This window comes from Peromyscus californicus, unplaced genomic scaffold (assembly GCF_007827085.1).
Source record: "Peromyscus californicus insignis strain IS unplaced genomic scaffold, ASM782708v3 Scaffold_6__1_contigs__length_162567912, whole genome shotgun sequence".
Classification (NCBI taxonomy): Eukaryota; Metazoa; Chordata; class Mammalia; order Rodentia; family Cricetidae; genus Peromyscus; species Peromyscus californicus.
In genome coordinates, this window is record NW_026294584.1 from 154027454 (window position 1) to 154099542 (window position 72089).

The following is a 72089-nucleotide window of genomic DNA, read 5'->3' on the forward strand; positions in this document are numbered from 1 at the left end:
AATTTAAAGAAAACACAGTATACATAATCCAGACTCTCTGTACATTTTCCATCTTTACATGATTATTTCTTTTATATTACTTTTATTGTTTCTTTAAAGACTATTTTTATAACTATTTCTTTATACAACTGCCTATACTCATTTTCCTCTCTCTTCCAAATTTACATACATTTTTACACACATTGTAAACCATTTAGAGGTTTATTCCATCTGAATCTGTCTTATTGTGTATCTATAATCCTTTTCTTGCTAGGAGCGATTTTAAACTGCTTAGCTGTGCAGCAGCTTTGGCTGACTCTGCTCCGTTAGGTTTCCCAACATGGCTGAGGTACATTTACCACCAGCTCTGGGAGCCATGCTCACCACCAACTCTGGGAAAGCAGTGAATCTATGCCTCTATCAAACAGCATGTAGTCCAGAAATCTTTTCTTTTTTCTTTTTTCTTTTTTTTTTTTGGCCTGTACTAGCATAAGCTAAATCCACCATGCAGCATGCTCCATGGCTTGGAGACACCTCAGTGTACCATACCAGGATTCCACTATGCTATCTATGCTCAAGCTTGAATGCCACAGTGTCTCTGTCCTGTGGCCTGCATGAGAGACATGAACTAGAATGCTGCAATTGGCTCCATTTTAGAGCCCCTTTGTTAAAGCTTTCTCAGATTTTAGGTGAAAATTCCTGCCCCATGTTGGAACACCATATGTAACTGGAAGCTTTCTTGTTTCCCACCCAGTCCCACAGTCAGTCAGTCCCAAGTAAACACATAGAGGCTTATTAATTACAATCTGCATGGTCTATGGCTTAGAATCATTATTAACTAGCTGTTATAGCTTAATCCAACCCATTTCTATTAATCTATGTTTTGCCATTCTCATACGTCTCATATGCATTATTCATTAATTAGGTCTCCACACATCTGATAAATGGAAAATAAGGCCACCAAGAGTGAAGCCTGAAGAATAAGCATCATCATGTCAATATATCTGTTGCTTTCCATACCTGCTGTAATGTGGGCAGTGGGGCAAATTTGTCAGTTATTGTATGTATTCAGCACTGTGAATGCTTTCCTCTGGCTCTTAAGATATGCATCATGAAAAAGAAGGTGCTTTTCCAAATGCTGGTGACAACTGATACATTTCCACCCAAATTAATCATTCTAGGAATCAGCACTCTATGTCTTCACTAATGGGACAGGTTCTCCCCATCCTTTATGCAATCATTTAAATACCAAAAACCAAAACATGGTGGACTCAGTTCCATCCTCTTGTATACAGGGCTCTACTTATCATTAATCTTGTTTTTTATTTATGCATAGTTCTTGACAAAATGTTTTTAATCATGTTTTATTTGCACTAAGGAAAAAAATCAAAGCACAAATTAAATTGAAAGAACAATGCCTAAAATTTTGTTCTTCCTGCTGAATTGGCCCAGATACAAGTACTTGAGATCTAGCAAGCTTTTCTTTGGTTCCTATGGTAGTGTACTCAACCATGCTAACAAACACATACTATGTAATATTAACATATCAAATTGAATTCCAAGCCATGAAATACAAGAGACAATTATTGCCTCTCCCTTACTTTTCCATTTATTTTTCTAGCTTCTGTGTTTTTCAACATTGACTTAACTTCTTGTAATGTTGGTTACATTGGAATTACAGCTAAACCAGTGACAAATTATTATGTATTTTGTTAGCTTTAGAAACATAACAATGTTAAATGGGAAACTGATTCGCCTGCAGGCCTTCCTGCTTCTTCTCTCACTCCATATTTATCTGCTGTGCTATGATCAAACCCTGATGAGAATAAAGCTCAGAATAATATCCCATATCGCCAGGCTTCCACCATGAGGAAACACCCATGAATTCCAATGCCTGTGTTTCCTGACTGTTTTTCCTACTAGTAAGTACCAGAAAACACCTGTGCTCTTACAGTGAATGACTACTTCCTTATTAAGAGGTGAGTCCCAGGTGCTGGGTATATGCATGTGAGCACAGGTACCTGGGAGGTCAGAGGCATCAGATCACCTAGAGCTTGGGTCACAGGTAGTTAGTTGTGAGCCTCTTGATGTGGATGGTAGGAACCAAACTCAGACCCTGAGCAAGAGCAGCACATGCTCTTAACTGCTGAACTCTCTCTATCCCCATGAAACTTTCCTTTTATGAGACACACTCATTGATTCAGAAAATCGTAACAACATGAAGGTAACTACAGAAAACTCATCAGTTAGATTATCTACTTTCTCTTTGCTGTTGTTTGTATTTGGACAATCCCTCAATGGCCAATGTGTTAAAATCTTAGTCTTCAGCAAGGTGCTGTTGGAAGGTGGTTGAGGCATTAAGAGGTGGGGCCTAGAAGGAGGAAGTTGGGTCCATGGTGGTAAGCCCTTGGAAGAGATACTTGGCTCCTAGCCCCCTCCATCCCTCTATTTTTGATTCCTAGCCTAAGTGAGGTCAGCAAATTCCTTCCTGTGAATTTCTTCCCCAATGTGCTGCATAGCACAGGTCCAAAGCAGCAGGGCTGAGTAATCATGGCAGGAGACCTCTGGAGCAAAATAAGGCTTTCCTTCTTGGAAGTGGATTGGCCTCAGTTCCAGTAACAGAAACTGTCAACTTAACTCTCCCATGAACATTCTGGCTCCCTTGAAGAGCTTTTAAGATTGCGGCTGCCTGCATTCTGCTCTAGCAGGTAGATGTTCTCACTTTACTATGCATAAATAACCACAGGATACTGACCTCCACCCCTCACCTTTCCTTTCGTCATCCTCCCCATCTTTAGGGATTTATGCCATTTTTATATTTTGGACTTTCATTACCAAGGGAAGAAAAACGAGGAACAGAAAGAAAGAATTTTGATCATGCTATTATCGTGAACCATGGCTCTACAACAACAGACAGGCTTGTTGTTCCTTAAAATCTCTTCATTCTTTATCATCCACAAAATAAGATGAGTTCTGTATCAGTTACTTTTCACTGTTGTGATAAAACACCACAAAGCAACCTGTAGAAGAAAGAGTTTATTTTTGCTTATGATTCCAGAGGGATGGAAATCTTTCATGGCAAGGAGGCATGACAGCCAGCAGCAGTCATGGTGACTGGGGCAGAAGGCTGAGATTTTAGATCCTCAACAAAAGTACAAAGCAGAGAGTGAAGTGGAAGTAGGTGAGGCTTTTAACTCTCCCAACCCAGCCCAGTGACTCACTCCCTTGGTTAAGGATGCACCGCTAATTCTCTCCAAGCAGAGTTATCAACTGGAATCCAAATGTCCAAATTCCTGAGCCTAGGAGGAGCACTTCTTATTCAAACCACAACTTGATTTTGTTTTTAATGTGTACCTTCTATATTATTAATTCCAATTTTATAGCATAAGTCACTCTTTAAAACTTTATTAATTTTATCTGTTTATTTATTTGTTTGTTTGCTTACTTGTTTGCAGGTTGGGCATGCACCACAGTACAGAAGTAGATGGAAAAAAACAACTTCTACCATGTTTGTCCCAGGGATCAAATCCATCTTATCAGGCTTGGTAGCAAACACCCCTTTCCATGGAGCCATCTAGCTGCCCCCTCTTCAAAGGTTTTACTCTAAGATTATTTTGAAAATTAATAGATATGTACTCTAAGGATACATGAGTAAAATGAACACTGGGCCAAAGAGTCTACCTAAATATGAGAAGTATTCTTTTGAGAACATCTGACACTTTGTACATCCTTTATTTTATTTTATTTTATTTTATTTTATTTTATTTTATTTTATTTTATTTTATTTTATTTTATTTTATTTTATTTTATTTTATTTTATTTTATTTTATTTTATTTTATTTTATTACCCAGGGCTTCACACATACCAGGCAAGCATTGTACCACTGACACACAAACCCCTCTCTACAAAGGTCTTTGAAAGGACTGGCTTTCTCATATACTTGTTTTTAAGAATGAATTTCGTGACGAGCTTTGAATTACTAGGGAAACAAGTTCCAACCATCTTTGCTACATGGACTTTAAAAACCTAATTAAATTTGTCAGTGCTCTAAGTGATCAAATGTGTGGCTTGAGTAATGAAGAAGGGATTGAAAACAACAGATGACACATTAATGAGAAGACTAATTTTGGAAGCATCATGTCTAGAATAAAAAAAAGAGTTAACAACTCCTAAATAGATAAAGAGGTATACAGGTATCTTACACAAAGAAAGGATAAATTTGAACAATGTAACACAATCAAGATGCAAATATTTAGCTCTAAATACCTCCAATATTGAAGCATAAATTCAATGAAATTGAATGGCGTTTCAAGAATGGGGAAGTTTTAAAGCTTTTTGCAGATAGGTGAGAAATACACATTTGATTTGATTAAGTTAAAAGAGAAAATGCTGTTTGTAAATGAAGACAGCTTTAAAGTTCAGTGTGTGTGTGTGTGTGTGTGTGTGGCGGGGGCTCACCATAGTCTTCCCTGGGAAAATCTTAAGTGCTACACCAATGTTTTAAAAATGCTATCAGTAAATATTTTTATCATGATTAAAAATAATTTTTGAGGTCCTTAAGGATAAGAAAAGAGTTCCTATAGTACTTCTCACAATTCAAAAGAACCAAATGCACACTCTGTCATGGGCTTGTGCAGGCCAATAGAAAATTCATTACAGCTTAGTTTTCAATTCTCCGTCATTCTCAACCTCAGGACTTCTGTGCACATCCATGCACTCATTTTCCTTCTCTGTGAGCTTCATCTCTGCAAGTTCAGTTTCTGAAGAGTCAATGTCCTCAGGAAGTTGGCGCTTCCTCATGAGTATTACAATGAAGAATGCTGGGAGATAGCTTAATCCTCTTAGTGCTGAAGGCATGCCAAAGTAAATGTTCCTATGGAAAACAACTGATCTGTATTAAATCTTAACATGTTCAGTGAAAGCTAATTTTGTATATTCTTACAGATCATTTATTCTTCAAAGAAAAACACCAGGTGATTATTTTGCCCATGTACTTTATATACTCTATTTTCTTGAGTTATTAGGTCTTTATTAGAATGTCAAAAATTTTCCAACATAAAAGCTTAAAAGTATTTTCTTCGTTTTGGTGATGGCTAGTTTCCATTGTCAATTTGATTGGATTTAAGATCATTATAGAAAGATATCTCTGGGTGTGTCTATGAGCATGCTTTCATAAATGTTTAGCTGAGGATGAAGTCCCTTAATACCATGCACTGGGCTTCTAGCCCTCAGTGCTTCTTGACAGAGCAGGCAAGGTGATGTGCCTCCTCACTCTCCTCCACCATACCTCCTCTGCCATTATCTCACACTAAGTCACTATGCTTCCCCTGCCATTATTACCTGTTTGGTTTTTTTTAAATACTGAGATGATAACACCCCACATCAGGTTAAGAGAACTCTTCTCTTTTGTTTGCTCAAATTTTGATCACACATGCATAAAATATCATAAAGTCACCTTTCAAGATTTATCTACTACTAAGAATTTGTATGCTGTGTTATACCAACAGATTTGCATGACATTAAAATCCTTGTATATCTAAAAAAAGTTCTATTAGTAATTTTAATATATTAATAGTTTTAATTTGTTAATTTCCATGCATAATTTTGCATGTATAGTGATCTTTTTATTATTTTAACTATGTATGTGTGTTGGGTCTCTGTGTGGATATATGTTCAGGAGTCCTGGATACCTTGAAGATATTGTAACAAGAAGCTTTGAGCTGCACAATATGGGTTATGGGAATTGAACTCATGTGCTCTGCAAGAGCAATACATGCTCTTAACCCCTGAATCATCTCTTTAGCCCAAAATTATTTTGGGTTGCTGAACTTGTCTAGTTTAATCATGAAGACTGTAGAAACTTCATGAAATGAAATTTCTGAGAGTAACTTTTATACTATTCTAAGCATCTGTTCTTTCTAAATTTGATAAAATGTGCCTTAAGGTTTCTGAATTTAATGTGTTTGGGAAACAGGTGTTTTGACAAGTACATTTCTGAATGACTATGAAAGCATTTTTTCATGTTCTCAATATTTATAGAAAAATCTGGTGTGATGTATAGTGCTGTCAACTTCATACAATCTAGAAACTACTGGGAAGGAAGTTTCAGTGGAGGCCTGTGTGGATTTTGTTGGCCTGATGTTGATGTAACATTGATTACATTAATTGAGGTGAAAAGTCCCATCCCTTAGTGGGTGGCACCATTCCTTAGACAGTAAACCCTGGACCACAAAAGAATAGAGAAAATGATCATGCCTACTTCTGTAGTGGGAAAATATAAAAATAGTATATATGTGTAGATGCTTAAGACTTTAGCTATAATAGCCTAGAAAAACCATTGAAATTTTTTTACTAGAGGGATAATAGAGTAAAAAGTATCTCAGGTATTTTTCTCTCACCACAATAAAAGAACCTGACAAAAATAAATTTAAAGGAAGAGGGAGTCAATTTGGCACACAATTCCAGGTTACATTCTACCATTGTTGGATATCAAGTCAACTGGAACTTTAACTCACATAGACACACTGACAGAAGAAACTGAATCCTTCTACACTGTTGCTATGGACACATCAGGCTGGGAATGGTGTCTCAGCCAGTCAGTTGAGGACAAGAAAATGGCCACCATTTTTCTCTCCCAGAATTTTTTAGTATACTGCTCACTCAGAAACAGAGGAATGGTTCTTGCCTACAGCTTTTTTGTTGTTGTTGAAGTGGTATAGGAACAAGGAGGAGCACAGTGCAGTCTGTAGCAAACACAGTTTCTCTGTAGGCTTTTTTGGGCCTGCTGCCCTCAAAGGCCAGCAAGGAAACAGCTTAAGTCTGGCTCAAGATCAGCCTAACAAGACCCCTGGGTTTGGGTCAGCAGTGAACCCACCATTCTTTCCTATACTGTTAGTGACAGGTGCCTGTGTAGCACTGAGAATGGTGGGAACCATGCAGGTAACTGCTTTTAGTCTAAACAGCAACATGAAAGCACACAACTGGATGCACCCAGATCTCAGAGGCCAGGCCCGCTGGTCTGCTGGTTCTTGAGGTTAATGGTTTCGGTTGTGTGTATGTGTGACAATATCCTCCCCCTTTGTGAAGCTCTCAGCTGGTTTGTACCACAACCACTCTACTGAGCCAGGTAATGTCCACGAGGCAGCCAACCACTAAGCGCAGTGGAGCACCTATGGGTTCCCAGAGATGAGACCGTCAGTCAAATTCAGGGAGCAGGCCCCTTCTCCAGGAGGCCCCTGGCAACAGCACCTGGCATGCTGTTAAACTGCAAGGGCCGTCCACAGACTTGGGTTCTTACTATATCAGGCTGCAAGCATGAGAGGGCTGTGACCTTCCCAGGAGCTAGAACGTCAGAATCCATGCTGCTTGAATGTGCCGGGACTGCCATACTGACCCCTGCGGAAGGGAGGAGTCCTTCTCTCTATTCATGGGTATGGGGTGGTGGGAGCTGAGATATTTGTTGCCACCTACTGCAAAATTGTCCCTAGTCTCTGGATTGTGCTGTTCGGTTTATCTCCAGTGTTCTTCCATGCTAGCTCGGCTCCAGATGTGGTTCTCCCCATACTGCTCCCTTTCTGAAGTACTTTGAAGGGTTAGGTTAGGAAGCCCATTCACACTTAAATGTATCAAGTACTTTAGAAATAATGGGAAAATATCAAAATATATAAATAAGGAAGTTATACCACTCATGTGCATTCTGAAAATGAAACGGTGATTTTATGCACTAAAAGCACAGGTCACAAAAATTATCATTACCTGAATTCATTTGTATCATACATCCTGCATGCCCCTGGCTCACCACATTTCATAATTCCCCAGTGTAAACAGGTTCTGTCTACCAAGGCACCAAAGTATATAGGTGCTGGAATGCCAGCTGCAGTGAGGAGAGAAAGAAAAACATTGAAAGGAAGAAAGAGAGAGATGTGTTATTTTATTTGGAAGTACTTCAGTTTCCCTATTAAAAAATATAAAAATTATACATCAAAATCTCTACATTTACTTTTAGGAATTATAAGTTAATGTAAAGTTTCTCGATCAAAACAAATGAAAATTATATATAAGATGCTAAGAAAATATCTATTGGGTTCATAACTGTGAACCTCATATATTTTCTGAAATAACTTGTGCTGTTTTTTTTTTTACATCTAACTAACAGAAACATTTTCCATCTTATTTTATTCCTGAATCTACTAAAATATCAAAGGCTTAATTAAATTTAGGTGTACTCTATAAAGACAAGCGGAAACATTTATCTCTGCAGTTAACTCATTATCAGACTAATTATAAGTTGCCATTTCCAAACGCAAAGGCTTCTGAACTGGAGTTCAGGGTTACGTGGGCAGAGCACATGTATGTTAAAGATGCTACACAGTTGTTGGAACTTCCGGTGTGGACAGTTGGAATAGTACAGATCAAAACACAAACTATCTTTCTTTCGTATTGATTATGCATTGCCCCATCCCTGTATCTTTCCTTACATCCATGTAACTATCACATGAAGCCTCTGTGGGATGTATTGACTGAACAAGTCTCTATCCTCCACTCACCAAAACACTATGAATGCCATCAGAGAGCATCTGTGCCTACAGAGCAGAAATCCATACTTTGCTGTAACCAACCTACTAGATATATTTGAGAAGTGCCATATTCATGACTTCCTTTGTTCTCCAACTAAAAACATTACTAATTGTCACCATGTTGGAACTTGCTATTTGGATGACCTGAGTCTGTGTTCCCATCATGGTGACTCATGTTTGATTTCAAATGAAACCCTCTTTTGCCCTTTAAGGTGAGGGTTGTGTTTTGGGTTAACAATATAATTGCTATGTTTTTCTTCCGAAAATATTAATTGGCTTACTAAGCATTTGACATTGATCTGATATGTTGGGGAAATTGTTCATACCAAATAATCTCATGCAAAAGGCATGCAATCCAACTCCAAGGGATTTCTCTTCAGACTTGATACACCTGAGAAATACATATACATAAATAAAAGTATGTCATGCAAACCCATACTTGTCCTAGCATCCTTCCAATGACAGTCATAGTTCATGATCCTAATTGTTAAGCTTTCCATCCTGAAGAGAGGATAATACAGCTCTACTATTAAGCACACACAGGGGAAGGATACTATGGCTTCTGAAAGCTGTCCTTTGACCTCCACACATCTAAAGTGGGGTGGAGCCCTTTAACAGTTAGGTATTAGCTGCTAACCTAGATGAATAATTTTCTGGTTATCATGGTTATCATCATACTGTACCCAAAATAATGGACCCAAAGCTTTTAAACCACAAATCAAATAAATCTTTTTTCTCTTAAGTTGTTTGCCAGGCACTTTGCCATGTTGATAAAAAAATCTAACACATGTTACATAAAAATTCAAGATATAGTAAAGGTGACCCCACAGATAAACAGAGAAAGACTACATCATGTAGGCTATGACATTAAGAGAAAGCCTTTGTTATATGGAGTTAACAATTTTAGACACTTATCTTTCTTGTACTGCCTAAAAAATTAGACAAGATGGTTTTGAGAATTACATACAAAAGGGAGGCTTATGAAACAGGATAAAACCTGAAAAAATATTCTTAAATTAGGAATACAGAAGTCCTTTTAAAACATGGTCTTTCCCCACCAAATGCACCCTTGGATAATAAAAGCATAATAAATGCAACTGTTGAGACTACATTTTGGAAATGATTCCATGAAAGAGTTCAAGAAAACACAACAGACTAGAAGAGTAATAATAGTGTGCAAACAGTAGGACTGTGTCATCCATCATTTACATTGCAATCATCAATTCAGCAAAATAGAGCAAAGAAATATGAGAAAAATAATCTGAACATACCTTAACTCCATTACATCAAGAAATCACACATTAGGGCCTACAAGATAGCTCAGTGGGTAAAATTGCTTGCCACCAAGATTGACAAACTAATTGTTCAATTCCTAGAACCTACATGGTGGCAAGAGAATCAACTCCTGCAAGACGTGCTCTCATTTCAATGTGACACACACACACACACACACACACACACACACACACACACAGAATGCTTTTAAAAATCATACATTAAAACATCAACAAGCCACATTTTTTACACCCAATTGAAGAGTCAACTTCAGAAAGTACAATAAATGAGAATGTGAGTGAGACTTGGAAGTAGGAATAGGTGTGCAGTAACATGAGAGTATCTCTTGAGACTGTTTGGAGGTTCCGCCAGAATAGTTGAGCTACTCGTAAACTCTTTATTTATGACCATCTCCTTCTAGATGAAAAATGTCCTTATCAATTGAGCATGCTGCTTTGGAATAGAGGCACCTGGAGTATTGAGAAAGAAAGGAGACACAGTGTAGCCACATCAGCTGAATCAGCCTGAAATGTGATGGGTTGACAGATGTCACAGCCAAATCTCCATTACTTACAAGAACAAGTCTTAAGAACTAGCAACACTTGGTGCCTCTATCTGTCTATAAATCTATGAACTAAAACAAGGGATATACCCCATCTATGTTTATGTGAATATAAAAATATAACATCTTACCATGGAAGATGAATATATAAGAACATGTATCTAGCCTATTCCACCGAATATCAATGGTGGGTAGAAGTAGAGGAAAGGAAGAACCAAGGGCAAGAAATGGAAAGGCAAGGGAGAGAGGTGAGGGGAGAGAGAAATAGGGAAGGGAAGAGAAGAGAAGAGGAGAGGAGAGGAGGGGAGAGGAGAGGCATCAGGAGAGAAGAGGAGGAAAGCGAAGGAGAAGGAATGGTGAAAGGTATTTGGAGAAGCAGGATAAGGGTATAGAAAGGGAATGTGGGCAAGGGAACAAAAATGTACAGTTCCCCATAAGGGAGAAGTGAGAACCTTGGTTCAGTCTATGAGGATAAAATGTTATGAATTACACATCATAGTTAGCTCAACTTTGCTTCTGAATTCCAATGAGACAAGAAAAGGAGTGTTGAACATTTTTCTGATTGCTAGACTGGAAAGAATACTTGTAAAACAAAACAACAACAACAAAAAATTTGCAACTTTGTAATAGGTAGCTGTTCTAGTCATGACTTTGATGCACCGCCCCTAGTGAGGTAGTAGGTAACTGTTACACCTGTCTATGACCTTGAAGAACATGCCTCTGGGGTGTGGCTGCTCAGGAGACTTAAGACCTAGGATGCATGTACACGGTGGGTACTCTCTTCACTCCCTTGTTGTGTTGAATACTGGAACTGACCAGGCAGATCTTGGAAGATCAGTGTGGGACACAGCTTGGCTTTCCCAGACCCTGCCATAAATACCTGTGCTATAATGAGTTACCCCTATTAATTTCCTTGTTCATTAAATAGACTCAGTGGATTTCTTGCCCCACTCAGCGGATATCTAGTGCCCCATGTGGAAGCGTTGGTGGGCCATCCATGGGTTTTTACCCATGCAGATAGCTTCCCACCGATCCCTGCCCACAGGCTCCGTGAGCAGCCTGTGTGATCTGCCACATACTGGCAGCTCAGATCCTTGCTTTCTAACCATGCTCATCCCACTCCCTCTCCCCTCCCTCCCTCCCAAGTTGCATGTCTATGTCCCACGCACCATGACAGACAGACTTGCATCCATTCCCTAATTTGGGCTATTCCATGCGCATGAGAGCTTACATGCTGCCTCCAGTCTGCATCACTTGCCCCCCGTGGCTCATTCGAACTAGCACTAGCTGGAGTTCAAAAACCGCATGCCCCGTTGGGTCCCATACATGCTGCTGAGTACCTAAACAGCTCCCAGAGTAGACAGTTTATGCTGTTGCATTCTTTATTACTCATGGTGCTGACATTTGTTGCATGTGAATGTGAGAGTGAAGGAGTGCACCTCCATGACAGGTTGAGCCCCTGCCCTGCAGCGCTACTGGACTGCCACATGCAGTCTTCCCTGCCGCTCCCACAGGTGCCTGTATGCCCCAGTTGAGTTTGGCATGCTTAACTGCACAGCCAGTTGTGGTGGTGCACACCAGTAGGATTTGTTCAGTAGCTGTTTAAGCCCAATACAGGTCAAGGTCTTCAGAACACACTTCAGGACCTACTTCAGTGCTACTTCTATGACACCTGCTAGCCAAATAGTGCTCAAAACCCATTGCAAGAACTGACACACCAGCTCTCAAGGATTTCATCTAAGGTAAAATTACTTGATAATTTTATACCTTAAACTGATTAATAAACAAGTTAATAAAGATTTTATTCACAAATTTTGAATATTTCTCAAAAAATGGCAGAAAATATCACATCTCAGGAATTTAAAAACTGTCTTGTTTACATTATGAATGAAATTTTACAGGAAATATACGACCTTCCTGGAATGTATACAATGTTCACTATAATGGCAATTAGCATAGTGATTTACATAATATCATTGAAAAATTGGCTTAACAATAACAGCAAAAATGGGACATTAATGGGACTGATACAGGCCTTACAAGGTAGTAACGAAGACTTAAATAAAGGTATTCTTCCTTTGGAATCTGCTAACTTACCACAAGAACTTCAGTCCATTAATAATAACTAGATGACCAGATTTAATTCTATTGATAATAAATATGAATGCATAATGGATAAAGCAATAACTCTTCAGAGCAATTTTAATGCTATTCAGATACTTTATAAGGAGGAAAGATAATTGCTAATTGATAGAATAAAGTCTATGGAATCTTATGTTTCAGAAGAACATAAAAAATTGTACGATCCCATGAAATCTCTAGACTCCTTTACAACAGAGGAGGTTCAAATGCTGCAACAGGCAGCAGTTAATGGATTTCTAGCTCTAGCAGAATCTCTCAGTAAAGATAAATGACATTAATAAGCAAAAGGCAAGGTCATACAAGTCATAAAATCACCAGGTGGCGTTTATAAAATGGCCTATCCTGTCACTTAGGTAGGCCAACCTAAGCAGGCACAGTCCAAATGCTCAGGGGGGTCCCTAAAGTGGGGGACAACAAGATTAGCGGAAAGAACTCTAACTCCCACTAGCAGCCACAAAATAAAATAAAATGGGTGATATGAGGCAGGTAAGGCAGAAGTACTGGGCCATGCCTTAAGCAAACAATGACCTGTGACATGCACAGAGAGTACTCTGGCCAAAGGAAACCTGACCCATAAATTCCAAACCAAAGGTGATAATGTGCAGCCCAGAGCCAACCAAGAAATGCCACAGCAGCTAGAAGCAAAAGCCTGCCAAAAACCATATATATATATATATATATATATATATATATATAAAAACTTCGAAGGAGAGATTGCTTGAAAAGCTCCTGGAGTCTGTGTCATTGACTCTGTGCCTACTCACCCCCTCCCCCAGGTATCAGAGACAGCAAGACTCCAGCTACAGAGTCAGCAACAATTATGGATATTTGTAATTGTTTAGGGTGGTTGGTTACAAGTTGGTATTGGCAATGGTCAAGAAAAAGCTGAATAAAGGAGTTTAGATTCAGGTTTCTTGTTTTCTAAAGGAAAGAAAGAGGATATAGATATGATAGGACAAATTATTGAATCTACTCTGAAAAGAAAACAAGTGGGATATAGGTATGATAAGATAAAAAGATAGATTATTAAATGTACTTTTTAAAAGCAACTACTTGTTTTAAATATTTTACATTGATATGGATCTTTGTATATTGATACAAAGTTCAGATTAATTTTGTTAGAACATACTGTACATATATTTTTAACCTTGTTCAAGGTATTGTACCTATACAACTCTATTTAACAATGTAATGCAAATTTCCAGTCCTTGAAAGTTATTATTACAAACTAATTAGGATATAAAGAAATGGAAGTTAGTAGTTAGTCATTACAATCAATCTTGTAGTCATGTTAGGTATGTTTTCAAGGTCAAACAGAGATATATTTTAGATAAGCAGGTTGTCTTCAAACACTTCAGAGATCTACAGAATATGACATTTAAGATGTTTTAATAATATAGGTTCTTTGTTATTTTTTTTATGACAATGAGATATGTCTGCTCTACGCAGCACCAATCTATTTCAGAGAAGATGATGGGCATAGAAGAAAGTCTATATGGAGTTTACTATCTTGGTGAAAAAGTTAGCCACTGGGCAAGAAAAGGCCCTTACCTCAACTGCTGACAGTATGCTGCCCAAATGGGAGAAGCAGGATACAAGAAAGGACTGTTGAACTTCATGAAGACAAAGTAGGACAGCCCTTCAGAAAATCCTGTTTCACAGATAAGTCTGTCAGATATGCTACGCCTGTAGGCTGAAGATGGATGCCCCAATATTACAGACAAACCTTGGGTGACTGTCCAGGTAGCCAGCTGTTTCCGTCATTTCTTGCGTTTTTTGGAAGTTGCTTGCTTGCACTTCCTCATTATTCAAGTAATATTATTTCCTACTCCAGTCTCTGATAGAGTTGAATACTTTATAGTTACAGTATAGTTTTCCTTGTTACCAGATTCAGAAAAGAGATTCACCAAAAAGGTGCAAAATATATAAGGTTGAGAGACATTAAAAGATAATTTTGGTAATGAAAGTTAAAATAGGAATTGAATTAGGTACAAACTTTTGGACTCACCAAGATAGAATAAATATGGAATATTTTCTCTGACTTTGTCAATTGTTAATGGACTAGACATTGTTGATGTATTTACTGCCTGTATATATTGTATATGGTTATTGTACTTATTGTATATAGTTTTTATTATATTAGTTATAATTTTTATTTTAGACAATAAAGGGGAAATGTGGTGATATTTTCTTTGTGTTCTAAGCTTGCCTGAAGGTCAGAGTACAGAGCTAAGCCACTATTTATCCATCGAGGCCAGGCAGTGGTGGCACACACCTTTAATCCCAGCATTGAGGAGGAGGAAGCAGGAAGATCAGGAGTTTAAGGCCATCCTGGACTACACAAGATTTAATCTGTCTAAAAGAGAGCAGAGCTAAGTGGTGGTGGTAACTCACACCTTTAATTCCGTCACTAGGGAGGTGGAGACAGGAATATAAGGCAGGTAGAGACAGACTCTCAGCTCCCTTTCAGGATGAGGATTTCATAGATTTAAGAACTACTGGCTGGCTGTTCTGCTTCTCTGATCATTCCAATTTCACCCTGATATCTGACTCCAGATTTTTATTAATAAGACCAATTAGGATTCATGCTACACATAAGGGGAGAAGATAGAAAAAGACAGGAAGAAAAGTTCCAGAAAACTTTAAATTACTGTTAAATTTAGCAATGCTCAGTATAAGAGTCTTGATAAAGGTATCTCAGATCATTGAAGTTCTGGGAACCATGATTTCAAGGGCCTTTCTTGGGAAAAGGAATTTTAATAAGAGACCAAAAAAAAAATCTAAATGGCATTGGTGGGATGCTCTTTGTGTAAAAGTGCTTAACACAAAGTCTATATGACCCAAGCTTAATTCCCAGAACCCAGGAACATATGTAAGAGAAAATAAAATTTAAAAAGCCCAATTCAGTGGCATGCATCTATAATCCCAGCATTCCAATAGTGAAATAGGAAAAAACAGAATTGTTTGGGAGCTTGAAGGATAGTTGTGCTGAAATACACAGCCAGTGTGGCAGCAGAAATAAGAGAGACCCTGCCTCAAAAACAAGGGAAACAGAGAGAACTGATTCCCCAACATTGTCTTCTGATCTTCCTGTGTTCTTAGTAGCACACAGGAACCCACACCACACCACAGGCACACACACACACACACACACACACACACACACACACACACACACACACGCACATGCACACGCACACGCACACACACACACACATGTATACTCACATATGCACACACTAAGAAGGAAAGAGAGAAAGGTAAATGAATGAATTACTTATACCTCAGAAGAACCATATACCCAGGTATGGCTGCTAGCGAGTAGATGAAACAGCAAATTACTAACACGATGAAAAAGTACTGCAGCTTGATAGTACATTCAGGGCCTTTTTCACACAGCCCAAGGACGGCAGATGAGTTTCCTGAAGACTGAATGCAGCTGCAATTTTGAAACACCTGTCAACAAAAGTGTCTGTTTAAGGAAGAATAATATTGGACATAAATCTTCAGTATTTTCTACACAGCCAGTTAGTCAAAATAGAGAGTGTTGGGGCCAATAATATGACTCCAAGGAAGAGCACTCATCTAGCATGAATGACGACCAAGTTGGAATACAAATATCATAAATTCTAAATACTAAGAGAGTAAGGTGGAGTTTCTTTTTCCCCTTTATTTCCATCTCTTTTTTTTAGTACCTCAGAATTCTATCATAAAATATAAAGGGGGAGATTTTCTAAAAATTAGTGGTTTTATTCCTAAATACTTGAAGTGAATTTGCAAAAATTTAATTATACTGAATGCACACTTAATTTTTGTATTTATTTGCTTGTTTGTTTCTTCTTGCATGTGTGTGTGCATATGTGTACATTTATGTGTGTGTGTGCCTATATATGTGTGTGTCTATGGGTGGACATAAGTATGCCATGGCATACATTTAGAAGTCAGGGGATAAGTTATGGGAGTTAGTTCTCTTTGTAGCAGGAATCTTAAATGGTCTTATTAATAAAAACAAACCTGGAGCCAGATATAGGGGTGGATGCTGGAAGATCAGAGAAGCAGAACAGGTCACAGCTTTCTCACCTGGCCAACTTCTCAGCTGATCCTATTTCCTCAGACTGGAAGCCTCTGTGTCCTCACCCAAATAGATCTCAGCTGAACTGCTTCTCCAAAGCCTGAAGCTTAACCAGCCAGTTCCTGGTTTTCATGCCTTATATTCCTTTCTGCTTTCTGCCATCACTTCCTGGGATTAAGGGCTTACTTCGCAGGATTAAAGGCATGAGTCACCATGCCTGACTGTTTCCAGTGTGGCCTTGAACTCACAGAGATCCGGATGGATCTCTGCCTCCAGAAGACTAGAATTAAAGGTGTGAGTGCCACCATTTTCTGACCTCTATGTCTGTCTAGTGGCTGTTCTGTTCTCTGACTCCAGATACATTTATTAGAGTGCACAATATTTTGGGGAACACAATACCACCACATCTCTTCTTCTCTCATGTGGGTCTCTAGGATTTGGTTCTAGTAGTAATATTTGGTGACAAACATCTTTACCCACTGAGCCAAATTTCTAGCCTGCACATAATTTTAAAAAATTAAATGAATACTGCTTTGTTTTGTTTTTACCCTCATAATAAGTACTAAAACAGCATGTGTTGCAGAATGCTGATGGAATAGTTAGGTGCTTACTAATAGTCATGTCCCCTAGAAAATGAGTTTATTTTAACAATAAAATAAAACAAGTCAAATCTTGTTTGAATTGTTATGTTTCTGAGTATGAATAAGAATCAAAATTTATATCTCATTTTGATTACCAACAAACTCTGTATTATAACATGTTTAAGGCAAGGAAAATGCTTAACTATTTGTTGCTAAACTATCATGAGGAGATGGCACAGTCTATAAAGTCCTGCACGAGCATGAGGACCCCAGTTCAGGTCCCAGCACACATGAGAAAGATGCACGTGTGGAGGATGTGCTCGCAACACTGGTGCTCTGAAGATGGGAGCAGTGACTCCCTGGGGATCACTTGCCAGGCAGCCTAACAGAATCAGCAAATTCCAGGCCATGAGGTTCTGTCTCAAAATCCCAAAGTGGGTGGGATCTGAGAGTCAAGAGCCGAGGTTGTCTTCTGACCTCCATTATGCACATGCACCTGCATACACACATGCACATTCACCCATAATAAATGAATAAATAATGGAAAGGAGCTCACAATATGAAAAGATAAGTTTTCAGCCTGCCTCAACTATACAGCTAGTTGGAGGTCAGCCTGGGTTTCATGAGATCCTATCACAGAAAGGCCAGATATTTTAGAGTTTTAATTTTAACATTTATTTATGTATATGCTTCTCTGTCTGTGTGCATTCAAACATGTGCATGTGGGGTGCCTGAGGAAGGCAGAAGAGAGTGTTAGATGGCCTGGAACTGGAGTTGGGAGATGCTCCATGTTGGTGTTCAGAACCAAACAGTTCTACTGAAAGACTAGCTAGTGCCCTTAATAGCTAAGCTAGCTCTCCAACTCATGCTGAGAATTTTAACTCCATTAACTTGATAATAATCTCAACTGCTTTGAAATTACAAAATAATTCTTAGACTCTGTCAAGGTTTTACACAATATCTAGGAACTGCAAGGTCAAATATAATGCATATACAAAATAAAGTGAGTGGTCCACAAAAATATATTAATTTATTTTAAGCATGCACTAATTTTTGCTTTTTAGCAGATATAGGCTTAGATCATAGCACATATTAGTGCGGCCCAGAAAACATCAGCTCAGATCACTGAAAGGGTTTTACCATGTTGACTCCTGTTCCAACAGACTTCTCACAGCCTGCAATGCAGGCTGACATGTATGCTAGGCCATTGTCTCCACACACTGGATCCCACGTTTTAGTTAAGCAGTTACACCTTGTGTTGCAGTCAGCAAGGACCTTATTCTCTACATACAAAGGCTGCTGGATTCTGAAATGATTTTAAACAATGTTAGGGATACTGAAAAGCTACCCAAGCACCACTTTATTTTCTTCTCTTCTCTTCATCTCATCATACACACACACACACACACACACACACACACACACACACACACACACACACATACATACATATATATATACACATACAAAGAGAGACAGAGACAGAGAGAGAAACATTTCAGAAATCATCCAAATATCAATGTGTGGTCTCTGTACTATGCTTTGGGCACACAAGTTATCTGCTCTGGTGGTCACATAACTGCTTTTTCAATTACTTCAGAAACAAACATTAAGTGACTATCACATAGAAAAATACTGTGATGGTAGAGCTAAAAGTGAAGATGGTAATCTCTCGTTGATCTACATGATGGGAAATAATGAAAGCGGGCCAGGAACAAAATCTGCATTTCCATTGCTAAGATAGATGCTTCATTTAGCCTAGAAAACAGAGTGGTTTACATAACCAGACATGCTATTCTGAGATTTACTGTACCAAGGACAAGCTTTAAATGGGTTCTGGGGATCTGAACTCAGGTCCTTGTACCTGATCAGCAAACACCTTACCACTGAGTCATTTCCCTAGGACTTCTAAAGGACCTTCCATGTATATGTTTTATTTTATTTTAACTGATTGGATGATTCTGTAACTGTGCCTTAAACTAAGTTTTAAATTTTACATGGTAATACAGAGTATGACCAGGCAACTCTTAAAATACAAAGTCTAATACTACAGAGTATATGAGATGTAACTATCCTGGTGAGATAAAGGTATATATATATATATATATATATATATATATATATATATATATATATACACATTTATTGACTTACTGTATACTAAATTCAACTATGCTTAATTTGTGCCCATTTTAGAAACCTATGAAAGTTTGTTGGCCTGTATAGCTACCTTCTAAAGCTATCTGAAATATAAAATAAATAGATAATTTAAGCTACAAAGTTCTAGGCTATTTTCTTTATTATACATTAAATCAGACCACCGATATGTACAGAGTCATAAATTTACTTTCTGGTGGTCCTCAGGACTCCACATCTTGTGTGAGCTGGTATTGGATAGGTAGGTGGAAAAAAAATACAAGATAACCATAGATGACTGCCGTTAGTTGTAATAAATGATCTGGTCATACACAACACTTGAAGAAAATGGAATAGCAATTGTAAAAATATTATGATTCTCCTTAGGTAATAACATACCGTTCATGTTCATAAGATGCAGTTAAGCCAGCAACTGGGAAATTGTCACAGGTCCACATAAAGTTTAAGGAAAATAAAAGGTACTCAGTCAAGGATAGGCAGAATGCTATGTATGCAGCTTTCTTGACAGTAATCTTGAACTTTTTCATAATCAAGCCACCAATTAAATATCCAATGCATATTGGAGGTAAGCTATAAAGACCTATAAATGCAAATTAAATAGTATTTATAAAGACAGAAGAAAAATAATTATGTTATCAACTTTTTAAATACATTTTACTTAAGTTATTTAGCTCTAATATACATTGAGCCTAACCCCTACTCACTCACATATTTCAATTGCCCTGTAATGTCACTGTAAAAGGACAATTGGCATTAGTTAATTATTTGAAGCAAGCTATAAACACCTTATAACCACCACACACACACATTAGATATCCATGTACTGCTTTCCACTATATTTATTGTAAATTTGACTCAGTCCCAGGTAATTTTGAAGGTCACTGCTGAATCCATGCTTATCAAATGAAGCACATTCTGGGCATTGTTTATGTTGCCCCCAAATTCTTCCTTCTTGACTGTACTTCCCCAGCCAAAAAAATCAAAGTAAAAAAAGAAAAGGGAAGAGAAAATCCTAGCTAGGTTGCACCCATCCAACACCAGCCCCAGACTTGGAAGAATTTATCCATCCTTTATAGCTCCATGTTATTGCATTTAATTTTATAAATCTGAGGGTAGGGGCTAGGATTTGGACTTTCAGAGAACTCTAGATAATGTGGATGCTGGCAGCCTATGATTGTCAGTTTTCAAGAGTAAATGAACCAAGGAAAAATCCAAAGTTGGGTAGGATCCTGGGTTTTGTGATCTAACAAGAAAAGCAGAGTGTGGCTGCACCGACTCCTCAGATCACCAAGGGTTCAAGCAAATGAATTAGGAATAATTAGTAAGGCAAGAATTGAAGCCCAGAAGTAAAATTTGGAAGTAAGATACAGAATCCCAGTGAGATAACTCTGCATTCCTCTTTGAATTAACATATTGCCTATCTGAAAAGTGATTGTTATGAACATCACCAAATATTTCTATAACAATGATGACTTTCATTCTGGTTGGAGAGAGAACAGAGAGGGTATTTCTGGCCTCTTCCTTTCCCTATCCATTCTTGATTTCCCTGGAGACTAGAAAGAAGAAATTTACAAATATGCTAACAGATTTCAATTTCCTTGTAATTTCCTAGTCAGATTATCATACTGTTTAGTAAGTCCTTGGGGATACTGTTTATCATGTCCTTGTGGAAGGGAGAGGTGCTACTAAAGAAATAATGAGACTTCATACCTATGAGAAAGATTATCTCTGCAGTTGATTTTCCATACTGCTGTTCCAGGTATTTAGGCATGAAGGTAAATGAAATGATAAATGTATTGACCTGGAGCACACTTATAAGGCTGAAAAGAATGTAAATTGGATTGCAGAAGAGGCTCTTCATGAAAGGCAAGAAATCTGAAACAAGAGAGTGTTGAGACAATCAATATAACCTGGCATTTTGTGTCCAGTGTTCTGAAATCTCACAGATTCTGGGTGTAACACAAACGCATTTGATAAATCTTTACCCCTTGGGGCTAATGTCCTATATCATTGTTTAAGTAGCTTCTGGAAGTTAGTGATACAACTGGCTATATAAGAATCAGAACCCAATTGCCATCAAGCAAAACTATAAGGAGTTGGAACCACATCCATGACCACACAATTTCATTTCTTTTTCTCCTTTCCTTCTATTAATATCCTATATTCACTACAGAGTGACTAGTCTGTTCTCTGGATTCTGCAAAAGACTCTCTTTGATGAAATTTAAGTTCAGACACTGATGTTATCACTCCTTTGTACAAGAACAGACAAGCTAAAAACTTAGGAAGGTTCCAGGAATCATGCTGCGGCTCAGCCAACCACAGTATCACCACAGCACTTCACAACAGAACATTAGAAGCACATAGTGGTATTTTTAAACATCTCAACACAAAGATCTCACTGTGAGGAATGATGACTCATTTGGTGTTTAACAACCACCTTCTGACTAACTTAACCAGAATATCTCCCTGTTTAAAAAACCGAGAGTTAAGTTTGTAGCGCATTTCTAGTAAATGATTAGATCTCACAGAAGATAATGAACTTCACACTTAATTGTTACTTTGCTTTCCCCTGTCTTTATGTTTTCTGGCTTGATTTTCTAATTTTATACTATCCTTAATAAATTGTCTACATTTTTGTCTACAAGTATCAAGAAGAAATCATTTAGAAGTATAGTTAGAGCAAGTTAATAAAAAGAAGTAAAACTCTAGTGGCCAAATCCATCTTTAGGAATGAGAGGGTTGCAGTGGAATTCCCAGGAGCTTTTGAACTCACCCATATTTGCTGACATCTCTGTTCTCTTAAACGAATCTCCACAATTCACATTGATTTTATTTATGTCTTATACTATGCTAAGCTCTTTCTTAGTTTTGAAAATCAGGTTGACCTGGCAGACCACACAGTCTCACATAACAATCAGTGTTAGCCCCTTTCAAGAGAATCATTAACATGATCATGAGTCTAAGAATGTTCAAGCCTCTGAACTGGTTCCCAGTGGACTGGCTCCCAGTGTGACTGGCTCCCCAGCTATGGTCAATAATGTTTTAGGGAGATGTGTGATTATTCAGTGTGCAATGGTGTTGGAGGTTATGAGTGGAGGAAGAAATAGAGATATCATCAATAAAGTACTCCCCACAGTAGTCTGTACCAGAACAGCACAGAAACCCGAAAATATGATTTGCTGTTACACTTATTTTACATGTAAAGAAATAGCCCCTTCCTATCCTCCAAGTATACACTTTAAGAATTCCAGAGCTCCCTTGGTGGTACACGCCTTTAATCCCAGCACTCGGGAGGCATAGGCAGGTGGATCTCTGTGAGTTCAAGGCCAGCCTGGTCTACAGAGCAAGATGCAGGATAGGCACCAAAACTACACAGAGAAACCCTGTCTCAAAAAGCCAAAAAAAAAAAAAAAGAAAAGAAAAGAAAAGTAAAAAGAAAAGAAAAGAAAGAAATAATTCCAGAGCTCAAGCCACATCCCCTTTGCCCTAACTCAAATCTCCTGAGAATACTACAGGGGTCACCACACACACAACAGTAAAATTAGTGCCAAGGTTTAAGAACGGGCAGTCTTGAATACTCAGCTTCCCACCTTAGTCTCTCACAGAAGCGTTACTACTCTGCATCTTAGGTTAATAACATTCCTGCTTGTTTCACAACAGTCTGTTTCTTAGGGAACAGTTCTCCTGGAAACTACCACACACCTTCAAACATAGAGGATTATGTTACCTCTTATGTTTTCTCTTCCAGCCTTAACTTCGAGATGCTCATTGCTAAACTGATATTTTTATTATCAAACTACACTGTTGCCTTAGTGCGGATATTTCTCTCCCATTATCTTTAGCTTGAATTTCTGGTTATTCATGTTTTTTTAACTTGAACTAATATTTTGTATAAAATAGGCTTTTCAAAACAGATGAGGAAATTATATTTGGTTATTGAGTGTCCAGATTGACTTGAACTTTTCATAAAGTCTAATCAAAGATAAGCTGGTTACAAATTGCATCAATTGCTCCCAAGTAGTAACTTTGGAAGGAGTTTAACACATCTGAGTAGGGACCATTAGTATCTTAACTCAGCACAGCATGACAAACACTCCACTAACTGCAGACCCATCTAAACCAAATACAGGGTTTAAAGTTTTCCTGTTTGCCTTTAGTGATTCCACGTTTTTCCTTCTTGGTTTTTCCTCGATGTTTCTCTTCTCTGTCACTTTTAGTCACATCCACATTAACCTTTAGTCTTTCCTTTGGGAGTGTTTTAGGGAAAAAGAAAAAGGGAATGCTGGTCAGGACATTCACTCCTGCACAGATCAAAAAGCCAATCCACCAAGCACCGACCCAGCGTGTGTCAGTGGGAGTTATGGTCAGGTCATCTGTGGAGAAATACAGACATTTTATTAGCTTGCACCATTCTTTCCTATGTAAACTGCAGAAAATTATTAAGGATCCTAATCCATCTAAACACAAAATTTATATATTATTGTAAACTATTCCCTTGTTTGTTCTTGTTTGGGCTGTATACTGTGGTCCCTGCCTCTACTTCCTAAATGCTGGGATTACAGGTATCTGCCACCCTGCTGGGAGAATTCAGACCTTTAGAGAAAATGTCTGAGGTTGATCAATTGGGTGAAATTAAAATTAACTAAGAAGAATAGGTTCTGGATTACTACATGGCATAATAGTTAAAGCTCCATTTTAAAAAGACAGAAAAAGGATTTGAGACATATTTAAGGAACTGGGCTTAACCTGATGTAGTCATAACTCAAAACATCACAGTGGGTGAGGAAGGGGACTGGAGAGACAGCTCAGTGGCTAAGAGTTATTGCTGCTCTTGCAGAGGTCCTGAGTTCTCTTCCCTGCACCCCCATAGAAACTACTACTGTCTGCAACCCTGACTTTTAGAACATCTGAAATCCTCTTCTGACCTCAGCAGGCACTTACACACAATGTATACACACACAGAGACATACACTTATACATGAATTAAGATAATAAAACATCACATGGTACCCAATTATTTTTTTGTTTTGTGTATTCATTAAGAAAAGTAACTAATTTGACCTAGCGGTATGTGTTGATATATTGCCAGTGGCCATGTCAGAGGGGCTGTAGACAGGAATGGATCTTATAGAATATAGCCCAGAGGATGACAAAGCTACTTGTGTGCATCCTGGAGAGGCAGAGCCACTGGAGGACTGTCTCCAGAATGCCCCTTGCTTCTGCCATGTTTCCTTCTGCTTGCTGCTGCCATGTTCCTGTTGTATGTGGCATGGTGTGATTACTATGTGAAGGGATCCCACTGTATCTAGTATAGTGTGATTGTTTCTTGGGAAAATCCCACTCCTCACTGGGTAATTTACTTGTAGATCATAATGAAGATGATTTTTCTAAGAGCAATGATGCTTAGTTGAGTCAATGATTTAATTGGACTTTCTGAGCTTAAAAGATACAGGTGGTTAGGACAGTTAGTAAAGATGATTAGGGACATGATTTATGTTACTCTGCTAATTGCTCCAATAAGAGATACTAAAAAGGCAAATATAGGCGAAAAGTCACCTTCCCTAAATATGAGATTTACAGAGGATAGAACAAGGACGTTTCATGTATTATAGAGCCATGATTTCTAACTGTGAAAAAACAGGCTGATGATTAAAGAATTATATCCTTACACCCAATGTTAGGCCTGAGTTCCATGGTCATGTAACTTACATAATTAGGCACAGGCCCCAGTATGTGAAAAAACAAAATTGTGAAAGGAAATTAAATGACCCTATTATGTATAAAGAAAAATAAATGCTTAGCTGACCACTTATTTAAAGTTTCTCAGGAATATAATTGTGCTATGCTGAAACTGCGAACAGCTCCCTGCCAGTACAAAAGGAACTGGCTGAATTATACTTAGCTTGCTTACAACTTTGTTAATCAGTAATAAAAGAGTCATGGCTTTAGGATAAAGATGTTATGGTGGGAAAATTAATACAAAGGAAAATGTTTAACTGCTTGTGGGCTTCTAAGGAAAACATGTAACTTGTGATCTTAATGCCATTTCTTCTTTTAAAATCTGTAAAGATTTTAATTTCTTCTTGGAAAATACATATGTTTGTGAGGTAATCTTTTCTTGCACAGATATCTTTTTATTAGGAGGGATAAGAGGACTAAGAAAAAATAGGAGATAGGAGAAGGAAAGATGTAGAAGGAAAAACATCAGGAAGGAACAGAAGCGAACTGCCAGGGAAGAAGCAAATGGATAACACCAGCAAAGATGCAGAAGGAAAACAGCTCGGAAGAGGAAGTGAAAAACAACAGCATAAATGAACATAACAGAAAAGGACAGAGTAAGAACAGTCAGCAGACAGAAAAATAAAATGAGGAATTAAGCTTGGGCCCTCAGAGCCCATCTGTCCAGTAGTTCATCCACTCTGTCTCCTCTCCAGTTTCTCTGGCCTGCTGGGGGATGGGCCCCTTGGCAGCAATATATTTTCCAGCAGTGAATGAGTATTTCTATCTGTCATGTAAAACTTTTTAACTGGTGCTTATCACATAACAGAAAGATCTGTTTCATTTTCCCCGGTGACTGCCTCCTTGAGAAAAACCTGTGTGAGTAAATCTTTGAGACCAAAGGTGTGGCTGAACTGTGCTGGGAGAATGGTGAATTTTTGATCAGAAGGTGACATTTTATCCTTACTTCTGCTCCTCTTAGGTCTGTAAACTATAAGTGGTGATAGTATGCCTAAACGATAATTAAAGGAGGCAGTGGTGTAACAATCTGGAGCATTCTCCTACACTCTGGAGACTGGACTGTATAAATAAAATGTATTTTACCTGTATCCACAGACCCAGTGTCTACATAAATGGTTGCACAGAAGGATGCCAATAAAAGTCCAATCAAAGGGCCAACAATCTTTCCTGTTTCTAAAATTCCTAGAAGTAAACAAAGATAGGAAGTTACACAAGCACACAAAGATTTGCTTGCACAAAAAAAGCCTTTAGATTGAATTGTTTTTAGTCTTAGAGTTCTTTTCTATCCTTTGCAGAGCTGGGTATCAATTTCAGTAGGCTAGGCAAGTGCTCTATAACTGAGCTACACCCCACTACCTCAGATATTCTTATATATTCAACATATAACAAATTAAGCTTGTTACGTATATTATATGTACATATATGTTATGTGTACATATGTGTCGCATGTACATACATTTGCTTCTATAAATACTGAGAAAGAATTTCCCATTGTTTCAATATGGAATAACCCCCAGAAGTTCATGTATTACAGACTTGTTTCCCAGGGGATACCACTGGAGTCTGAATGAACCCTTCTGATGCAGGGCATGGTGGTGGGTATTCAGGTCATCTGGAGTAGAACCATAGCCCCTTCGGCATTCTGCTTTGCTTCCCAGTCATAAGATGAATGGTTTCACTCCACCCATCCTTCCACCATAATGAGCTGCCTCATGACAGGCCTCCAAACCACACAGCCCAGTGACATAGACCAAAACCTCCAAAGCAGCTTGTCTGGAGCTACCATTTAATTCCCCCATTGAACAATCTTGTAACCAATGGTTCCATACCACTCTGCTTACCGTTCTGGAAACCACAATGTGTCCAAATCAATAACTAATTTCTACACTCTCAGAACTTGCTATGCTAGTAATTATGCCAAGTCTGATTTTCAAACTTACCAATATATAAAGGGGAGTTTTCAGATTTGGCAAAATCTTCTATATAGGAAATACCCAAGGGCATGATTGGTGTTTCACCAATTCCACGGATAAAATTTCCTATCATTACATATATCCACATTAAGGATTTAATTTCTTTTACACACTCTACATTAAAACAAGAGAAAATTGAATGAGCATTTTGACAATCGTTACTGACACTTAATTCAAAATTTTCTTTAAGTGTTTCTGGGTCACAAACCCATGATGACCATCAAGTGACTTACATAACTATGCTGGCTGTGAATCTGTGAATCATCCCTACTGTGTATTTGAAAGAATAATTAGCAATGGAGTGTAAGTGCTGTGGTGAAGCCAATTACCACTTGGGTGGAAGAGAAGATGCTATAGATAGACACCTCTTCAGTGTGACAATACATTGGTTGTGAGAATTTACACCATAGAAATAGGCAAAAAGTAAAAACTAGGACTTTACCCTCACCTCCAGGGACTCAGTTTTCCATCAACCAGTGAACCCAGTTAGTTAATATGTGTACCACCTCACTCCTCTATAACTCTGAGGAAGGAAAAGGAAAAAGGAGCATGCACATATGTACATGTGTCTCTGACAATTCATGCTGTACTGACACAACACAGAGAAGATTAATGGAAGTTTGAATTCCTGACAGCTTCAATTACTTTGTAGAAACTAAATCTTTAACTGAATAGTACAAAATAGTAAACATACACTTTTTCTATAGATTCCATCTTTTACTATCAACCAGCAGATTGAATAGCAGATAATCAGAGGAATAACACAAAGTAGGCCAAATGGACTTGAAAGGCAAAAGGAGGCATCTTTGAAGGTTTGTGTGCACCTCCCAAGTTTGTTCTAAGCTAAATGAACTTCCACTCCCTAGGGAAGCTTGATATTGTGTTACCAGGGAAGTTAAGGACAATGTACCCTGAACTCTGGACTGGACAGGGGTTGCTCATAAATGTCCTAAGCACGACTAGGTCATGAGGTCTAATTCTTATTTACTCCTGGTTAAAGCAAACCCAGTTTCCATCTCTAGGAATTCAGTTTCTTATCTTCCATCAACATGATGATTTCTGTCTACAGATCACAGGGAGACACTCAAACCTCTTCTAAGGTAGAACTGAACATATCAGACACTGGGAAGAATCAAACCCTTTGCTGGTATTCTGCACATGGGGAGATTTTAACTTATCCACCAAAATGCAAGGAGCACAAGGGGTGGCTTTTCAAAGGTCAGTTCAGGAGGTGAGAACAGGCTAGTATTGAGGCCACTGTTTCTGGTTGCTTTGCTTAGAGGGTGTCTGTGGCTCAGAGCTTCAGAGATGGCTGCTCTTTGACTCTCAAGTTACTTTGATCTTCACTGACTCCCTAAGAATAGTGACAGTCCAAGTCTTGGAGATTGCTATAATTTCTTTGGCATGGATCTTGCATAAGATGGAGATGTTCTGGCTTGAGGTGATTCTGCTGAGACAATTCCAAACTATAAGTTCAGGAAATGTGTTGGGCTGTTAGCATATGTGGCTTTAAAAATACTTTTAAAAATATGTATGCAAATGTGTGTACCTTCATGTGCATATGTGCACCTTATGTGTCCAGTTGCCCAAGAGGGCCAGAAGAGGGCACCCAACTCCCCAGAACTGGAATGACAGGGGGTTGTGAGCAACCTGATGTCAGTGCTGGGAACCAATCAGGCCCTCTGTAAGAATGTTGTGGTGCTCTGAATGGAAATATCCCCCAGAGGTTCCAATATTAAATAGTTAGCCTCCAGGTGATGGTGCTATTTGGAGAGGTGGAGGAAGACTGTCACTGGAGATGAGCTTCAAGAGCTTGAAGCCTCACTCTACTTCCAGTTTGCTCTCTCTGCCTCATGCTTATAGTTGAGATGTGAGCTCCTAATTTCCTGCTCCTCCTGCCATCCTCCCCAGCATGATTGATCCTCACTCCTCTAGAACAGCCATCGCAACCTGTGGGTCACATCTCTTTTGGGGGTCATATGACCCTTTCACAGGGGACACCTAAGACCATCTGAAAACATAGATATACATTATGATACATAACAGTAGCAAAATTACAGCTATGAAGGAGCAACAAAAACAATTTTATGATTGATGGTCACCACAATATGAGGAACTGTATTAAAGGGTTCCAGCATTAGGAAGATTGAGAATCATTGCTCTAGAATCATAAGCACAAATATATTATTTTGTGTATAAGTTCCCATGGCCATGGTATTATATTAAAAGAAAAGTAATGAATATATGCAATAAGTAATTTTTACACACTCACAGCTGTGTCTGTGAGTTCATGTACAGAGCTCTACAAGTCCCCATGGCTCTGATCCAATCATTGACTTGATTTGTTCATGGAGTCATATTATCTGTTGATAGAGTTATAAGACTGGCAGTGTTGAGAAGTACTGAAAGGTAGGAGGTGGGCCTAATTGGAGCAAGTGGGACGTGGGGGTGGCACGTCCAGAGGAGCTATATCTTACCACTTCCTGTATCTCGTTTTCTATTCTTCCTGCACAAAAAGGAAGGGAAGAACAGCATCACCCAACACTCATGTCACCATGATATTCTATCTATAAACGTGGAGCCAAATGACCATGGGCTGAACCCTCTAAAACAGTGAGTAAAAACAAACCTTTCCTCCCTTGAGTTGTTCTTTGGAGTCTTGATCACAGTGATGGGAAAATTGCTAATACAGTATATGAAGGGCAGGAGCCAGAACCACAGTGCCTGGGCTCCTAGAAAGTCAGGAAAGCACCACTATTTGGTTGAAATGTAAAGTAACGCCAAAGAGTGAAAAGGAGACCAATAGAGAAGTTCCTGGGTAATCAAGTAATTCTGAACTGACATAGTTATGTGCCTTCCCATGGTACATCAGGTGGACAGCACAGATCTGGGAATGTTTCTTTCTGTCTGTAATTCTTATTTGTATAATCATTGTGATGGTTATTTTTTGTCAGCCTGAGACAAATCTAGACATACCTGAGAAGAAGGGCTCTCAATTGTCTATGTAACATTTTCTTCTTGGCCAATTGATGTAAGGTTGAACAGACCACTTTGGATGGTACTATCCCTGATTAGCTGGGACTAGACTGTATAAGAAGTAGCTGAGCGAGCCAGAGGAGTTTTGCGACATTCCTCAGTGGTCTCTGCTTTGGTCTGTACCTCTAGGTTCCTACTTTGACTTCCCTCATGGTGGACTACAATTTAAAGGCTAGATAACTCTTTCCTTCCTGAGTTAGTTGTAGTCAGTGTTTTACTACAGCAACAGAAAACCACACTAGACCAATCACATAAATCTCATCATGTGTGTAAATCCATCCTTCTAAGTCATCTTCCCTTGTGGGACTAAATTCAGCAATGGTGGTGGAGTGGATATCTTTGGCTTATTTTTAAAACACCCACTTTAGGAAACAAAGGAGTCTTAATAAGTATAGTCAAAATCAGGAGGCAGAGTATTCTATGTTATTAGACAACTTCCTTTCCTGAAGAGGGAATTAAAGTTTGTCCATTTGTGTTACATGCCTACTAAACCCAGTGTCATATTCAAAGCCCTTAATAAAAGTGTATTCTGTGGCCCAGTCTTGAGCAGAAAGCAATAAGAAGCATTAGTCAACCTGCTGGGTCATGCGTTGGCGTTAAGGTCTGGGTTCTGTTTCCCGAACACAAGAAGCTGTTTGAGGACAAGTTGCTTGCAGGTGAAATTGTTTTTTCATATTCGTATCTGTGTGGACACAGAAAACATTGCTGTGAGGAACTGAGTGCAATGAGAGCATCTGCAGATTACTGACTACTGTTTCCTGAACACACAGCATCCAGAGTCTGTACAGACACATTTCCACAGCAGTCGTTGTCATTATCATAAATCCTATTGCAAGGCCAGCAAGACAACTTAGCAGGTAAAGCACTTGCTGTACAAGCCTGATGACCTGACTTCAATCCTGGAAATCACATAAGATGGAAAGAGAGGAATGACTCCATAAAGTTCTTTTCTGATCGCTACACTTGAACACACACACACACACACACACACACACACACACACACACACACACACACACTAAACAAACAAATAAATAAATAAAATGATAAATAAATGAATAAGTAGAAACAGAAATCTGTATCTTTAAGCTGGACATGTAGTTCTAGGGCTAAACTCCATAAACAGGTTATGGGGGTCCATGCCTGTCACCTTAGCACTTTGGAGGTGGAGATAGGAGCATCAGAAGCTCAAGGTCACCCTCAGCTACGCAGCTATTTTGAGACCAGAGTGGGCTTTACAATAGCCTATCGCAAATAACAACAAAATAAACAAACAAAAAACAAAACCCCTCAAAATTTAAAAAACCTGAATGAATAAAAATAAGTAATAAATCATCAAAAGAACTCAATAATCACCAAAAATGTGCCCCTTCTTTACAGTTAGCTCTCATCTCTACATGTAGGTGACATGGCTTTCAGTTCTCTAAAATCAACTTTCTATGATATCTAAAGGACTATTTCCTAGAAATCATTGGTGTGAGACAAAGAACAAAAACAAGAAAGAAAAAGAGACTCACTAAAGCAGAATTGAGAAGACAAAAGTTTTAGAAAGACACAAAACAACACAACAAATCAAGACACCTGCTCTGTATTCCCTGAGCTGTGGTCCTATCCTTCTTTCTGAGAATTCAATCAATCAATCTCCTGTGTGTTCATTACCTCCAGCAGAAGAAAAAATCCACATGTCATAACAAAAGATGACATTATCCATCACCTGACCACACAATGTCATGGGGACAAATGTGCTAATAAACTGTGGTCATTTAACTCGATCAAATAACCAAGGATCAGCTTGTCCTAGAAAGAAAATGACAGAATGCAACAGCAGAGGAGAATGTGTCAGCTAAGTCCCTCTCCATTGTAGGCATGCTGGATTTCATTTATTTAGTTAGTTGTTTCTTTCTTTCTTTGTTTCTAAGTGTTTTTTTTTTTTAAGAGAGACAACCAGAGAAAACCATGGGCTGCTGAATTGTGCATGAATAGGGAGGTACACTTCCCCAATTTCTAATTTCTATGCTGCATACTATAACACAGAAGTAAGAATTACTTCCTCTTAGAACAACTGCCTGATGTTCCTACATAGTTTGCCAGTGAAGTGTGGACAAGAGCCTATGTCTCTCTTCTCATGACCCAGTGAGGATAGATCAGCTTCAAAGAATTATCACCCTTTGAAGAAGGTAGGAAAACATAATAATTGTCAAATATTTCTTAACATTAACATGAATAGAATAGAAAGTAAAAAATAATTTTAAAATTCCATTCACATATTTTCAGTTCCCTGAAAAAACACAGAGGCTAAAATATCCTTCATTTCGTTTATTATCCACTTAAAATTTGGTTGTCCACTCAAGGTCCATTTATTCTCCAAATGACAATAAAATGGCAGAAAAAAGGTATCAAAATAGAAAAGGGGAATGGGCATTTCCTCACAAATAAAGACATTTAGATATGAAGATGTAACTTAATTGGTACATTGGTGCCTGGCAAATACCAATCCTGGGTTTGATCCTGAGCACGAAATAAAACCAAGCATGGTGGCCCAGGCCTATAATCCTAGCACTCAGGAGATGGAGACAAGAGGATCAGAAGTTCATGATTATCCTTAACTACAGAGTAAATTCAAGGCCAGCCTGAGCTACAGGAGACTTGATTTCAAAAAATAAAGAAACGAACAAACAAACAAACGAAAGTCTTGTGAGATACCAGATGCCTCCATGTGTACAGGTGCTTGAGTATAAGCCTGACAACCTAGATTGCATTCCAGGTCCTACAGAGTAGGCAGAGAGAACCTACTCCTGAGAGTTGTTTCCTGACCTCACACAAAAGCACACACACTCCACCACCACAACATATACAACAAAATAGATAAAAATAAAAAACTGTAAATAAGAGATTGAAAGTGTGGTCAATTTAAGTTCAAAGTTTGGGATGTGGATGTGAGAATGGCCACCGAATCAGAAGGTAAGGGGAATATAACCATCATGTTTCAGGTAGCAACAGGGTATGTTCCAGGTCTCCACTGAAAGCTGCATGATGAAACTCCCAATTCAGGGCCTGGCTGGACACACAAAGCAAAGTCTAAAGTGTGGGTTTAAGTGCACATAAGGAATAGCTAGATCCTCAGACTTGTCCTCCATCTCTCCAAGTGGAAATGCGCATAGGCAGGTGAGGAGCCAAACTGGTACAATGAGGACACAGAGACAAAAAGGAGGAACACTAGGTTGTAAAACTCCACACACTAAAAGATGATGTTCTCATTCCTTTCTGCATGGTAGTAAGTTTCTACCTCTTTAGCAAGTGCAGAGAATTCCTACCTAGGATCACAAGTTACACACATTTCTGAGATAGCTCAAAATCAGCTAGTCCAGCTCAGTCACCACCCAGTACAGCTCAATTACCACTCAGCCTAGCTCAGTTACCATCCAGTCCAGCTCAATCATCAGCCAGTCCAGCTTAATCACCATCCAGTCCAGCTCATTCACCAGCCAGTCCAGATAAATCACCAGTCATTTCAGCTTAATCACCACCGGTCCAGCTCATTTACCATCCGGTTCAAATAAATCACCAACCAGTCCAGATTAATCACCAGCCACTCCAGCTCAATCACCAGCCAGTCCTGTCTCAACTACCTGTTGACTCATCCTACTGAAAAAGTCAAAAGACTCCCATTAACCAAGTCTATACTTGTATACAGAATGTATAGTTAGCTTTCTGTTGTTATTCTTTCTTATATGTGAACAAATAACCAAGTACCATCTATAGGGGACACTCTATTACAGTAAGTCAAAGACAAATAATAGGTACACTTGAAGGGGCCAGAGTCATGCAGACAGATGAAGAGAGTCACACAGGAAAAGACATTGAATTCAAAAATAACAAGATGTCCCCTCAGAGGAGATATTTGAGGTAGAGAGGAGTCCTTGAAAATAAAAATTCAGAAATATGCTAATACAAGTGACAAGCCCATTGAAGAGCCTGGATGACAAAGCTAAATCTCCCAGGAAGTACCCAAGAGATGAGAAGACATCAAGTTAGAATGATGGCAAGATATGAATGAAATCTAAGATGCCAGTGCTCAAATAGGAGCTGAAGAAGAGGGTGAGAAGGAAGAAGGTATCTTCAAGGAGAAGAGGAAAAAAAGTACACAAACTTTACAGACTGTCCTGACTGAAGGCACCTGATGGAGGTGGCAAAGATCGTAAACCAATCATCATCAGTGTCAGAGAGTGGAGCTAAAAAAGAAACCAGTCACAGGAGTTAGAACACTAATTCTAATTCCAAAACATACAAACTTTGAGGCAATGTCTCCAAAGGCTGTAGGGATTTATTTTTCCTTTTACAGAAAGAAGTGAGGGAGAGTAAAGAGGGAAACAGCGTAGGATGCTCTTTCAGTGACTATGTAAGAGCAAGAAAGAGGCGAAACAAGTTAGTTGTGGGGGCTCATCCTTGTAGTACCAACATTTGGAGGGCTGAAACAGGAGGATCACCAAGACTTTGAGGACAGCCTGAGCTACATAGTGAATTCCAGCCCGGGCTATATAGCAAGACCCTGTCACAAAAAAAAGAACAAATCAGGACTGGAGAGATGCCTCAGTGGTTAGTAGCACTTGTTGTTCTTGAAGAGGATCTGGGTTCATTTTCTAGCACCTACATGGCAGCAGACAACCATCTCTAACTCCACTTCCTGGGGAAATGACACCCTTCTGATCTCTGTGGGCCCCAGACGCACACATGGTTCACATATATACATGCAGGGAAAACACTGACACACATCAAATTGATGAAAGATCTTAAAAACAAAAAGAAAGATAGAAGAAGGAAATAATGAAGAAGAGTAGGGGGAGGGGGAGGAAGAGGAAGAGGAGGGAAGAAGCAGACAAATTCATAAGGAAAGAACGATGGGGAATTACAAGGAAATGGCACTGAGCTGGCCTAGAGGTTTGCAGTTCAGAGGCAGGTGGAGAACAGCAGACACCAGTGAGAGGCATGCCCGGGACAATGGTGCAGCCCTGACCTGTTCTGAGGGACGTGCACCCTGCCAGCCTGTGAGGGCTAGGGAGACAGTGAGAGACTCAGAGAGTCAATCTAATGGGGACATGAGCTAAGTATTCAATCTAGATAAAGAATTGAGCTCCATAACAAAGAATAGCATGACTCTGTGGTAGGTAACATTATTTTTATATCATTTAATATTAAAGTATCAAAAACTAACAAGACACACAGGCAAAAAGAAGAAAGAACTGAAACTCTCTTCAGAAAGCAGAAAAGATAGTAAGGAATAGCATAATTTAACTTTTATAATTTACTGTGTAAGACAATCTGGTAAGCATGAAAATAAAAATCAATATTCACATTGGTCTATCTCTTGCCAACCTGTGATTATGTCAAACAGTAGACCCCTTGTAACTGGAGTGTCTAATAACCCTGATGAAGGACTCAGCACAAGCTTTGGCAGATTCAGTGAATCTGTTTAGGTGTCTCAACTTCATGTAAGCAATGTCTCAAATTCCCATTTCACAATGGACTGGATTGGACCTCAAAAAACAGACCCAAGGTCACAACATACACAAATCATACAGGCAGAGCAGAGACCATGTCTTCTAAATTCCATATTAGCATTCTGTACCTTGGGGGAGCATTGCTACTTCCAGGGAAGACATTCTGAGCCTTGTTTCCTTTAGGGAAAATATTGAACCTAAAATTTAATCAAAGACTGGAGTACTCACCGGCCCATCAGGAAATGAGGTAGCGAGATTAAGAAACACCCGAGGCCCATAACTGCACATCCAACACCAATCACAATAGGCCTGTGCAATTTTGTTCCAAAATAACTCACGAATATAACCAACAAAAGGTTTCCTAGGAGAGGGGAATGAGAATGTTTGTTTCAATAAAGTAATAGCAGATCTTAGTCAATAGCCTCTCCATCATTTGGACTCTAGAGTAAATTTTTAATAACCACCTTAAGGATACAGGATGGGTGCTTGGGAGCTTTGGGCATTGTTTAATATATATATATAAATTTAATAAATATATATATCAATTGTGACCCTGAGGGAGGGTTCTGCTCCATTTTTGGAGAATATTAAGGGCTCTTTTCGGGATTATCCAGCCCTTGGGAATGGATACAAAAGCAGGTGTCAGCCTCCACATCACCTCTGATCTCTCGTGTCTGCTCTATGCAGAGTCAAATGGATTCATGGTTTTTAACTTACTATTTAAAAACCCCTTTATACTCAACATGGCCAGGCTGGATGTCTGCTTCTATTGTCACATCTTTCCTTAGACCAGGAAATAGTGTTAACAGAGAGAAAGTCAGAGTCCTAACCCTCCAACTGGGACTTAGGTCTAGATTGCAGGAGTCCATCTCTGTGATTTAGGAGAAAGTTTAAGTTTAAATAAACTCAGTGGGAAACAATATTCTGACAGAGAGGCCGTTGATGAAGATGTTAAGAGATGAAAGAACCAGTGTGGCCTGGTGGCACAGACCTGCCATTGCCAGTCACAGGGAGGGTAAGAGAAAAAGACAACAAGATCAAAGTTAGCCTGGGCTACAGAGTGAGTTCAAGACCAGCCTGGGCATCTTACTAAGAACTTCCTCAAAAGAAAGAGTAAATAAAGGGGCTGGAGATAGAGTGATAGAATGTTTGCCTCATGTGTGGGAGGCCCTAGGCCCAATCATCAGTATTATTCACAGAAAAAAAAGGGAACTGAAATAAGCAAATATAAGTAAGCATTCCACAAAATACATATTTTTAGTTTAATGAAGAATATTTACCCTGCTTATATTGTACATAAAGGAAAGATCACAAAATTCAAACACACTTCTTTAATGACAGTAAATCTCTCAGTGATCTTAAATATTTAAAAGATATTTGAAGACTGTTTTTCTTCCAATTCTACTTCTCTCTCGTCTGCTTTCTATGTAGAAGAGATGGTGCATTATTTTTAATGGTATGTGCCCTACCTCTGTATCCTTATTACCCCATCTCTCTTCTAAGTCCCTGTCATTGAAGTCATCATTCAGAAGGTAATGTCTCAGGATACTCATTGTTTGAAGTCTCTGGGTATATTTCTAATCTATTGCTGCACAACACGAACACACAGAATCTTGTCTGAAATCGCTATTGTTTGAGAGGAAAAGCATCCCTTCCTCATATTAGGCTTAGATTGATTTTTACATTGACTTTTACATTGCTGTGTCCCTCAAATAATTGGTAGGAAGGTGTTGGGAGAGAGGTAAGGTGTTTTTCAGGCTAGGGGAAGGTTGTTTGCAAAACTATTGGGTAAAAGCCTACTGAATGCTGCATTCACTGGCCAATGTGAATTACTCCTTCTCACAACTATTTCAGTGTAAGACTTCCCCTTAAGTCACCTGGCACAACCAGTAGTGGTATTGTTACTGTTTTTTACTTTAAATAGGACTTTTTAACCTTTAGTTTAAAACCCATAGAGTTCACAGAAATTAGAGTTTTCCATAGACTTGGGTGAGAATTATTTTTAATTATCATTAACTGGGCATTTGTGTTTCTGTTCATGGTAGTGTAGGAAGCAGTAGTGATATGAGGAGCCATGATTCTGTCACCAATAGATGTATAAGTGGTGGCTTCTGACATTGTAGTTGTTGTAAAGGGCCATGCAACCAATAATTACTTGAAAATCAGATGTAGATAATTTTTGTCTTATTAAAAAGCACAAATATTACTTCCTAACAAGATGTTTAAATGTTCTGATAATTATACTTCAGTGTAACTGCATTCCTTTTTACCTATATAGTTTCCTTTTGTACAGCTAAAGTATTATCCAGGAATCAGATGTCATTGAGTTTTCAGTATGAGTCCTCAGCATAGAAAGATCAATACCCTCTTCCAATCCCATACCTGCTCACTGCCACCTGAGGAATAAAAGACATACTCCAGAACAAGCCACAGTCTTTACACATTTCTCATCACTGCAACATCTCTCCAGGATCATGTTCTAACACATTTCACCTTCCCATAATACAGGGCTGACTACATCCCTTCACACACCATTTGGTAGTTCATCCTCCATACAAATCTCCCTTCACATTTACCTGTCCACTTCTCCACCTGGAAAAACTTTACTTCTTCAGGAGACTGACCTCCCAAGCACAATGTGTTCTGTAAGACCTTGGATAACTAATGGGCTGCACTTGCTGCATCTAACACACTAGAACATGACTGAATCTGCGAAAGGTCTATGGAAGGCCTTCATCCTGACTGCACTGTGAAGGCCAAGGACACAGGGGGCAGAGCAAGCACTAAGGAGATTGATCCTAGAGACAGGATGGAGCATCCTCAGTGTGGGTTCGCTACTTCACAGTCCTGGTTCTCTATTCTGTTTTGATTAAATACATTAAAGACAATTTCACCTTGAAGGAAGTAAATAACAAGAATAAAAGGCTTCCAGGTCACTTTGTCTAAAGAGGGCATCTTTCCCTCCTTCACCCTTTGTAATCTCACATCCCAGTTCTTTACACTAAATCAGGGGCTAGAGTTCATTCACTCCTCTTAGCAATCGTGTCTGACACAACTCAAACACAGGAAAGCACCTTCATCATACAGGTGACTAGGAGTGGAGAGCTGCCAACCTCACAGACACAGTGGGGAAGAGAAGCACTCACTCTCTTCTTCAGTTTCTCCAGGCTCCCACAGCAACCTTGAAAATGCCAAAGAAAAGCCCTGAGCTTCTCTTTTGATTTATCAAATGATAGCATTAGATATTAACACTCTAAATCTTATGCCAGTTGTCAGAAAAGAAGGGACCATATCAGGGTATATGGCAAAAATTAGGTGCTATCCTGGGCATATTTAAATAATGGTTTCTTCACACCCAAACTAAGCTATTCAATCACATCAGGAAGCATGTAACTCAGTTAAATCAAATAGTCTAAGGCAGGAAATGAGGAGAGAATGTTAATATATAATAATAAGTAAATATAAAAATAACTCACCAATTTCAAAGCTCCCATTGATCAATCCAACTATAGATGTGGGGATATTGAATTGTCTCTCTATTTGTGTGAGCATGGAATTCATGTAAGCTCCTGATAGTGATTTGGCTACATATGCCATTGTTAATGAAAACAGAAACATCTAGGAAGAAAAACATTTCAGAAAAAGTGAGGTCTTTGTTTTCAAATTATATATCCTCCATCTACTGACAAAAAGGCCTCTACCATGAGATATAGGATTGTATGCAACTTAAACAGACCTTGAACATGGAAGAAGCCTTAAAGTGTAATCTCTGCTCTATCACTGTCCTAACTCTGGTGTAGTGGTATTTGTTCCACCCATGACCTTGGTCTATAGGGCCCAAAGGAGGTGGTGCTTCTTGGCCTTGTACATGACCTCTTAAAAAGAGATGAGAGAGAGACCATGTGGGCCTGAGAGAGGTGGCTCAGAGGTTAAGGACACTGACTAATGCTCCAGAGGAACCAAGTTGAATTCCCAGGTCGTCAGGAGTCCGATCATGCCAGGATAAATAAATAAAAGGAAGGAGGGACCACATGACCCCTCTCATCTCTTCTTAAGAGGTCATGTGCAAGGGCAAGAAGCACTGCCTCCTTCAGGCTCTATAGCCCAAGGTCATGGGTGGAGCAAATACCACTACACTCTGGAAAAGCAGGGTTAGAGTAGCTGGTTAGCAGTGATGAGTTTTGTGGGTGGGTATGGTTTTGCTCATGTATCAGTGTCCCTTATTCACACAGAAAGACATGGAGTTATTCTATGCAAGATGTAGCTATTGACGGCTATATACTATTTAGGCAGGACAAGTGTTGTCCACTTTGTGGAAGGGAAGTAACAGAACACAGAATTACACCATGGCGTCATTTCTGCAGCAAGCCTACTATGTTCCATCTGCAGGAATGACTGGTTTCTGGATATCTTTGGTCAGTTCAACACCTTGACTTCTTTATGTTCTTGAGAACAACAAGCTACATTCTCACTGCTGGAGGCAATGTGATCTGTTTTATTTTTCTTCCTGGGGCAATATGCCCTATAATCCTTTATCTCAGTAGTCCAAGTGGTGTTCATGGCATGTAAACACAGGTCAGAACATTTTGGGGGTCTCTTGGGTTCAGGATGAAATGTGGCTGTGTCCTGATAATACTCCTCCCTACCTGCCTTTTACTAATGAACTCACTGGAGTGATGTAGTAAACGAGATCCATGTTTCCCTTATCTTCCAGTAGCTGGTTGATGGCAAATATCATCATCCCAGCTTCTGGAACTTCTGTGTTATCTCAGCTGAAATAATAGGTAAATTATACTGTGTTAGATGAGTATTTATGGCTTGGAATATTTTGTCATAAGAACCAATTAATCTGGATTAACCTAAGCAGAAAAGTACACAAAAAATAAATAAAATGGCAAATGTGAACACCAAGTTTCATATAGCTTAAAAGTATTCTAGAAGTTTGTCTTTTGACACTAAATGGCATTTGCAGAGATGTTCTCTCTTCCCACTACATGTAGCTAGAGTTTTCCTGCCTGGCCCACAGTCAGGACAAATCTCTCTCACCTGCCAGTCCCACAGCCGCTCAAACTCGACCAAGTAAACACAGAGACTTATATTGGTTACAAACTGTATGGCCGTGGCAGGCTTCTTGCTAACTGTTCTTACAGCTTAAATTAATCCATTTCTATAAATCTATACCTTGCCACATGGCTTGTGGCTTACCGGCACCTTCACATGCTGTTTCTCATCATGGCGGCTGGCAGTGTCTCTCTGACTCAGCCTTCCACTTCCCAGCTTTATTCTCCTCCTTGTCCCGCCTACACTTCCTGTCTAGCCAATGACCAATCAGTGTTTTATTTATTGACTAATTAGCAACAAATTTGCCATACAGAACATCCCACAGCACTTCCCCCCCCTTTTTGTTTTTTCAAAAAGGAAGGTTTTAACCTTAACAAAGTAAAATTACATATAATTTGGGAATTTGGGCGTAGCTTCTCTTACTACTTCCTGCTGGAGGGGGGCACTGTATCTTATGGGGATACAAAGAAAATTTTAGAATTATAGAATAGTCCATGAGGGTGTATCGTCTGAGCCAGTTGCCTTCAAATCGTTCTGGATGTTGGATCATCTGGGCCATGGTGTCATCGGAGACCTTCAGGAGATCTTGGCTGGTCAAACCTGATGTATCTTAATCTGGAACAAATCCATAGCCTTTGGCTTTCTGTGGGAACAAAAGCAGAGTCTCCTTTCCAAAGCAACATATCCTTATATCCAAATTTTGAAGTCAAGGTACCTTTAAAATATACATTTTGGCATAACGCAACAGCTTTTACAATCAAATGTTTTTCTGCAGTTAAAAATCCCAAAGACAACACAATCCAGATTCTCTGTGTAATATTCATCTTCATGTGGCTTATTTTTTATATTAATTTTACTGTCTCTTCAAAGACTTTATTTTTTAAAACTGTGTATTTGTTTATATAACTGTATATATCACCATTTTTGTTTCTTTCAAGCCTATGTATATTTTACACACATTGTAAACTATTACATCTGAATCTGTCTTATTGTGAATCTATTGCTTTAAGCTGCAGCAGCTGTGGCTGCTGGCTCCGCCCACCTCAGCTTCCCAACATGGCGGGGTACTTTACCACCAGCTCTGGGAGCTATCATGGGTCTATGCTTTTATCCAAGCAGCGTGTAGCCCCAAAACCTCTTTTTTTATTTTGTGCTAGCAAAGTCTAAATCCACCATGCAGCTTAATGTGCTACTTGCAGAGGCCTCATTCCCGCCAAACTGCAGGTCGCACGCACACCAGAAACCCACAAGTAGCTCAAACCGGCAGCTGCCGCTCATTTGAGAGAGACAATTAGGAAGCTGTTTTTAGCTCCGTTTTAGAATCTTTTTTTTTTTTTTTTAGTTTTTAGGTGGAAACTCTTGCCACCACGTTGGACGCCATTTGTAGCTAGAGTTTTCCTGCCTGGCCCACAGTCAGGACAAATCTCTCTCACCTGCCAGTCCCACAGCCACTCAAACTCGACCAAGTAAACACAGAGACTGTGTTACTTCTTGTAACTGTAAGAACAGTTAGCAAGAAGCCGTGGCAGGCTTCTTGCTAACTGTTCTTACAGCTTAAATTAATCCATTTCTATAAATCTATACCTTGCCACATGGCTCGTGGCTTACCGGCATCTTCACATGCTGTTTGTCATCGTGGCGGCTGGCAGTGTCTCTCTGACTCAGCCTTCCACTTCCCAGCTTTATTCTCCTCCTTGTCCCGCCTACACTTCCTGCCTAGCCAATGGCCAATCAGTGTTTTATTTATTGACTAATTAGCAACACATTTGCCATACAAAACATCCCACAGCACACACTGCTCCTTCTCTAAAGCATTTGGTTCTGGGGAGAAAGTGAAAGAAACCAGTGTCCATGCTGGTTCAGGTCCACTGCTACCCAACATCTGTATTTACAAACCCAGTCCTGCTGACTGTTCACTTCAGCACTCTAGAGTCTGAAGCAAACTCCTTTGGAGCAGTCTTTTCATTCTTCCTAAGGGAACTCTCTTTTTTCTTTTTTTCTTTCATCCTTTCTTTTTTGTGTATGTGTGTGTGTGCTAGTGTAGGATGAGTTTATGTGTATATATGCACATGGGGAGACAGAAGACAGCCACAGGTGTAATTTCTCAAGATTTATACAATTTTTTAATAACAGGGATTCTCACCTGCCTAGAATTAGCCCAGGAGGCAAAGCTGGGTGTCTGTGAGCACCAAGTATCTGCTGACTCCATGTCCCCCACACTGGGATTGTAGTTAGTGTCACCATGCCTAGTTTCTATGTAGGCTTGGGAACTGAACTCAGTCCTCCTGCTTCCATGGCAAGTATTTTACTGATTGAGATATCTCCTGCCCCTTGAGAAATTTTCCATTCTTTTCTTTAATAAATTTTATTAACTGAATTTATTTGTTGGTGATTTCATACATACATGGCATCTCTGATTATTACTTTCTTCCTCTCTTCTCCCCTTCTCTTCCCCATCAACACCTTAGTTCCTACAAGTCCTTTTCCAAGGTTCATGAGTTTTGGTTTAGGTTTTTTTTTGTTCCATGTAGCTTAACTGGGCCATCTGTGTAGGCACTGGGTTAGAACTAACCAGTGGTGCCTGGTGAAGTCATCAGTGTATGCATGACTGAAGGTCATTAAGGCCATCATTCCCCCTGTCCTGGGACACTTTTCTTAAAAATTATATTTCTAAACTTAAGAAGCAGGAGCTTCAGTCTGGCACTGTAGAGAATTTGACCACCCTAACATTCGAGATAGTTCTAAATTCAGAGCAGTCTAATTTATTTTTAAACAATTACTTCTAAATTTTGACTTGTAAACTCATGGTTTTAACATTTTCCCATAACATCCACACCAATATCTACTATTGCTAAACTCCAAAGTATCTGTGGTGGTTTGAATAGGAATGGTCCCTATAAACTCATAGGTTTGAATGCTTGGCCACGAGGTAGTGGCACTATTAGGGGCTGTGGCCTTGTTGGAGGAAGTGGGCCAATGAGGATGGGCTTTGAGGTTTCAGAAGCTTCAGCCAGGTCCAGTGTCATGCTCTTCCTGTGGTCTGCCTATCTGGATTTAGAACTCTTGGATCCTTCTCTAGAACCACATCTCCCTTGGGCCCCCATGCTTCCCACCATTACAATTATGAACTAAACTTCTGAACCTGGAAGCCAGCCCCAATTAAATGTTTCCCTTTATGAATTGCAGTGGTCATGGTGTCTCTTCACAGCAATAGAAACCCTAATAAGACAGTAACCACAGACAAACTTTGAGAAGTAGTATTTATAATGATAGATTATGATATTTCTCTGTAAATGCTATTAATGTTAGTAACTAATAATCATTATACTAAGCTTTGAAGTTGAAGATGTGGCTCAGCAGTTAAGATCACTGGCTGCTCTTGCTGTGGACCTGGGTTCAGTTCCTAGCACCCACATTGTGGTTCATAAGCACCTGTAACTCCAGTTCCAGGGGATCCAACACCTTCTTCTGGCCTTTAAGGACACTGGACATACAAGTGGTGTACCAATATACATGAGGGCAAAATGTCCCTATACATACAATAAAACATAAATTTAAAGTAATTAACATATTTTACAGTGGAGAAGGAGGTATAGATCAGTGATAGAGGAGCTGTGTGTGTGAGCATCTGGGTCTAATCGATCATACCACCGGTGTAGGATGGCACTGAAGGGTAAGAACTCACACACATACCGAGACAGACACACACACACACACACACACAGATACACATAAACACACACACACACACACACACACACACACACACACACACACACACGGGTCTCAGAATTATTTTTTATCTAACACGTAGGACTACCTTACCCTTTTCAGATGAAATACACTTAAGTATATGCAATCTGCACCAACTGTACAAAGTGACACATCTAGTATGCATCTGGCAAAGGTCATGAGCCAGGGGACCTGGGCTCCTCAGAATAATGTGATAACTTGAGGGGGTCGGGTCTCAATAATTCATGCCTCACTGCAGGTAAAAACACTTTCCAGGGCTGTGTCTGAGGCCTCCGTCTCCTTTACATTAGTGAATGGAGTCCACTACATGTGACTAAGGTAAAGGAGCTTGTGATGAGATGACTGAGGAGGCAGCAGCTTAGAGAGGAACCTGTGAGGGACTCTGTGGAGACTAGGCCAGCGCTCAGATTCCTTGGGTTAATACAAGTTCACATTGGTGATGCAAAGATGACTTTGGAACTACGAGAAGGACAGTTGTCTCTAAACTACTGAAAACCACCAAAACAGTGAACAGAGTAGACATTTTTCTTACAAAACAATGATTGTAGTATTGTCAAACCTTGAAGAAAATATTTGTCCGACTAGATCATGAAGTCAACATAGCACTTCTGTTGGGGAACTATTTCCCAGATATTACCCCTGACCTTCTGTAGCTAGAGTTTTCCTGCCAGGCCCACAGTCATGACAAATCTCTCTCACCTGCCAGTCCCACAGCCGCTCAGACCCAACCAAGTAAACACAGAGACTTATATTGGTTACAAACTGTATGACCATGGCAGGCTTCTTGCTAACTTTTCTTACAGCTTAAATTAATCCATTTCTATAAATCTATACCTTGCCACATGGCTCGTGGCTTACCGGCATCTTCACATGCTGTTTCTCATTATGGCGGCTGGCAGTGTCTCTCTGACTCAGCCTTCCACTTCCCAGCTTTATTCTCCTCCTTGTCCCGCCTATACTTCCTGCCTGGCCACGGGCCAATCAGTGATTTATTTATTGACCAATCAGAGTAATTTGACATACAGACCATCCCACAGCACTTCCCCTTTTCCTTTTTTCTTTTTTCAAAAAGGAAGGTTTTAACCTTAACAAAGATGTATCTTAATCTGGAACAAATCCATAGCCTTTGGCTTTCTGTGGGAACAAAAGCAGAGTCTCCTTTCCAAAGCAACATATCCTTATATCCAAATTTTGAAGTCAAGGTACCTTTAAAATATACATTTAGGCATAACTCAGCAGCTTTTACAATCAAATGTTTTTCTGCAGTTAAAAATTCCAAAGACAAAACAATCCAGATTCTCTGTGTAATATTCATCTTCATGTGGCTTATTTTTTATATTAATTTTACTGTCTCTTTAAAGACTTTATTTTTTAAAACTGTGTATTTGTTTATATAACTGTATATATCACCTTTTTTGTTTCTTTCAAGCCTATGTATATTTTACACACATTGTAAACTATTACATCTGAATCTGTCTTATTGTGAATCTATTGCTTTAAACTGCAGCATTTGTAAGACTGAAATGGTGCTATGGCTGCTGGCTCTGCCCACCTCAGCTTCCCAACATGGCAGTAGTATGTTTACCACCATCTCTGGGAGCTATGGTGGGTCTATACTTTTATCCAAGCAGCATGTAGCCCAGAAACCTCTTTTTTTGTTTTGTACTAGCAAAGGCTAAATCCACCACGCAGCTTAATGTGCCACTTGCAGAGGCCTCATTCCTGCCATATGGCAGGTCGAGCACGCACGCTAGGAACCCGCCAGTAGCTCAAACCGGCAGCTGCCACTCATTTGAGAGAGACAATTGAGAAGCTGTTTTTAGCTGTTTTAGAATCTTTTTTCTCAGTTTTTAGGTGGAAACTCTTGCCAACACGTTGGGCGCCATTTGTAGCTAGAGTTTTCCTACCTGGCCCACAGTCAGGACAAATCTCTCTTACCTACCAGTCCCACAGCCACTCAGACCCAACCAAGTAAACACAGAGACTTATATTGGTTACAAACTGTATGACCATGGCAGGCTTCTTGCTAACTTTTCTTACAGCTTAAATTAATCCATTTCTATAAATCTATACCTTGCCACGTGGCTCGTGGCTTACCGGCATCTTCACATTCTGTTTCTCATCGTGGCTACTGGCAGTGTCTCTCTGACTCAGCCTTCCACTTCCCAGCTTTAACCTTCTGTCAGGAACCCCTGTTGGCTGAGTACTGGGTAGACCTCTGAGCTCAGACTAAATTGTAACACAACTTAATACACACCTAAAACTCTTTAAACCCCATCCTCCATTAAGACCGTCTAAATCAATGATTCTCAACTGTCCTAATGCTGTGCACTTTAGTACAGTTCCTCATGTTCTGTTGATTCCAACCATAAAATTATTTTTATTTGCTAATTCAAAACTGTAATTTTCCTACTGTTAGGAATTGTAATGTGAAGATCTCCATTTTCCAATGGTCTTAAGTGACCCCTGTGAAAGGGTCTTCAACCCCTTAAAGGGTCATGACTCACAGGTTGAGAATCTCTCCTCTAAATTAGTCTGATAAATCTTCCTGGATGAATAATCCTGGTTAGACATCCATTAATTATAAAACCAACTTCTTTACATCAATAAATTAACAACACATTAGGCAAAATGGCTTTTATGTTGGAAAATTTCATAATAAGCTGAGCAACATTACAAGGACTTTCAATGCTTGCTTTAAAAGATTCTCTAGATACATACATCTAAATAATACATACCTTCATCTTGGAAAAGTATCCTCCCCCATGGGTTGCAACCCTTTTCTCGGTTTCTCCCATGTTCTTCTGATTGTTTCCAGATGTTTTTGCTTACCGCTGTCTTTTTCCAAAAAAATCAAACAGTTATTAAATAAATTATATATTGAACTGTAATGAGCCATTCTCATAAAAGGGGAAAAAAAATCTTTCTTAGGTGTCTTAGTCATGATTTCTCTTGCTGTGATAAAATACCAGGACCAAAAGCAACTTAGAGAAGAAAGGGTTTATTTTAGCTCACAATTCTACCTCACAGTTCATCACTGATGCGAGTCAGGGAAGGAATTCATAGCAGCAACCTGGATGTAGGAGCAGATGCCAGGGCCATAGAGGAATGTTGCCTATTGCTTTGCTCCTCATACCTTGTTCAGCCTGCTTTCTTAAACAACTCAGGACTGCCTACCTAGGGATGGTCCCACCCACAGTGAGCTGGGCCCTCCCATGTCAAATTTTAATTGAGAAAATGCAATCAGGCTATCTCTTGGGACATTTTCTCAATTGAGGTTCCTTCTTCCCAAATGATCCTAGCCTATGTCAACCACAACTGTGGAGGTGGATCAGTGGATAACAAGTTTGATTCCTAAGTTTGAGGATCTCAATTTGAATTTTTAGCAACCAAGTAAAATCAGGACTTCTCTGCACCTACCTATAACCCAACACTGGGAAGACCTAGACAGCAGAATCACTGCAGCATGCCAACCTAGCACTCTAACCAAATGAGCAACAGACAAGTTCAGTGAATAGACTTCATTAGAAAACCTAATGTGGAGCATTCTAGAGGAAGACATTCAGCATTGACTTGTGGTCTCCATAATATGCACACCTGTATATGTGCACCTGCACCTGCACACATACTTATGTATATACACAAACCCATACATACATATTCACTACATACACACACAGGCTCTCACACACAAAATTTCTTGAATAGGAACAATTTAACCAATACCTTGAATATTATAAAATATTTCTAGGAAGATTTTTTTATCCTGACTAACCTAGAAAATAATGCCATAGGGGAAGATTGGTTTGTTTGATTTCTATTGAAAAATGGTGATATTAAAGCTAGCCTCAGAGCTTATTAGGCTCTGACCTTAGGCTAATGACAACATGATTAAAATAAAGCTTTTCAATTCTTTAGCAAAGCAAATTAGATCCAGGTGATGCCCTTTGAACTCACTTGAAGGCTGCAGCCTTTAAGAACTTTAAGACATCCACTGTGTTTGTTCTCAATCTCTGCCTCACTGAACTCACAAAGGCCCTTTAACCAGGCTTCCTTCTTGAGGTCTTTGCATTCCAAGACTTCCCTGGAGTTTCAAGAGGAAAAACAATTTCTGGGGTACTGTTGACTCACATAACCTGGGGAGAAAATAACCTAAGTAAAAACAACAAATAAATCTATGATGTGGGGACAAATTTAAAACTTCCAGATTTAAAAATGTAAGGTTTAGGGAAAGACCAGACACCTAAATAGACATCCATACATGGTTATTTATGACCTACATATTATGTATGGGCAAACATATATCTCTATGTATAGGTGTTAAACAGATACAAGTATTTATATGCAACACAGAAAGGTTATTTGAACTCTATTCAACTGTACTAGCCTCATCAAACTATTTTGTGTCTTGAAAGTAGGTATTTTCATCACTATCTAAGTCTTTTAATTTTATATTTATTCTAAAAAATCTATTTCAGCATACCAGTATTATTTCTCAGCACTATCCGCAGCACTAATTTATGAATATCCTCTGATTAACATTTGTTCAACATGTAATTTAGAATAGTTCTAAGCTTATAAAACACTTAATCCATTTACCAGTGTTTCAAATTCCAGTCACAACTGAGGGATTATGTATGACCTTAGTTCTATTTACTACCTTGCAGTTACAATGAATACTTATTGAACACCTTCTATGAGCATGAAGCATCAAGATTGAACAAAGAACAAGATAATCTTGCTGTTCTATAGAGAAGTGAAGTTGTTTGAGACACCTCATTCACCAGAGAAAGTTGCTTGTTTCAAATCCCTACGAACATAATCTTTTTCTGGGAAAGACATGATTTCTTTAAAATAAATAAAGGTACACTGGGATAGAATGGGGCCTTGTACATTGAGGTACAACTTCCATATTGTGGAAATAAGGAAAAAAATCATAAAATATGGGTGAAAATGATAGTGACTGTCTTGGTCGTTTTGAACAGACCTAAGTATGAAACCTCCCAGACTCAAGGCTCACACATAAAACTTCAAGTCCACTTAACTTCCTGAGAGGACCTAATACTGATTTTGGAAAGAATGGTAGAATGGAGCAATTTCCAGTAGAGAGGAAACTCATGATTTAAATTGACACCAAATATAGATGAAACATCAACCTCTCAACTCTCCTCATCTGCTTCTCTTTTCCTCATCTGTAGTAAATCTCTCAGCAGCCTTTTCTTTCTTCTCTTTCTCCTTGCACATTTCTGAGCCTGGGATGGTCTCCCTACCCACCACTAAGAGAACTTATTCTTCTCTCATATCAAAGCTGTCTTCACTTTCCTTAGTGGCTTAAAATATAACCATCTTCAATATCTACTTTTCATTTTTTAGCCAAGTGAAACTGGAGTTAACATCCAGAAGATCACTGGATGGTTCTTCCCATACATACTAAGTAATCATCTGAGTAGTTTTTATCAAAGATTCCTTTCAAAACACTTTTACTGTGTCAGAGCAGTTTTACAAACAAGTGTCTTGACTGTAAAAAAAAAAAAAGCCTCTAAAGCCAAGCACTTGAAAACAGATTCAATATTACTAAACTAACCCGCACCTTCCTCTAATGTGCCAACACTTTCTGTGAAAAACATTATATCTTTTCAGATGCATTTTAAATATGTCCACTGAGGAGAAGAGACAAAACAACATCTGTCATTGATTCAACAAATCCTTTGTAACCCAATGCTGAATCATGTCACATTCCCTTGCTGAGCACTTTGAACCTAAATGAGAAATGAGCACAGAGTAAGTGGCAGCCACATGAACAGTGTCCCTTTGTTAGCACGGCATTGTTTAAACAATGACTTCTGTTCCCAGGATCACACAGTATCACAGACAAATGCACATCAGTCATCAATGCTCATGAAAACAGGACATTACACTTTCATTAAGGAGACAACACTCACATCTCCCCCTCTTTTGCATCCACACGAGGAGTGGGAACATACCATTCTCATTCTCGAGCAAAAGAGTCCACAACTCTGAGCCATTTACATTGTTTGTGTTATTGTAAAGATGTATGATGGAACATCAGCTCTCTCAAACTTTTTAAGAATACATTGCAGAATTTCTAAGTAGTTAGGTGAGAATACTACAAAGCAAATCTCTAGAACAGTAACTACCTTGCAGTATTGGCACTCTAGACACACTGAGCAGAAACCCTGTAGGGGGGACCCTTTGGTTGATGGTCCTTAGCAACATCTCAATCACAGGAGAATACAACTCTTTACAAAGTGAAGAAACACACTCACCCATGCTCAGTAACCATACAGTTTGTGATTATCAGAAAATGCATGCTGTTCATTCTACCTTACTCTGTATTATTGAATTAATGAAACAAAGGCTTTGCTTTACCATGGCCAAGCAAATAGTACATACATGAAGAAGCCTGAGGAGACGATCCTCTACCTGGTGAGGGAAAGCAAAAGTCTTATGAAAGCACCTTTCCCCAGAATCCTCAAATTGCCTGTAACTGCTAGAGACAGCCTATTGGGTGCTGGCCAGCTGAAACACTTTCAACCAATACCAAGCCAAGAAAGGACATGTGTAGCTGAAGTTTTCCTGGTCTTGCCTGGCCCACAGTCAGGAGGTCAGGACAAATCTCTCTCACCCGACAGTCCCGAAGCCACTCAGACTCAACCATGTAAACACACAGAGACTTATATTGCTTACAAACTGTATGGCTGTGGCAGGCTTCTTGCTAATTGTTCTTATATCTTAAATTAACCCATTTCTATTAATCTATAAGTTGCCACGTGGCTCATGGCTTACTGGTATCTTAACATGTTGCTTCTCATCACAGAGGCTGGCAGCATCTTTCTGACTCAGCCTTTCTGTTCCCAGAATTCTCTTCTCTCCTTGTCCTGCCTATACCTCCTGCCTGGCTACTGGCCAGTCAGTATTTTATTTATACAGAGGGATATCCACAGCAGACATGGAGAATCAACAATGACTTGTTTGATTCCTAGAAAATTGTTTTACTTTGGTCAGATTTTTCCAGTCAAAAATAAAAGGAAACAATACTGAATTCCAATTATTAAGTCTGACATATTTAGGTACACTTTTATATCCTACATTCAAGGTACCTGGAATTTGCTGCTCTTGGGAGAATTTAACCAGACGTCAAGAACATTACCCATTCCTGTGGTTTCACCATGCAAAACAAGACTGGAACCTGGACAAAACCCTTACCAGCAATCTTGTCAGTTTGTGACTTAGGATGTGTTCTCAGTCTAGAGTGAGAAGAATTGGAAATTTGAAACATAAGTTCTGCCTATAATGGAGCCAGCTCTGAACGTTATCAATGTTGCTTCCTGTACCAAACATATCTAGAGAATGAAGGGGTGACTGCTGGAAGTCCAGTTCCCACACTTGAGACACTAGCTTTGACCTGCTTCTCACCAGGCAGCGTTAAGCTCTCTAATGCATAGTCCTGTGGAACCTAGTGCTTTCCAGTTAAAGCAGGAAACAGGCCAAGCCAGTGTGGAGAGTGCTCAATATTTGTTTATTTCCACATCACATTTTTATTGATTCTTTGGGAGTTTCACATTATATACCCCAATCACAGTCCCTTACCAGTCCTCCCATGTCCACACCCTCTCTTATATACCTCCAAAAAGAAGTAAAAAGCAAGAATAAGAAAAAAGTTCACTTTGTGTAGTATATATAATAGTATACATAACATACATATATATATATATATATATATATATATATATATATATATATATATACACACACATACACACACACACTCAGTGGAACATGGTCAAATTTGTAGTAGCCTACCCCTTAAATAGAACTGAGTCCTTCCCCTCCCACACCTCCAACAGAATCTAGCAATTGTGCAGAGCTACTCTTCAGCATCCCCATCACACTTTTAAGAGTTCCTTTTGGTGCTTCCTATTTAAGCTGCTGCTACTTTAGGGGGTTAGGGTTTGTCACAGAAGCCTTCCATGTCTCTCCCTCTCAACTGTGCATCTGCAGTCATCAATATCATGCAAAGGTAGCCTCCTTACTCTTCACTCAGTGGGAACACAGATCATGGGCCTCCACTTGGTTTATGGCTATAGCACAAATCATAAACACAGCCCTTTGCTGCAGTAAGACCATAGACCCAGACAAGGCACTGGAAAGCTGCCCAGATCATGGACATCAATATGACCTCAGGTGGCAGAGCAGCCCCCCGCGTGGCAGCATGTCCTATGGGCATCAACAAGGATTCAGGCTGTAGCACAGACCATGGACATGATGGCAACACAGGCCATGGACATAAACACAGCCTCCAGCCCAGTAGGACCACAGACCCAGACAAAGCTCTCTGTGGCAGCACAGTCCCAGACATCACCATGGCCCAGGTGGCAGCGAAGGTCACTCAGATCAGTATGACCCTTGGTGGCAGAGTGGCCCACAGACATCTACGTGCAATCAGACCACAGCACTGACCATGGACATCTGCATAGCCTTTGGTGGTTGCATGTGCCACAAACATGAAGGCAGCCCCCATCAGGGCACAACAGGGTGTGGTGTGGGAGGTCGTGAGCCCTGGCTCTTCCATCATATACCTGATACCCAGTTGCTTCAATGTTTGATCCGTTTCTGCTTCCCCTCATCATTGGCAGCAAGAATTGTAAGGTTGGCTTAGCTAGCACTAGAACAACTGGCATGCTGTTTCCTCTTGAGGACACCCCCCACCCTCCTTGTCTGTAAGCCCCCACTGATCTCTCCTGCACCCTGAACCTCACCCTGTCTAGACTGAAGCATTCTTGGCAGTTGCTGCAGTTCCTGAAGAAAGTGTGCCTAACTCCACTCACTATCCAATACTTGTTTTTCTCAGAGAGCAATACAATGAGAATTATAAGTTCTTCAGTTTGTCTCAATTATTTCCTTCCTTTTATCTGTACAGGCATAGTTTGAGGGACAATAGTAGGTAGCTCTAATTAATATCATGGAAGAAAATAGTTGAACTCCTTTTTTCTCATAGAAGAGTATACTCCCTTCCAATGTACTGCTCATATCTGGAAATCCAACAAAATCCCAGCACTTTCCCCTAATCCATTATGTATGTATTTTCTTATTCTCATAGTAATAAGGAGGAGACAGCTAGAGAGTGTCAGGTGTGAGACATCATTCTGACTTTATTCCCAGATGAGCTGACTTGTCTATATGGGCTTTTAGCCTGTTTATATTAAAAGCCAGGAATCTTTATGTCTATCATGCAAGACTGTTAGGAAGACTGAAGTATAAAACTGTCATCAGCACCCTCACATGGGGCTGGAATGAAACAGTCACCCTGTCATGGCAGGGAATATTATTCATTTATTCCACAATTATTTATTAAGGCTTTACTGAATTCCAAACACAGTAGCAGATGTGAGGGACATGAAGATAAATAGCTTTTGCTTGCTCTCAAGAGTTTTCAGAAGCTATTGAGAGAGACAGATCATTTATTGGTAATGGGTAGCTATTGCCATGATGCAATCAATGTCAGAGGGAGCAGATTAATGAAAACTATTCTCATGCCTGTGTCATTTGGGTATAGTATAATAGTTTATAGAGTAAGCACAAGTTTGAAGATTTGTTTGCAAACTATCTGCATGCTTTTGAACAGGTCACTCAGCTTCACTATCTACAAATGAAAACATCACCTACTGTTATTGAAGTACAGGTAAGAAAATAGAGTTCATGACAGATACCAGAAGAATTTAATGTGGGAAAACAGTTACAAATGCACAAGAAGAGTTAGAAAGCCAAGCTGGGAAGCAGGGTAAAGGCTGTATCAGAAAGGGAAAGAGCTGAGATGCACAGGCTGGGGTTCTCAAGATCATAAAGCCACCACTGGAAGCTAGGAAAGCCCTGGTATTTTCCCACTTCTCCACAATCCCAATGTCACACAAATATTTCCCAATAACACAACCTAAAAAAGTCTGATGAACAGGGAACCTTAGTCTTCAGAAGTCAGTCTCTGAGATATAGAATGGGTAGAGCATGGGAGAAAATGTATGTGAGACCAGATGAACATCGACCAAGACAATCATAATCCTCACTGCAGAATTAAATATGATTAATACATATTATAAAATGGGTGCACAAGCAACATCCAACCAATGGTAGCTATTTGTTGCTGCAGAATAAACTTAAAGTCCTTAGTGCTGTTCCAGCTGGATCAGGAGACAGGTCTTTACATATATCAGCAGCTCTCACTTCCTATACTCACATCTCTGAACCACACTAAACACAAGGTTTGCCATCAAGTCAACTGGTTTTTTTTTTTATTGACTTGAATGTATGGACTCATCTCTTCTGCATCACTGCAAAAAGAGCCATAGTCACCAGGTCTTCACAGAGCATGGTGTGTCCACAAGGAAAAGACTAACTGTTTGGAGACTTACTGCTAAGAAATCCACTTGCCAACAAAGACAAGCCACCACATTCCGAAACACCAGATTATTTAGTGCTCAAAGTGATATTTTGGACTTCATGTGTGATGTGTGTTGTTCAGTTGAGTGACTAACACATAAGAAAAGTGTAAAAGAGTCTTTGTTCCTGAATAACCACTGCCACATTGGAAAGACACAGCTCTGATCTCATTTAGATAACACATTATCCTGAAAAAACTGGACATCATGGGAGATTACAGATAATAAATAATAAACATCAACCTGACTTACTCTTCACATATTTTAAGCATTATTCTGGAAACTTTGACACATCAGTGCATTCAGTTATTATAAAGCCCTGTGGCATGAGTACTGCCATTTCAACTTTAAAGGTACAGGATTTAAAGCACAGAGGGGTCAAACAACTGTCTGAGGTCACACAGGTCATAAGTGGTTAGGTGAATGTTTACCCTGGAGACTCTTACCAACTGCAGCAAGCTGTCCCTTCTAAAGTGCATGTGTCTGTGTATAAGACATAAGAATCATCTGAATGGGTTTACAATGGAATTCTTTTTTCATTCTCCTTTGGGAATTTCCATGCTGTTTTCTGTAAGTATTGGAGCTTTTTTTTTTTCCTAGTCAAAAATGGTAGAGAGCTACCTGTAGCATGAATCTTAGAGGTCTTATTAATAAAAGCAAACCTGAGGCCAGTTATTAGGGTTAATGCTGGAAGATCAGAGAAGCAGAACAAGCCACAGCTACCTCACCTCGCCAGTTCCTCAGCTGATCCTGTTTCCTCAGACTGGAAGTCTCTGAGTCCTTATCCAAATGAATCTCAGCTGAACTGCTTCTCGAAAGCCTGAATGCTTAACTAGCCTAGTTCCTGGTTTTCACGCCTTATATACCTTTCTGCTTTCTGCCATCACTTCCTGGAATTAAAGGCTCATTTTCTGGGATTAAAGGCATGAATCACCATGCCTGGCTATTTCCAATATGGCTTTGAACTCACAGAGATCCAGATGGATTTCTGTCTCTGGAATGCTAGGATTAAAGGCGTGAGTGCCACCATTTTCTAGCCTCTGTATCTAGTGACTGTTCTGTTCTCTGACCCCAGATAAGTTTATTAGGGTGCACAATATTTTGGGGAACACAATACCACCACAGCTACTAATTAGGAGCACTTGCTGCTTGGCTAGAGGACTGTACATTGGACCCGAGCACCCACATCAGGAGCTCTAGTAAGGGATGCCACAATACCAAGTACTGGCTATAACTTCACCAAATATGTTCATGTGGCTTTTATACTAATGTCTTTTCTTCATCTTTGTTTTTTTTGTGTGTGTGTATACATGTATATATGTGGGTCTATATAAGGAGAGTGTGCATGTATAGATGAATTTCTAAATGGTCTTATTAAATACAAATCTTGGAGCCAGAAATTGGGGTTAAAGCCTGGGAGAAATCAAAGGAATAGGAACAGCCACAGCTAACCTTACCTCACCAACTCAGCAGCTTCTGAATGTGAGATACTTCCTGTCTACCCACGCCTATATGCCTTGTTGTTCTGCCATCTGATTTGCTCCCTCTGTCCAGCTACATCACTTCCTCTTCCTGCCCAGCTCTGGCACTTCTTGTCTGTCTGTACAGACCTCCAGACCTCCATGGTTAACTAGTGTTGGAATTTAAGGCATATGCCACCACATCTGGCTCTGTTTCTAGTGTGGCCTTGAACTCACAGAGATCCAGACAGATCCTTGCCTGCCAAGTTAAAGGATGAAGGGCATGTGTTACCATTTCCCGACTTCTTTGTTTACTTAAAATGGCTTGCTTTTTCCTCTGATCTTCAGTCAAGCTTTATTTATTAAAGCACAAATAAAATATCACCACATTTCAGCACAAATAAAACACCACCACATGCATGCATGAATGTGTGTGCCTGTGCATGTGTGTTTGTGCTTGCTTGTGGGTGTTTATAAATACGCACACATGCAAATGCACACACCTATGTATACAGCAACACATGTGGAGGTCAGAGGACAACCTCAGGTTTGGTCCTCACCGTCCACTTGATTGAGACAGGGTCTCTTCTCTTTGCTGCTCCATTCTGAGGTCAGCTATCCTGTGAGTTTAGTTTCCCAGGGTTCTCCTGTCGCTGCCTCCCATCTCTCTGTGGAAATGCTAGATTACAGACACATCCAGCTATACTTGGGTTCTGGGAATTTGAACTCAGAACTTTATGCTTTCATGGCAAGCACTCTGCTCAAAAGGAGTCTCCCCTCTTAGAGTTTCTTGCCGCAGGGGTTCATATGCTATATTGAAAAACACAGCATCAGGGCTGTTTTTTCTATGGGAAATAATGTCTCTGTTGCTGGAACACCATTACCAGATGGTAGCTAGCCTCCAGAGCTCCACTGTGGATAGCATAGGGGATGAATGTATCTGCCCCTCTCCATTTTACAATCACCACAGTTCTGAGATTCTTTAATATATTACTAATTTGTGGGACAGTTCTACTCAGGTGTCCCTGGTGATGATTTTCTCTCTGCTGTTAACGTAATAAATAGGTTTTTGGTAGACTCTAATCCATCTGAGTTCATATGATATTCATATGAGTTCATATGCATTTCATATCATAAAAGCATGATGTGTATGTGAATACTGTTGTATAATTTTGTGATTCTGGAGTCTTTTCTCATGTTTAATTACAAGACATTCAATCAGCAGGAGCAACAGTCTCATCTCAATGCATACTCACCAAATATTTGAAGTCCAAAATCCAAATTCTCTGTTCCTTTGGAAGCTACCCCAAAACAAGAACCCACATGCCAGTACTTTGAATGACCCCAGAGGCACAAGGTTGAAAGTAAAACATTAATCAGTGGACTTAGTGCATCTAGCTCTTTTGGAATGGCAAGCTTTAAGAAGGGCTTATCAGTCAAAAGGAATTGACAGCGTTGGTCCAACTACAACCTCATTTAGTGACCAATACTATAGTAGTCCTTCCACACAGAGGGCTCCTAGAGCACCCCAACACACACATTGAAAACTAAAATTCCTGTAGCTTTTAGCAGATGCATATATTCACTATCTAGCTGCTTGCTTGCCTCCTGTTTGTTTATATAAGACAACCTACCACAGATAACTTTGTAAACACAGAGTTTTTATAAAGAGCTCTATTTAAACTATTTAAGCACCAGTGTTGTTTGGTATTTTTTAATCCTGATATAACCAAAACACTGATCATTAAAATATAAGATTCAACATTGATTCAACATCAAATACATGATATACTTTTTACATTCCAATTATGCCCATTGTCTTAAAAATTCTCTTTATAGGTTTTAGAAAAAATAATTACACTTATTTATTTGGTGTGTGTGCATATGTGCGTGTGTGTGTGTGTGTGTGTGTGTGTGTGTGTGTGTGTGCTTTGAATGAATGCTATGACAAGCATGTGTAGGTTAGAGGAAAACTTGCAGGAGTCAGTTCTCTCTTTCCACCACATGGGTTCTGGGGATCTGCTTCAGGTACACATACTTGGCAGCAAGCAACATTTACCTATTAAGCCATGACAAAGACTTTTTAAAAGGTTTTTTTTCACTATTGTTCCAAGACCAAATCCAATCTCAGACATTGTGTGTAGGTGATTATCTTTAGTTTCTTTAGATAAGAACTAGTGTCTCAGCCTTTTATTGGGAAGAGGGAGATTCTTGACTATTTACAAAGAACATCATGAGCTGAGAGATAGCGTTTTGGTTAATAGCACTTGCTGCTCTTCCTAGAACACACATCAGGTGGTTCAGAACCACCTGTAACTCCAGTTCCAAGAGATCCAACACCCTCTTCTAGCATCCATTGGCACCAGAAGTACATACTCACATACATAAATGTTTTAATTAAAAATTTCTAGGAATGCTATCTGTTCAAAATACCTCTTAATACAAAACTGTCTGAAGCTCCTTCATGATAAGGTTCTCATTACACAGTTAGAGTGGGAATACTATGTGAATGATATGATGCCTTCCAAACATGCCTAAACACATGATGCTCATTGGTCCCAATATTGGTAAGGTGAGCTTTGGTTATGTGGTCCATTTGTATCTTATAATTCACTTATTACCAAGGTATTTTTCCCCATTTTAATCATAGGATGATTGTGTGGAGTTCTATAGCTCATACAGTCTCTTGTATATCCTTAGTTTACTAGCTTTAACACCCAATGGCAATATAAAACCCATTATTTGTGGTAAATTCAGCATTTGGTTTTCTGTGCTAGGATAGGCTTCACCTATCTGTCAATATTAATTAATTCAAATTAGTAGGAACTTACAGATTTTTATTCTACTAAATGGGTTACAGTCTACTCTCTTGATCATTGCATTAGTCACCTTTTCCATTTCTGAGACAAACTACCTGACAGAATGTTGTGGAATATTACTTCAACTATGTAAAGATGTGTGTTGTATTTGTTTATCCTGCATTCATTTAACTATGTAAAGATGTGTTATATTTGTTTATGCTGTATTTGTGTAACAATGTAAAATGTGTTTCTTTGCCTGCCTAGGCTACTTGATTAGCCTAATAAAAAGCTGAACAGCCAATAGCTAGGCAGTAGAGGGATAGGTGGGGCTGGTAGTCAGAAAGAATAAATAGGAGGAGGAATCTAAACATGAGAGGAGAGAATTAGGGAGAAAGAGAGTGAGATGTCCTGGGCCAGACAGGCAGACAGTCAGCCACCAGCCAGACAGACATGGAGGAAGCAGGGGAGTAGGACATACAGAATGAAAGACAAAATGCCCCAGGCAAAACAAAGGTGAAGAGAAACAAGTTAATATAAATTATAAGAGCTAATAAGACAAGCATAAAGAAAGGCTGAGCATTCATAACTAATAAGTCTCCATGTCATGATTTGGGGGCTGATAATCTGAGAAAGTCAGCTACCTTTGGTACCCAACATAGAGCCTGAATTTCCACATAGGGCATGAGAAAGGTGAAAAAAGAAAGAAAAACCTGGATACAGCTCAGTTAAGAGGATCTGCTATGAAGCAAGCACTTGAGCAGCTGGCACTTAAGTAGAATCAGTAAACTAAGTTAAAATGCCTGCCACAGGTGAGTACCAGCATCCTAAAGCTAAATGAAGTTCCTGGTTAGAAGCAGTTCTCAGCTGAATGCAATTCTGGAGTGGGATGGATCTAGCCTCCAGCACAAAGCTGTGCTGTTTAGGTTTGACTCACACAGTCAGAAAAGGCTAGAGACATGCAGTAAAGACTGGTCCATATGGAAAAAAACCTCTAAATAGGTTACAGTGTGTTCAAAAAGTGTGCATAAGCTTAAAAAAAAAAGAATATCGGTGTACATGGTCATAGGAAAAAATAAATAATTTAAAAATAATGAAGTCTTTAAAGAGAGAGTAAAGTAATATAAAGGAAAAAAGCCATGGGAAATGCATGGCAAGTCTGGATCCTGTATGGTGTTGTGCTGACTTTGAATTATTTGAATGCTGATGAGTAAATGACAAGTGCTGAGAGACATAGGATTGTAAAAGGGACTGCTGAATTAAACTGGCCTAAATACTTTAAGGATGTCTTAACTTTAGAATACAATTCAGAAAATGTATTGTGTTGGGAAGAGAAGTTCAATGTGGATTCCTTCAATGTTAATAGAGATCAGATTTGATTTGAGGAGACCTCCTGAAAATCTTTACTACACACATAAAGAAATAAACCAAGAAAAACTACAGAACAGGTGACATATATACTGATCCCTCTGCATAGGAAGAGTTTTGAGAATGGAAAAGAAATGTTACAACTAGTTTTTCCAGGATTTGACCATTGTCTCAATTTTCTCAGGGTCTCCTGGAGATGCTGTTGCCCCCAGACAATAGGAAGCAATCTAGAGAACACAATGCCCACATTCCCATGAGATGATATGGGTGGTTTGGGGGCATTCAGTGGGTTATGGATGTTTGTCATTATTTAGGGGTCATATAGAAATATAGGATAAAAAGACAACTATTAACCCCAAATATTTTACATTGGTATGGATTTTTTGTATATTGATACAAATTTAAAGTTATTTTTATTATACTGTTTGTATTTTACTACTGTTGTTTGAATATTGTACTTATGCAGCTCATTCAAAAATGTAATGTATAATTAAGAAATTTAGGTTAGTAGTAAGTCATCTATAATAATCAAATTTGTATTCATATTAGGTATGTTTTCAAGATTAAACAGATATATTTTAAATAGATAGGTGATCTTCAAATGCTTCAGAGACCTATAGAATATTACATTTAAAATGTTTAATAATATAAGCCTTTTCATGACAGTGAGAAATATTTGCTCCTGGAAGCACCAATCTACTTCATAAAAGGATGGTGGGCATCTAAAAATCTCCATATGGAGTTTGCTTTCATTTAAGAGGCTCTGCTATCCATTTGGTCAAGAAACTGTTCTAGCCTTGACGGCTGAGAGAATGCTTTGTAAACTGGACAATCAGGACACAAAGAAAAAGGACTACCAAACTTTGCCAAGACAAGACAGGACAGCCCTCCAAAATTCTTCTTTCATAGAAAAGTCTACCAGATATGTTAGGGCTGTGTGCCAAAGATGGATGCCCCAAGATTGCAGAGAAAACCTGGGTGACTCTCCAGGCAGCCAGATGTCTCTGTCATTTCTGTAGTTTTGGAAGTGGCTTGCACTGTACTTCCTGTTTACTCAGGTCTGAAGTCTTTGATGGGGTTGAAGATAGATAGTTACAATTACAGTTTTCCTTAGTTATGATAGAAGGTAAATTAGGTACAAAATTTTGGACTCATCAAGATAGGATAATGAGGTATTTTCTCTGAACATGCCAAATACAGATGGACTAGATACTGTAAATTTAATTCTTACTTCATGATTGTTCTTACTGTATATTGTTTTAATATGTTAAGTTAAAATCTTTCTTTTTATTTAGACTAAAAGAAGGGAATGTTGTGGAATATTACTTTAACTATGTAAAGATATGTTGAATTTGTTTATGCTGCGTTTGTTTAACACTGGAAAGATGTGTTACATTTGTTTATGCTCCATTTGTTTAACAATGTAAATATGTATTCCTTTGTCTGCCTAAGGCACCTGATTGGTCTAATAAAAAGCTTGATGGTCAATAGCTAGGCTGTAGAGGGATACATGGGGTTGGTGGGCAGAGAAAATAAGCAGGGGTGAAATTTAGGTCAAAAGAGAAATAATAATGAGGAAGAAAGACACCTGAGGTCAGCTATGGTGGTATTTTATTTGTACTGAAATGTGATTTTAATTGTATGTTAATAAATAAAGTTGCCTGGGGGTCAGAGCTATTAGAGCCATAGCAAGAGCATGGCGGTGATAGCGCACACCTTTAATCCCAGCTCTTGGTAGACAGAGCTAGGTAGATCTCTGTGTGTTCAAGGATACAGCCAGCACTGGACACACGCCTTTAATCTCAATCCCAACCATAGAAGACCTGGAAGTCTCTACACACAGGCAGTGACAAGGCAGTCATATGTTTGGGTTTACAACCAATGAGAAGGCAGAGCAGAAAGACTATATAAAGACAAACACACAGGAAGTAGGTCTCTTTCGGAGCAGTCTCTTGGCTTAAGAGGCTAGCTGCAGGGTAAGGCTCTTAGCTCTGATCTCTTGGCTTTCTTCTTTGCATTGGTTCTGTGTTTCTTATTTAATAAGACGGTTGGTTACATCTATAGTCAGACAGCTAGGCAGCCACAGAAGAAGCAGAAAAAGTAGGACATGCAGAATAAAAGAAAGGTACAAAGTCCTGAGGCAAAAAATAGATGAAGAGAAATGGGTTAATATAAGTTATAAGAGCTAGTGGGACAAACATAAGATAAAGTTGAACATTAATATCTAATAAGTCTCTGTGTCATGATAAGGGCATGGGCAGTCCAAGAAAGCCTGCTATAACAGAAGTTATATAAGGAAGAAATTTTTTTGGCTCACACCCTGAGGGTGTAGTCCATCATGGCAGAGAGGAGATGGTAAGAGGGTTGAGAGGTGTCTGGTCTCACTCTATCCACTGTCAGGAAGCTAGTGTTCAGCTCGTTTTCTCCTTTTTACTCAGTCTGGGATCCCCTAGCCCATAATACGGTACCACCCACGCTCTTCCCACCTCAGTTAAACTTTCTGAATATTGCCCCATTGGTTCATGTTTGCATGGAAATTCTAAATGTAGTCAAACTGACAATGAAAATTAACCATTGCTATGTCAAGGTCATGTTCATTTTTTCCAGTAGAAGTTATTTCAATTTAATTCCTGCATGTAAAGTTTAGGGCCCCGCCCCCCCCCCCCCATTTTGCGTAGCTGTTGCCATGCTTGTTGACCTTGACCAGATGTCCTCCCTATGCTGATTCCCTGCTGGTTTCCTTCTTACTGAACTCTCACCAGAGGTTCTTTGTTCCTGTATCCTGCATTTGGTGTAAACAGCTTACATGCAAGAATGTAGAACATTGGTAGCAAACTTCTGCCCTCTGGGGATCCTCCACTGTGCTGTAAGCCTGTATTTAAGGCCTCCTCCCTCCTTCAATAAATGGCATTCAACATTCTGCTGGGGCAAATGACCTGCTGTCTTTTGTCTCTGTTTTTTGATCCACAGCCTCTGGCTCGGACATCACTGGCCACGTCTGAAGAGTAAATCTAATTAATCTTATCAATAAAAACCAGGAGTCAGATATCAGAGTAAAACCTGAAAGATTAGGAAAGCAGGAAAGCATCCACAGTCACTTCCTTCCTCTTCTATTCCTCCAGTCCAAAAGGGCCAAGACCCTGTCTCTGCCCTGCCTTATCATTCCTGTTCCTCTCTGTACAGATCCCAGACCTCTATGGTTAAGTAGTGGGTAGCTGCTGTGGGATGTTCTGTATGGCAAATGTGTTGCTGATTAGTCAATAAATAAAACACTGATTGGCCATTGGCTAGGCAGGAAGTGTAGGCGGGACAAGGAGGAGAATAAAGCTGGGAAGTGGAAGGCTGAGTCAGAGAGACACTGCCAGTAGCCACGATGAGAAACAGAATGTGAAGATGCCGGTAAGCCACGAGCCACGTGGCAAGGTATAGATTTATAGAAATGGATTAATTTAAGCTGTAAGAACAGTTAGCAAGAAGCCTGCCACGGCCATACAGTTTGTAACCAATACAAGTCTCTGTGTTTACTTGGTTGGGTCTAAGTGGCTGTGGGACTGGCAGGTGATAGAGATTTGTCCTGACTGTGGGCCAGGCAGGAAAACTCAAGCTACAGGTAGCTCTACCTTCTGACTCCAAGCAAGCTTGATTTGTCAGAACACAAACAAAATATCACACAGCATACTTCTTTACTTCATAGTGTTAGATGATCTAGGTTTATTAATTTATTAATTAATTTATTTATTTGTTCTACTTTCCCCAGCAAAGCTCTCAAGTCAACCTTTCCTCCAAGAAATTGATTCCCATCACCACAAAGGAACCAAGACATAGACAGAGACATAAAGATACTCATACACAGATAGAAAATATGTGTATGTGTGTTCCTATGTATTTACATAAATATAAAGATAATATAAATGAGGACACACTGATACTTCCAGTTCTGGTCCAGGAGTGGTCCCTCTTTCTATACTTGTAGGCTTCACTTTCATACCTGCAAATAGATTACCATTATCCTAATTCTATTTGTTTATTTGCTACAGCCTAGAATACATAGGTAATAATTTTCAGAATTGTTAGTAAACAGCATCTTGACTAGCCAACCCACTAAGATGAATTCAACATTTGTTTATAGCTTATCCCATAATGAAACACAATTTGTTAAGTATAGGATCCAATCAAATACACCTGGGCAACTCACAGTCCTCTCAAGGTATAGAACATTTACCTCCTGACAGACAGATTTCTTGTAGACAATCTGTTTTTGAATATTAACATCATTTGACACCTTAGTGCAGATTTTAAATAATATGTAAGAGTGAATTTCCTATAATTTTTTAAAAGGCAAAAATAAGCTAAAAATGACAGAATATGGGGTTATGATCTGAGTTTGATCCCCAGAACCCACACTCAGATGACATGAGAGAATTCACTCCAAATGTTTATCCCCCCAACACACATACACATACACTCACTCACACCATGCATCACATACCATGTAACGCACCACATATCACATACTGTACATGTCAGTACCCTCAAACACAATAAATAGAATAAATATTTAAAAGAAAGGCACAACATACCACAAAGTATACATCCAATTAGCTATAGACAGTTTACAACAAGATTAAGATGTTAATTCTACAGAAAAGCATAAAATATGAAAGAAGAGCTAAGACCTTAGCCAGTACAACTTGAGATATTTATTTTGTTTGGTCCTCATGGACCATGGCTCTCAGCTTGTTTCACTTACCTATCTTCCTCCATAACTCACACTGATCTGCACTAAGATAATATTTTTTTCATTACAAAAATTATTTTCTATTTATTATCAAATTTGGGTGGCTTTTTAAAACTTGGCTTACTTCAATATTTGGCTTTCCTCTAATATGTCTGACTGAAATATAAAACAGTGCTAGATTATTGTTGCTTGAGTCTATCAATAAGTATGTGACTTCTCTGAGTTCATTGAAGTAAAACTGAACTTTTGACTGAATTTTTGCCACATTTATTTTAATCATTAACCAAGGGCAGCACTTATCTGTATTTGTGATTGCCTTGGGGTTTGATTCTGTTTATCTCCTCTGAGCACTTTGCCCTCTGGCTGCTTGCTTCTGAGTTCACTAGACTATACCAAAGGAAAAATATCTTTTAACTTATTGCATGATGCTGTTTTGCTTTTTTTTTTTTTTTTGTCATTTGATTTTGGCCAGAACTTTAGCTATGTTGAGTTCAATAAAACACTGCCTTTCCACATAGTAGAAACACAGAGACTCTTAAATCCTATCCCAGCTATTCAATACCCTTTTTGAGAACACACATGGATGGCTTGCTGTTTTTCTCTTCCACTTGTTAGTAAGATATGCTATAAATATACATCTCTTTATTGGTTTGTATGCATAGTCCTTATATAAGAAGGTTTAGTATGCTATGTCAGAGAAAGGAGAGGTGGGGGCTAGAGAGATGACTCAGTGGTTTAGAGCTTGCCTGTGCTTGTGGGAGATACATGTTCAATTCCCAAAACAGCAACTAATAATCACCCTTAACTCCAGTTCTGTGGATCCAGCACCCTCTTCTGGCCTCGTAGGTCACTATACACACAAAGCACATAGACATAAAAGCAGGCCAAACAATCATACATATAAAATAAAAAATGATTTTTTAAAGAACAGTAAGGGTAAACTGAAGAAATTTTGAAGTAAAGGGATGTAATAGAACATGTATATGGCCATCATTCTTTCACTGAAGGGAACAAAGGGACATACAGAAATCAAAGTGATCAAGGCATCATGGACTGCCCAAGTAGAATAAAACACTAAACATCGTCACAATGAAGATTAAAACCAGAAGTTATATAGAAGTGAGTGAGGAATGATTGAATCCAACCAATTTCCTATTCTGGGAATATGAATGAGGGGTGTTTGCAAAGAAGTTAATTAAGAGCACTAGAAGTGTGCAAAAAGTACTTGGTTGGCTGGAACACAAATGCAGGTGTCACCTCAAATGACAAAGGGACAGTTCTGCTTTAGAATGGGCACATGGCATGAAAGAATCTTTATATGGGTCCAGTAAGAAAACTCTCAAAACATGGGTGATGAAGTCAACTGTCAATGCCGAAAGGAAAGAAGATTCAAAGAAGTTACAGGAAAAAGCACAGGGAAGGCACATGTTGAGTGACATAATACATATGAGAAGCTGATTACTTAATAATGTTAATGAATTGCATTAGGTCCACCTGCTGGCCAATCAAGATTATTATACTTATGACAATTTTCTGAGGATTTTAACTGAAGTATATCGCTTGATAACTTTAAATGTTAGACAAATATATAAATAAGTTTACAATTTGTAAACTCTTTCCATGCCAATAGTGGGAATATCTCTGTGCAGGCAATTAGGTCCCTGCTCATTTCTAATATGGTTGGGATACTAGAAGACATAAGCAAACTAGCTGGGATGAATACATTTTTAGCTATAATTGCTATTAGTCTGGCAATTCATATTTTATCTTTAAAAATGGTTTGATAACAATGCCAAAAATGAAAAACTGACTAAAATTATATGGACTTTGGAATATCATTATGAGAAATTGGCAAAATTAACATTAGCTTTGGAAGGTAATATTCATGCCTTACAGATAATCACTAGGGAAGACAAGCCTGCCTTGACAGATAAGATAAAATCTTCAGAGGTATTTACACAGACTATGGAGAATGATCATGAGAAATTAGCAGAAAGAACACTAGTGTTGGAAGGTAATATGCAAGCTATACAGATAGTTTCTAAGGAAGATAAGACAGATTGACAAATAAGGTAAGAGTCTTAGGTATATATGTATACAAATGACAAGAACAATAAACTGACTGATTTAATGAAGGCTTCAGGAGCACTCACTGTTCAGGAGTTTCAGACTCTACAAAAGGCAACTACTAATAGATTCCAAGTTTAGAAGAACTTATTAAAACTGATTTTAAAAAAGCGATGAGACACACACAAAAGAATTTAGAGGGGAGTCAACCTCACCATTACCTTACAGAGTTAGAGATGAACTGCCTAGGGTTGTTAGCATACTTGGCGTGATTGATCCTGTTACTGTTTATGAAAGGCCAGCAAATAATAATCATCCCAAAAGAAATGCAGACAAAATGGGAACCTATGCATACAAAAGATTTAAAAAATATTATGCTGTGGGATGTTCTTCTATATGCTATGAATATGTGTTGCGCTGACTGGTTGATAAATAAAATGCTGATTGGCCAGTAGCCAGGCAGAGAGTATAGGCAGGCAAGCAGATGAGGAGAATTCTGGGAAGAATTCAGACACAGAGGAGGGGAGACTTCAGACACAGAGGAGGCAAGACGACAAAGCAGAACAGAGGAAAGGTACCAAGCCACGTGGCTAAACATAAATAAGAATTATGGATTAATTTAAGTGTCAGAGATAGTAAGTAATAAGCCTGAGCTAATGGCAGAGCAGTTATAATTAATATAAACCTCTGTGTGTTTAATGGGTCCAAGTAGCTGCAGGACTGGGCGGGATACAGGAAAACTTCCAACTACATTTGGTGTACCAATGTGGGGCTCTTGAATTTCGATAAGGCCTAAAAGAGTTTAAAAGAAGCTTATAAACACACAATAATGGAGCCCTGAACAGCTTTCTACTTCATGTCTCATGTGGGTCAAAATATAGAGATGCCAATGTACAGAGACGCCATGGTGTACAGACTTGAGCTACAGTATGACGGTTCATGACATATGGGCTTGAGCGAAGCATGATAATTCTTGCCACTGTATACAGTGGCATCTGAAAGTCACGCAGCATGGTGCTTAGTGGGTATATCTTTTGCTAGTACAGACAAAAAAAAAAAGGTTTTTGAGCTACATGCTGCTGGATGGAAGCATAGACCCAGTGCTTCAGAGTCAGTGATGAGCATACTTCTCCCAGAGCTGGCCATAAATGTAGTTCTGCCATGTTGTAAATCTGAGGTGGACAGAGCCAGCAGCCAAACCTGCCATTTCAATCCTTGTAATACTGCAATTTAAAGCAATAGATGCACAATAAGACAGATTTAGATGGGATAAACCCTAAACAGTTTACAATGTATGTAGGCTTGGAAGAGAGAGGAGAAGGAATAGAGACAGTTATATAAAGAAATAAAAAGTTTTAAAAAATAAAAGTCTTTAAAGAGAAGTAAAAGTAATATAAAAAATAGGCCACAAAAAGATGGAAATCACACAGAGAGTCTGGATTATATTGTCTTTAGGATTCTTTTTTTTTTTTGAGACAGGGTTTCTCTGTGTAGCTTTGTGCCTTTCCTGGAACTCGCTTGGTAGCCCATGCTGGCCTTGAACTCATAGAGATCTTCCTGGCTCTGCCTCCCAAGTGCTGGGATTAAAGGCATGCACCACCACTGCCCGGCTTGGGATTCTTAATTGCAGAAAGACATTTGATTATAAAGGCTACTGAGTTAAATATATATATATATATATATATATATATATATATATATACACATATATATACATATATATCACATATATATGTGTGTGTATATATATATATATATATATATATATATATATATATATATATAAAAGTTATCTTGACTTCAAAATTTATGTCTAAGGATATGTTGCTTTGGAAAAGAGGTTCTGCTTTTGTTTCCACAGAAGATGAGAACCTATGGATTTGTTCCAGGTTAAGATGGATCAAATTTGATCAAGTCAGACCTCCTGAACCTTTACAGATGGTACCTATCAACAAAGTTTATAGCCAGTCTTCTAAGGACTTGAACATTATCTTAAATTTCTCAGGATCCCAGTAAGACTACTGGCAGGAAGTAGCCTAGAACACTACACCCACATTCCCCAAAAATGGATTATGGATATTTGCCTTTGTTAGAGATTGGTTAAAAATTATTGATCATAGTCAATATCTTTCTAAAGGAAAAAAGAGGGATAGGATATAGATATGATAGGATAAAAGGGTAGATTATTTAATCTACTTTTAAAGAGCAACTTGTTTAAAATATTTTTCGTTGTTATAGATTTTAGTTTATTACAAATTTAAAGTTAATTTTGTTATACTGTGTGTATATTTCTACTCTTGTTTAAAGCATTTTGTTTGTGTAACTCATTTGAAATTGTGGTGTATAGTTGAGAAATACAGATTAATAATTAGTCATCTATGATAATCAAACTTATAGCCATGTTAGTTAAGTTTTCTAGGTATACATGGATATATTTCAGTTAGGTAGGTAATCTTCAAACACTTCAAAGACCTACAGAATATGGCATTTAAAATGTTTTAAAAACTTAAACTTTCCTGGACAATGAGACAAGTCAACTCCTGGCAGCATCAATTTACTTCAAAGAGGAAGATGGGCATCAAAGACACTCCATATGGAGTTTATCTTCTTCTTGGCAAAATAGCCACTTGTGAAAGAAACTGTTCTTGCCTGTACTGCTTGACAAATTGTTGTATCGACTGGATATGCAGGACCCATAAGAAGGTGACCACTGAACTTTGCAAGGAGAGAAGGTCCTTTAGGTTCCTGCTTCATGGAAAAACTGCCAGATATTCTACAGGATACAGAGAGAAGCAACTGAGAGAGTCTAGGTTTATAGGCTGAAGATGGATGCCCCAAAGTTGCAGAGGAACTTTGGATGACTGTCCAGGCAGGCAGCTTTCTCTGTCATTTCCAGAATTTTGGAATTTGCTTACAATGCATTTCCTGTTTACTTAGGTAATATTCTATCTTTTAGGGTCTTTGATGTAGTTGTAGACTAGATAGTTATAGTTATAATTTTTCTTGGTTGTGATAAAAGATACATTAGATATGAAAGCTTAGACTCACAAATATAGAATAGATAGAATTGAGGCACAAATCTTAAAAAGTCTTATTAATAAAATCAAACCTGAAGCCAGACATTAGGGTGAATGCTAGAAGATCAGAGAAGCAGAACAAGCCACAGGCACCTCACCTTGCTAATTCCTTAGGTGATCCTGTTTCCTCAGACTGGAAGCCGCTGAATCCTCATCCAGTATGAATCTCAGCTGAATTGCTTCTAAAAGCCTAAAAGCTTAACCAGGCTAGTTCCTGGTCCACACACCTTATATACCTTTCTGCTTCCTGCCATCACTTCCTGGGATTAAAGGCATGTGTCACCATGCCTGGCTGTTTCCAGTGTGGCTTTGAACTCACAGAGATCCAGCTGGATCTCTGCCTCCTGAATGCTAGGATTAAAGGTGTGTATGCCAACATTTTCTGCCATCTATGTCTGTCTAGTGGCTGTTCTGTTCTCTGACCCCAGATAAGTTTATTATGGTGCACAATATATTGGAGAACACAATATCACCACATAGAATATTTTCTTTAATTTTGTCAAATATAAATAGACTAGATATTGTAACTGTAATTCTTGCTTGATAGCTATTCTATTAAATGTAATTTTAATATGTTAAAGTTACAACCTTCCTTTTTGATTAGACAGAAAAAGAGAAGTGCTGTGGGATGTCCTTCTGTATGCTGTGAATATGTGTTGTTCTGTTTGGTTGATAAATAAAATGCTGATTTGCCAGTAGCCAGGCAGGAAGTATAGGCAGGCAAGAAGATGAGGAGAATTCTGGGAAGAGGAAGGACAGAGTCAGGAGTCACCAGCCAGACACAGAGGAGGCAAGACAACAAAGCAAAACTGAGGAAAGGTACCAAGCCACATGGTTAAACATAGATAAGAATTATGGGTTAATTTAAGTGTAAGAGCTAGTCAGTAATAAACCTGAGTTAATGGTGGAGCAGTTATAATTAATATAAGCCTCTGTGTGTTTAATTGGGTCCAAGTGGTTGCGGGAGACTGGGAGGGACCCAGGAAAACTTCCAACTATGATATTAAGGAAGCAATAGTTTCCTATGTTATGTATTCAGCTTATGTGACGTGGATGTTGAATACATGATCCTCTAGGAACAGAATTACTCCAAATGACGGGAATCAATTAGTCTGAGCAGTATTAGAATATAGTCCTCAGTTAGAATGGAAAAGCTAGTTGAGAGAAGAAGCTAAGGCTCTTGAACAGCAAGGTAAGATTAGAGGTTTTGAGGTTTCCCAAGATCAAATTCTTGGTGAGGGCTGTAATGCCCATGCAAATAATCAGGATATATTTGATGAACACATCTTGCCTTAAATGCTTGGGAAATGATTCAAAAGCCGGGAGATGGTGGCACATGCCTTTAATCCCTGCACTCAGGAGGCAGAGTTATTTATTTAGACAAAAAAGGGGAAATGTTATGGGAATTCAATCTGTTCAGCCAATGACCTTGGGGTAACAAGCCCTAGGGTGTGGTCTTGTCTGTGTATGTGACTGGATAAGAATTCCCTTGGGTGGTTAGAGCAGAAGCAAGTAGAAGCATGGCTTGTGGTTGGTTCTCATTGCCCTTGGGCAGAACAGCAGGATAATAACAGCGAGATCAATAACTGTGTATACCTTATTCTGTATATTCACATTGCACCCCTTAATAAATTATTGACCAACCTTTTATGGGCTTTCAATTCAACTAATCACAACACCAACATAAACTACAGGTGACTTATAGGCCATCTTTGCTTCA

At 39.0% G+C, this 72089-nt stretch overlaps 1 protein-coding gene across 4 annotated transcripts; it reads right to left on the reverse strand.

Annotated features, from left to right (window-relative positions):
• Positions 1-4633: 4633 nt before the first annotated feature.
• LOC128099494 (solute carrier organic anion transporter family member 1A5-like) lies at positions 4634-47205 on the reverse strand. Of its 4 annotated transcripts, none has more exons than XM_052721439.1 (14): positions 47146-47205; positions 39070-39211; positions 35822-35954; positions 30671-30777; positions 27027-27173; positions 26170-26268; positions 23499-23720; positions 21056-21220; positions 19724-19925; positions 18329-18494; positions 15819-15991; positions 8883-8947; positions 7736-7853; positions 4634-4853 (listed from the first exon to the last, which is right to left on the reverse strand). In XM_052721439.1, the coding sequence occupies exons 1-14, from the start codon at positions 47203-47205 to the stop codon at positions 4634-4636; spliced, it is 2019 nt and encodes a 672-aa protein (XP_052577399.1). The 4 variants fall into 4 exon arrangements, with proteins under 4 accessions (XP_052577399.1, XP_052577400.1, XP_052577402.1 ...); XM_052721440.1 differs by having other exon boundaries at positions 18329-18484; positions 19720-19925; XM_052721442.1 differs by lacking the exons at positions 30671-30777; positions 35822-35954; positions 47146-47205.
• Positions 47206-72089: the final 24884 nt, after the last annotated feature.

Bases quoted from the DNA above. Each gene is read 5' to 3' on its own strand.
- LOC128099494 (XM_052721439.1), bottom strand. From the start codon at position 47,205: ATGGGAGAAACCGAGAAAAGGGTTGCAACCCATGGGGGAGGATACTTT. The intron at 39,212-47,145 runs GTATGTATTATT...TTTTCTTCCTAG, and splicing joins GATACTTTTCCAAGATGAAG to ATGTTTCTGTTTTCATTAAC. The intron at 26,269-27,026 runs GTAAGTTTGAAA...GTTTACTTCTAG, and splicing joins AAACTCCCCTTTATATATTG to GAATTTTAGAAACAGGAAAG.